General features: G+C 42.3%; 1 protein-coding gene and 1 long non-coding RNA gene across 3 annotated transcripts; both read left to right on the top strand.

The window, feature by feature from the left end:
• Nucleotides 1-34,522: 34,522 nt before the first annotated feature.
• LOC141572214 (uncharacterized) lies at nucleotides 34,523-43,384 on the top strand. Of its 2 annotated transcripts, none has more exons than XR_012497464.1 (4): nucleotides 34,523-34,671; nucleotides 34,752-34,795; nucleotides 35,440-36,505; nucleotides 42,200-43,384. It is a non-coding gene; the product is annotated as an uncharacterized LOC141572214 (long non-coding RNA). The 2 variants fall into 2 exon arrangements; XR_012497466.1 differs by having other exon boundaries at nucleotides 42,197-43,384.
• An 847-nt stretch (nucleotides 43,385-44,231) lies between these two features.
• CXCR4 (C-X-C motif chemokine receptor 4) lies at nucleotides 44,232-48,053 on the top strand. The gene is made up of 2 exons (XM_019731163.2): nucleotides 44,232-44,390; nucleotides 46,479-48,053. The coding sequence occupies exons 1-2, from the start codon at nucleotides 44,376-44,378 to the stop codon at nucleotides 47,523-47,525; spliced, it is 1,062 nt and encodes a 353-aa protein (XP_019586722.1). The 5' UTR covers nucleotides 44,232-44,375; the 3' UTR covers nucleotides 47,526-48,053.
• The last annotated feature ends 24,036 nt before the right edge of the window (nucleotides 48,054-72,089 follow it).

The raw sequence follows: 72,089 nt of genomic DNA, 5'->3' as shown, positions 1-72,089 counted from the left end.
CTTTTACTGTAATATTTATTTTTTTTAAAACATTCACCATATGTTTGACCACACCTCGTATGTTTATACTGTGTGTATCTTTCAGCCACTTTGAATCCTGCATTAGTAAACACTTGGAGTGTTTATTAAAATGCAGGTTCTAAGACCTAGTGCTAAACTAATGCAGATTCAAAGTCTTTGAGGAGAGGGTCCATGATGATGCAGTTTAATAAACTCCCCAGATGATTTTTATGGACAGTGAAGTTTCAGAGTCCTACACTTCAGTTCCTGGGGACCCTCAAGTAGGCTACACTCCACAGGCAGCCAGAGGGAGCCACAGTGTGTCTCCCTCCTTTTTACCTTCACTGCCACCTCCAGCCATCCAAGGTCTCCAACTCCTGGATGGAGTTAGGGGCACTTAGGTGAAAAGTAGTCAAGGGCTGTCTGCCAACACACCGTCTCAGCCCCCTCAAAGGCTCCTGCTTTGAGCCAGACACCTTGGAGTCTCTCGCAGCTCTGCCCTCAGAGGTGGGAGGATGTTGATGAGCTCATTCACACCCTGGAGATGAGTTCATACAAAGACCTCACCATGTAACTGAGCAAAAGAAGCCATGTCTCCTTACTGCCCGTCCAGGCCCTTCTACTCACAGGAGGAGCTGATTCTTAATGTGAGATTCAGCCTCTCTCTCTCCCCAGCTCTGAGCAAAATGTAGGTCCCTGTTCACAATTCTGTGCTGGACAGCTCCAATCAGAGGTCCCCAGGACACCTCAAACTCAACAGGCCCCAAACTGACCTGTAACCCTTGTCTTTAAGAGCAGAATTGATTGAATCTCCAGACTCTCTGCATTCCTTTTTTTCCTTCACTTAGTCTGTCCCAGTGCTTCTCAAAAGCCAAGAGGTAAAGGCTTTTATACTGTACGTGGGGGGTTTCAGGGATCTATTAAGGGTAATTTTTACTCAGTTGATTTTCGCTACCATCAAACTTCAGAAATTAACACACAGGTGATGTACCTGTTTCTGTTTCTAGCACTTATCATTTGAGAATGACTTTTCCCCCCTTGCTTAATTCTGAATCCAAGCAAGAACCTTTGTTGCTGTTTTTTCTGGCAATCATCTGTTCCTATTCTCTGCTCATTTTTCCATTGGGTGTTATCTTTTTTTCCTTAATGATTTATAGGTGCTCCTTACATATTATGGATATTGACCTGTTTATTGGCACATATAATACTATTTTCTCCTACTCCATTGATTAATTTTAATGTTGTCGGTACCATCTTTTCCTCTACACAAGTTCATGTCGTCACTGTTATTGATGCCATCAAATCTGTCCATCCTTTCATTCTTGTATCTCCAGCTCCTAGACTAATGCCTGGCACACAGATGGTTCTCAGTAGACACCTACAGATTAACAGATCTGTGTTCATGGGAGACTTCTAAATATCATTTGAGAAATTCCCATGTTTGGAGTAGAAGTTTGGAGGAGGAGGGCCTTGTTAGTATAGCACCTAAATACTGCTTTGGGATCTTTTTTCTCATGACCTCATGGGCAGCTGTCTATCTTCTCTTTTCACACAACCTCAGCCTCCAGAAAGGGTGCAGACTAGAACGATGCCCACTGTCTGGCACAATTGCAGTCTTGTCTCTCTGGACCACTTGCCCACAGCTCCGTCATCAACTGAAGAGAACAAACGAAATTGCTCAGGTGTGATGGAAGTGGCTGTGTCCTTCCTGCCTCCCAGTATCTTGGGAATGTAAAGAATTTTTGTTTGTAACACAGATAACACTTGCTGGGACCTAAATCCTAATCTTACAAGCAATATTTTTCTTCTCTCCCCTCATCTGACCACTCCTGTCCCTCTAACCTGATGAAAGCTTCCTGAGGGAAATAAAACCTACCATGTTTATTGTGTATTCATTTAATAGGATTTCAAATCTATTTGCTTGTGACAAAAATGAAGTTTTTAAGAGTAAATTTGTTTTGATATAAAAGTGGAGTAAGATGTGTCAGGATGATGTAAATGATGTAGGATCTGCCGGCAGTTTCTGAGTGTGGGCCGTGACTGTGCCTTGTGAGACCAAAGAATGGAAACACGGACCAGGGAGAGGCAGAGTTGTAAAGGAAGATAGTTTATTAGAGACAGGAGAAGAGGTTGCAGCTCCTGAGCGGGAAGGGGTACCCGAAACTGGGAAGCCCAGTGACTGAGGCAAAAGCTCTTACGTTTATACCTTCCGTTGCCTGTTTGTGGAAGGGGGCTGGAGACTTCTAATTGAATTTATCTATCAGATTTGTCCTGTTTGCCCAATCTGAAGGGATTAAGTAAATAACTCATTCCTATCTATTAGATCTGCTCCTTTTTCCGGCCAAAAGGGATTTGAGATAATTCCTTAACCTCAAGGCGCATTCTCATATCTTTGTCCTGGAGTGAAGGAGACATTCCAGAAAGTGGAGTTTCAGGATATGGCTGCTTTTTGTTTATTTCACCAGGGATGCCCCTGTCTACCTAGCAATATGCTAACTAACCTGTCTCAAGGATGTCATCATCTCATCTTTGTTGTTGATAAGCAATCATTAACCCAGGACAGGGTGGGGGGAGTATCAATAAAACACATCTAAAGAGGCAACTATGGTAAGGAGAAGACATTTAGACTATAAATACTGAGAGTCTGTGAGGATCATCCAGAATGTTTGTTCTGGGCAAGGTGTAAATAGTTCTCTGAAGATCTTTGGAGCATTATCTCCTGCCATGGGAAAGGCAACTTTAGGTAGGGGCAAAAACCGTGCAGTGGCCCTGTGAAGGAGAATATCTTGCCCACCAACACCTGCACCATTGTTCCTTAACAACGTGCTCAAGCATTGAGGGAGACTTGTTTTTGCACTGGCAGCTGCAAGTCAGCTCTTCGATGGTTAAGCCAGTTGGTTAAGCGATCTCTTTGAGAACCGACCTCATAGAAAGATACACCTCAACTAAATTTGGACTTTATTTCTTTCATCTCTCCTTGCCTGGAACAAGAGTGTGATTAATCTGTCACTGGTTTGGAGCATATTACTTCTTTATTGGTTTATTAAGAGACATTATCTTGTATGCTGTTGGTTTGAGAAATTTCCACAGTGAACTTGTGTTAAGTACATTGGTACGGACAACCCTTGCTCCAAAGCAAGATCACAAACTCAAATGCCTCCAGGTGCATATTTCTATATACATATATTTCCCTACCACAGAGAAACCGAAGGACAGTTCAAGAATAAATAACAAATGACACTTAACCTGTGTTGGGTATATAACAGGGAATGGTAGGAGTGTGGCAAACTGAAAAATTACCTCCCCTTCTAATGGAGACAGTGAAGTCCTGACAATATAGGAATACAGACACAGGATTGCCAGATAATTTTACTTTTCTACCAAAGTCAGAAATCAAGAGCATTTTTTTCATAAAAATATGTAAAGGTAGGCTCAGTGTTTTAAAAATAGTAACATGCAAGCCAAACGCAATAGGCACATCTCTACTCAAAGTCTTGCCCTCCATGCCCCATCAAAGCACATCCCTCTTTCTGGTAGACCTGCTCAGGCTCGCTTCGTATCACGATGTTTCTGGGTGACTGACCTTCCCTGTGACCCAATTCACCGTTCTTGGAAAACTCCAGTCCATATTATTTCCGGCCACCAGAGATTCTCAGGACTTCAACACCCCCACTAACAACACATCAGACCTCTTGGCCCCATAGTCCCTACATCGTGGCTTCGTTTCACATCAGTGTTTCTGGGCTGCTTCCCTGAAGAGCACCCCGCTGAGGCCTCTCCCTCTTGACGGCATCATTCCAGTCTACCATGGCGGCAACTCTTCATCATCACCAAGACCTCTCTGGACTCATCCCCTCTGCCTTCCCCTTGTGCAGCTGTCGGCAGTGCCGACCGCAGGGGCAGTCTATTCCCTGTCCTCCTGTCACCATCCGCTGGGTCTCAAGCACAGGCCCCACTCCTGGATCCCCTCCCCTGGTTCTGATCCTGGGCTGGGGATGTTGTTGGATGTCACTGAGTACCATGGGCTTGGTCCACTATTAATCCTTTCCATCTCGCTTCCTGAGCCCTTTCTGTCTCTTACTACTAATGTCCCATCGGGGCTCCTCCAAACACGGTCCCTCCCCTCAAGTCCCCAGGTTACTCCAAGTCCCCACTGATAGCAGAAAATGAGGATAAAGATGGCAGTGATATGCAGTGGGTCACCTATTGACCCACTGCATGTTCTGGGCGCTTTGCAGTTTCTTACTGAGTCAGCTCTTCACATTAAGTCTCATCCCATTTACAGACGCAGTAACTGACATATCATTGGAAATACATAGATTGCCCAAGACCAGATGGCCAGTGTCCCAGACAAGCAAGGAGCCTATTTGGCTCCAAAGCCTCACCTTTTACCCTCTACCCACTGAACTGGTTCCACCAGTCTCCTTCTTTCCTCCCAGCGTTCTCTCTCTAAGACCACCTCCTCCGATCCCCCTCCCCATGCTTTCTCCTTTCCCCTATATTTCAGAGAAAGAGCAAACCCTCCTTTCTGGAGCTAACAGCTATACTATGCCCAACGTTGCCTCCTCTGTTCACCCTGCCCATCTTCTCATGGGTCTTGATTCTTCAGTTTCTCCCTCTCTTCTCAATATTTCCCTGAGTTTCTCCCTGCTGTCTGCTTTCCCTCTGTTACAGCCAAAAATAGAGCACCTTGTCCTGGGAAAGCTTTCACTTGTTTGCGTAGCCCTGTCTGCTATCATTCTCCTTTGTCATCATCAATATAGCTAGTCCCTGAACTAATTCAAGCTAAAGTGTTAATGGACAACATCCCTCCTAAAGACTTGTATTTGTTTTATTCATGGAGGCCTTTGAAAATTTACCCATAGAAAGAAGAACTTTAGGAGCAAAACAGTTAAGAGACATGATTTTGAGTTGAGGAATAACAGACTAAATAAGTGGGGCTTTGGCACTTCTCATATGACAGAGAGAGAAGGAACCCCTGCTGGACCACGCACAAGCACTCATCCCAGCTTCTTCACACACTCGCCCCAGATTTTGACCCTCACAACAACCCATTTGAGGTAAATGTTATGAGCCCTGCTTTTCAGCTTAGGAAACTAGGCTCAGAGAGATTAAGAAACTTGCCCAAAGTCACACAGCTAAGTAGTACTATAGCTGGGATTTAAACCTTTTTCACCTGACTCTATTGTCCCTGATCTTTTCATAAAGCAAAACAATTCCACTGGGGAGATCGAGGTTGTACAAATGCAAGTGTGAAAACAGGCACACAGGACAGAGCACAAAGACTCACACCAATCTCTTCTGAGTCCTACATGTGACTCCTAGCTACTGTTGTTCCCCGGACTACCCTCGGAGGACAAATGACCACCACTTAAAGGTATGGCTGGAGTTTGTATTCTCCTCCAGATTTCTATCTCCTCCTTCCCAGACACAAACCCTTCTAGGCCGTACCTGGTTCGTTCATTACCTGAAGATGGAAAGATTCATGGTCGGGGCCTAAGCAGGTGTGGTTATCATGATTCAACCTGAGAGAAGACAGAAGCCCATGTTGGTTCTGAGTTTTTGGACACATTTTAACATGGGTCTATCTTCTTAAAATCCTACCTGCCAAAGGGCTGACAAGTGACTCCAGGGTTCATTTAGCCCAGGTGATGGTTAAAATTATCAGGACTAGTCAGGAATCCTCAGAGGGAGCTATTTTTAATGCCTGGATAGCAATTCAGCAGAATCTGTTTTCTCTCAGCCTGAAAAACAGAAGGTCAAAATGTTCCTAGCGTCAGTACATGTGTTTTTGTACTAAAAGAAGATCAGACAAGGTATTGGAGCAATGTTCCTATTTCAAGTTCACACAGATAACTCTTCAGATAAGACTGAGATAAGAAACCCAGGATGCAATCACTGAAATATTGCTGCTGCAAAGCCTAGGACTGTTTAAAAAGGGGGGGGGGGGGGGAGAAGAAGAGAAAGAAAAGACTCTCAATTGTATCAACAAACTTTCCAGGCTGCCTGCTGCCTGGTCTTCCAGCTTAGCCTGAGAGCTTTGTATGAAGCTAATTGTGAAACAGGGCAGCTACCCCAGCAAAGGAATCACTGTCGGAATTCCAGCTTTCGTGGAAAGGTTATCAGCAGCTATTGTTTTGATGTTTCTTCATTTGTGTGTGTAGGGAGGAAACAGTCCTCTCCTTTATGGCACCAATTCATTAAAACATATTGGTCTCTTTCCCCGGGCTCCAGAATGATTTGCCATTTATGAAATGTCCTCTCTTTAAACTGTGCAAATCCCAACTTATGCATTTGAAGTTCATGACCCCTTTTTCCTCTTTATGGTCCCAGCTCTCCCTCTCCCATAATTTACTGAGCTGCCAGGCAGGAAAAACCTCTGTGAACCGAGCTGCAGAAGCATCAGGCTTCCCAGTCTTCCTCCTCCCCGACAAACGTGGTCTGACTGTTAGAACAAATAACCCAAAGCCCTTAGCTCCGCTCCCACCCCCACTCACAGCCCGGCATGTCTCCCATTCCCTTATTAAGGAAACAATGAAGCGAACACACCAGGATATTCTGGTGCGGACAGTGATCTCCAGCAATAAATTACTTCCTCACTTAGTGACTTTTATGGGTCAGGGAAACCATATGGCCCATGCAGCCGGCTCCAGGTCAACTCCAGCAAATTTGATGCTCCTATGTCTCACCCTGATCATATTAAAAGACTATGGGGTACCCAATTCTAAAGTTTTTCATCACCCCTATATCCCAAATGCATGCAATTCACTCAATGACCAAGCTGCGTTCCTTCCTCCCTCTGTTGTTCCCCTTTCTCAGCCTATTGACTCTGGTGCTTGGTTTGTGTTATCTGGTTCTCCCTCTGCCAGCATCTTTCTGGGACAGCCTGGTGGGAGAATATCCCTTTGGGATTTATTGCCCTGACTGACGTACTTCTCCACATCTTTAGTGTGCCTTTTCTCCGCCTTGGTAACAGAATTACATAATATATGTTGCCTCTAGCAAAAATTTACCAAATTAGGGAGAGAGAGCCTGACTCATTCCCACTCCAGGGTTGTGGAGGCTTGGGGGGGGGGGGCACCCCTTTGTGACATAGCATTGAGTAGGACAGCACTTCCAAGCCCACAGCCAGTCAGAATGCTGTGGTTGTGCTTCTCAAATTGGTGGCACAGAACCTCACTGGGTGGCAGGGCAGGGTACAGTAGGAGGAGAGGTGGTGGAGGGGCCAGGGAGGTACATGAAGCCACAGGATAAACCAGCTATTTCCTATGGCTGTGTCAGGTGCGGAGAAGAGGCCTGGAAGTAATTTAAGTGGTAGGTAATTCAAAACATCTTCTTGTTTAAATAGGTCTGAATTTACCATAGAGTGAAATGCAAATACCTTATAAGTTTAGACAAATTGATTTCTCATTTGCAGGAGGTCACTTTGGGTCATTACCCCCCACACACAGACTCCCACCCTCAGGATAATTTTCCCTCTTCTAATCCCAGAAGGATCTTGGGAAAAGTATGAGAACTGGAGTAATTGAGATTCTGAGTGTTATTTACGAAAATAATCATAATTTCTATTACCGCCTCTGAAATAATTTTCTCAAGCAATGTTATTATTACATTTCTGTAGACAGATTAATAATAATAATTAAGTACCTGCTATGTGCCTTCTCAAGGAAAGTTTCCTTATTCCACTTTACATTTTACAGATGAGTAAACTGAGACTCAGAGAAATTAAGTGATTTGCCTAAAGTCTTTTAGTTAGTAATTGGAGGAAGCAGGATATGAACCAGTTCTATCTGACTCCAAAAACTACTTATTGTTAACAGTAGAAAAGAAAACACCCAAACTTAGAAGGAGGAAGAGGAGGAGGAGGAAGAAGAGGAGGAAGAGGAAAAAAAGAAGAACCATCCTTGGATATCCAAAACATTCAGTATTAAAAACTACAATCTGCCATTTATTAGGTATTGACCATATGCCAGACATTAATCTAGGCATTTTACATTTCTCATTTATCACAACAAACTTGGAAAGTAGGGACTAGTACTATACCCATTTTCAGATGAGGAAACTGTGGCAGAGAGTTACATTTCATGAGGAAAGAACCATATTGGTCTTATTCACTCTTTTACCATAGCATTATCCTGGCATATAGTGGACAGTAGTTGAGTGAACTATCTGAATTTTATATTCACAAAATACCTAATTTAATATTAATAAGGCCAATATGGGGTAGGTCAACCATATTGTCTACCTTGTTCAAAATGTGATCTCTAGTATGTAGGATAGTTTTTGCACATAGTATACATTGGTTGGATAAATCAACTAAATCTTATATTCACATTTTAAATTTATTATTAATATATTCGATATGTGGTGTCAACCTGTTTAGCACTAGGTACATATATAAAGTGATATATTAATCAGGACTTTTTGGTTGCAAATGACAGAAATTGAGCACAAAGTATCTTAAGATAAAAGAAGAGTGAAGGATGGAAAAGAGGAAGAAACTGGCACATGTAACTATGAAGTTCAGATGTGGACTTCAGGTAGGACTGTATCTAGGAAGTCAAGGAACAGCCTCAAGACCATTTAAATGCACTTATCGGGTCAATTTTCCTTTTGTAGACTCTTCCATGTAGTGGCAAGATGCTCTAGGTTATATCATCCTTACAGGTAACATTCACAGAGAAGAGTGCCTCTTTCTGTTTAGTTCTAGGAAGAACTTAGATTATACCAGCTGGAGTCACACATCTATCCCTGAACTAATCACTGAAGGAAACGCGTGCTGTTATTAGAGGGGCTTGTTATGTGCACTTCTCTGGAAGGGAGAGAGAGGTTACTTTTGTTCCTAAACCACATGGAATAGATTGCCTCTAAAAAAACAAGTTTTGGTTGTTAGATGAAGTGGGGAAAGGAAACCATGGTGGGCAAAAGCTCTAGCTGCCATAGTGCACTGGCAAGAAAAGGTTGGACGTCCCCTTAAGGGTTGTGAGGCCCCAGGAGTGAGAGTCCTGAATCTACAGATTGCTTCCTGTTACCTTCCTTCAGCCTGGGGCTGGGGCTTCCTGGGGATGCAACCCTGATGACTAAAGCACCTTCAGGCTACCCCTTTCTAGTCCCCACCCAGCCCCAGGTCCACCCCCACAGACTCCCAGGTAGGGCCCTTCCCTTGGTGTGCAATGCTGGTGTGTGATACAATTGTACAGAAGCAGGGAGGGGAGCCATCCTTCCAGCCTGAAACCCTGCCCTCCAACTCGTGGATTCATCAGTCCCCCTCACATTTGCACTCCATTCTCCAACTTCCTGCTCTAGATCGGTGTTGTTCCCAACTCTGGTACCATTTTTCAGCCCTTTATCATGGGCCTTCCCCTGTTACATGCCAAGTGTAAACCTAAGTGTGCAAGATCATCAATCACCGTCTGGTAATAGGGAAGAAAGATGGCCTCAATTCTCACCCATCATCACAAAATCAGGAATATGGGCGGAGAAATCAGGCCCATTTATGAGAGGCTAAGAGCTGTAACAGAATAAATGGCCCGTTTTCAAGGACTCCTGTAGAGCCACCAGGGAGAGCAGCAGAGCCATTTGAGTCCACTTCAGCATTGGGTCCTCTTCCCCACGCAGGGATTCTGACAACCACAATAACACTGACTACCTCAATTGCATAACTTTTAAATGAGCCAAAGTAAGACTTAATTTTATTTTTAGTGATGCAAGAACCTCGAAGTTACTTCCAAATCTCTGATGCAATCTCTGACAAAGAAACTGCTTGTCAGGGCTCACGATCCTGGCCCAACGTCTTCCAAAAGATGGTACAGAGCACCCCATCCAGCAGCTGCAAACTGCCAGCCCCTCCCCTGAATATGATTCACAGACATGTCCTGCTGGGTTCTGGTAGTGCTTACACATAAGAACATTTCACCTATGAAAAATCCAGAGTCCTCACTTACTTGAAATCCAAAAGATCAGACAAACTAGACCCACAATCCAGCTTGGTAGCCATCAGCTGAAGGAGAAGCTAAGCTGCTCCATTTCGGCAGGTGGAAACTCACTAGATCTCCACAGTCACAAGATTCCCTAATTCTTCCATTTACATTACCCACTGTCTCCCTGATAGGTATTTGCATTGGCTGCTCTTGAGTGTCTAGACCTTTCATTTCACAGAACGTTCCAAGGAGGCCCCAACTGGTGGAATGACTTGCCCAATTCAGACTGAAATTCTGTTTGCTATTGTTATTGGTTTTTTGGGTTTTTTGTTTGTTTGTTTTAAAATGGGGTGCAGTTCACAGTGGCCCATGTGGGAATCGAACCAGCAACCTTGGTGTTATCAGCACCACGTTCTAACCAACTGAGCTAACTGGCTGCCCCCGTTGTTATTGTTTTGAACAACATGCACCTTTTCTTTCTTTTTAGAAACTGTCATACAGTAAAATTAACTTTTTTTGTATACAGTTTTATGAATTTTAACACATGTATAGATTCATGTAATCTCCACCATAATCAGGACATAGAATAGTTCCATCATCCAAAAAAACTGTCTCGTGCAGCCCCTTTATTGTCACTTCCTCCTGCCTTCCTAACCCCTGGCAACCACTGATATGTTTTCCATCACAATCATTTGTCTTTCAAGGCCTAACAGAAAAATGGAGTCATACAGTATGTAACCTTTTAACACAAGCTTCTTAATGCCTTCGAGAGTCATTTGAGCTCTTGGTGTATCAGTAGTCCATTCCTGTTTATTACTGAGTGGTGTTCCTTTGTATAGATGTGCCACAGTTTGTATACAGACTGAAATTCCTATTTCAAAGTTCAGAGGGATTTTTTGAGACATGGGGCAGTAGGGTGCTGGCTCAAACTGGCTTATGAGAGCCGATTTGTTCACTTTTCAAAGGTTGTATCAGCCAGTTGATAAGCACAGCCATTAAAGAGTTAAATGAAAAATAAAGGTAATAAATGCTCAAAACGCATCGGTTTCTAAGTAAGTTACTACACTTTACCATTATGTAAGCTCATGCATGTGGTGGTTTCATCTACTGTATCTGTATGATGGAATACTGTGCAACAATGTACAACTTCCCAGCTTCGCATTCCGTGGCTTCGTGTTGGTGCTATTAAATCAGCCATGATGGGACTATTTACACCATGGAAATCTGCAAATGCTATGTATCAGGACCCCTTCCTTCCTTCCTACCCTCTCTCCCTCCCTCCCTTTCTTTCTTCCTCCCTTTTTTCTTCCAGAGAGCAGTTGTCAAACATTTACTAGCACACCATAGGGTGGGGGAAGTTAGAGAGATCCTAGATCCTCCCTATAGAAGAGGCCTCACCCACTGTCCTCACTTGTCCCCTGGCCCAGCTTGTCTTATGGACGCAAGTTGGGTCAAAGCATGTCCCCTTGAGGAAAGGATGGGTGGGGGTGAGGGTGGGGGCTAGACTTGGTAAAAGTCGAACATACTGCACTTGGCCTAAAAGTGGCCAGAAGCAGTATAATGCACTGGGAAGCCCTGGGCCCTGAGCTGGAGGGAAGATGGCTGGTTATTGCTCTGCCTTACGGGCATAGAGCAGGATTCTTTTCCCTACATCCTACCTATTCCCACAGCATGAACCCCACCTGGGAAGCACAACTACCCAAATCTGCTCCACATCCAGCTCCTCCCTGCACTGGACCTCCTCAATAAAAGGAGGAAGCTAAGTGGAATCGTAGACCCTTAGGTTCCAAGGCACACCTTCCAGGGATCACCAGGATGAGGGGGTGGGAATGAGGAGGTGGGGCAGGGGCTCTGGACCACCACCGCCTGCTTCAGGTAAAGCCTCTTCATTTTATGCTTCACTTTAATGTTTGATACCTGAGGGATCAACACAAGATTTCCTTTGAAAAAAAGGTTTCTGCTGCTAAAAGAAAATAAAACCTTTTTGAACATTAGTGTTGAACCTTGCAGAACCCCTCATCTGGATATAGCAAGAGCCTCCTACATGGTCTCCCAGTTTCCACTCTTGCTACCTGCCTCCTCCCCTCCCCATCCCCCCTCCCACCCCTCCACACCACCTCACACACACACACACACACACCCAGCAGCCACAGTGATCCTGTTGAAATGCAAATCGGATCTTGTCACTTTTCTCCTCAAAACCCTCTGACAGCTTCCCTTATTCAGGATAAAATCCGTCTTTAACATGTCCCATAAGATTCAACAGGGCCTGGCCCCAAGCCCTCTCTCTGACCTCCTCTTCTCTCACCCTCACACTTATCATACATCTGGTCTCTGTGCTATTCCTCACATGCACCAGTCATGGTTCAAGCACATTTCCACCCCAGGACCTTTGCACAGCTTTCTGTAATGTTCCTCCTCTGAATACCCACATGGTTTTCTCCCTCAAAGATAATGGCCAAATGTCACCACCATTAGTAAAGCCTTCCCAAATCTTCCTATCAAAATTGATTCTTTTCGCTTTAACTCTCTCCTTCCTAAAACATGTTTCATCATTTAAAAACTAGGTGTGTTCATTTTAAAAACTGCTGAAAAAAAATGAAACAGTACAAATAAGAAAATAAAAACAATTCATTACCATAAACTCAGAGATAAACAACTAACAGTTTGCTATATTTCTTTGGGGTATATATTCCTTTTCCTTTCCTTTCATCTTATTCTTTTTCAATGTTAATCATGCACAGAATTAAATAATCATCTAAATCTACAAAGATTATAAGAACCCGCAATTTCCTACCCCTGTGGAAGCCAATCATTTTCAACAACTGTCATGCGGGAACTCTGGTCCCGCTTCCGCTCTTGGCAGGTGGACACAGAGTATGGTGAGGCCAAAAAGGAACACCCATGGAGCCATAGATAGGGGAGTCATACCACTATATTCTCGCTGGCGGCTGGTCGAGACACAGGAAGCAGGAGCCACACGATCCGCAATTTGCCGTCCGCTTCTCTACCAACAAACCAACTCCACTTGCTAGCTGCAATCCACGCTTGCTATCTTTGCCACGGCAGTTATATTAGTGGCTAATGGCTAACTGGTTACAGCTGATGGCCACGCAGCCACAGCGATGGCAAACTCGTCACAGCTGATGGCCATCTACTACCAGAGCCATCACTTTTCCACGTGAGGCCGAGAGCCTGGAAACTGCTCTCTGGGACTCTGTCCCCACAACTTTAATTGATTTTTTTTTTTTTTGGTTATTGCTTTCAAATTAAATAAATAAATAAATAAATAAATAAATAAATAAATAAATAAATAAATAAAATCCTTTTAGTCATTATCTACTGATTTTCCACTATGGAAGGTAAGGATTTTGATTTTCCTCTGCCCTTACCACACAGGCACACACTTTCCATCCCTGTGTCCTTTTAATATGCAGTACTTTGGGATAGGTCAACATTCAGTATTACATAATTATGACTATGTACATGCAATGAATCATATAATATTATACTACTAGTTTTCCTTTCCAATTACTTCTGTTTCCCCTGGAGTTATTAATTTTATAGCTTCCTGTTTTATTGTTTCCTTAGTTCTGTGTACTTACAGTAATAAAAACCCAACTTCACCAGTTGCCTAAATCTTCTCAACAGATGTTCAGATACACCGTGTGTCCTATCACTTTAATTTCGTGGAGCTCTCTCCTCCCTTTGCCTCTGACATGGGCCAATCTAAAATGGTTTTCATGTATGTCTGGGCCATTGCCGACTTCCTGGAATTTCTCTTCACCGTCATCCTAGGCATCTTCTGTTTCCTGATTCCAGCATCTTCCTTCCTTCCTTCCTTCCTTCCTTCCTCCCTCCCTCCCTCCCTCCCTCCCTCCCTCCCTCCCTCTCTCTCTCTCTCTCTCTTATTTATTTATTGTTTACTCCATTGTTTTGGTGGAACATGTGCTCTAAAAGCTTGCTAAAAAAGGCTGCATGGAAGACTTTTGTTTTGTTTTGGTTTTGAAACTGCACATTTGAAAATGCTTTTGTCCTACTCTCACAGCTCATTGGTAATTTGGCTGGAAGTAGAATTTTAGGACTGAAATCATTTTTCTTCAGAATTTTGAAGGCATTGCTCCATTGTCTTCCAGCTCCTGAAGTTTCTCAATAGAAACCATTCTAATTAATGATCCTTTGTAAGTGATATATTTTTACTGTCTAAAAGGTTTTAAGCTCTTTCTCTGCCTTAGTATTTTGAAATTTCATGATGTTGTGAGTATGACACTGTTTTCACCCATTGTGCAGTTGGGATGGGTACTTGGTGGCTTTTTTAATCTGGAAACTCATTTTTTTCAATTCTGGGAATTTTTAGTGAACGCTTTGACAATTCCCCTCTCCTTTGTTGTCTCTCTTCACGTTTTCTTAAATCCTTATTATTTCTGGGCTACTCCTCTAATTTTCTCATCTTTTCTCCCTTATTTATCCACCTCTTTGTCTCTTTTTCTACATTTTGAGAGGTTTCTTCATCTTTCCAATTATTCTGCTGAGTTTTTCATTTTGCCATCATATTTTTCATTTTCAACAGCTCCTTTTTGTTCTCTGAATATTACTTTTTTTATATAGCATCCTATTCTTATTTCAGAGTCACAATCTATTTTATCTCTTTGAGTATTTAATGAGACTTTTCACTCCATCCCTCGCCCTCTCTAAGTTTTCTTCTCCCTACATAGCCTCTTTCCTCCAAATTGCTTTTTTCTGTACACTTTGTTTTTTCTTGGTCTTTCTTATTAGAACCTTCCCTCAGATGTCTGCTAATCCTAGGCCACCTGCTCCTCTGAGGAACAGGGAACTAAAATGCTGATTGGCAGCTATGAAAGCACAGGTGGAGCTGCTGCCTGGAGAGTTTCACTATATGGTGTGATCAGCCTGCACTGTTTGGTTGGAAAACCCCAGTATCAGTATCTTTAGGTCTTCCTTCCTTGAGATGGTCAGACTCTCCAGAAAACACTTCTAACTCTTGCTGAAGACTCTAATTCAAGCTAGGTTTAAAAAACTAACAAACAAACAGATAAACAAACCTCAAACAAACATCAAATTACCAGAGTGCCTGGCTGCCATTGTTCTTGGGGCAAGGGAGCCTCAGCATCAGTGCCCATACCCTCCCTTAATACCCCTGTTGTGTCCAGTCCACCATCCCCAGCTGCGTGGGAAGTCTCCTCCAGAGAATAAAACTCCAGTCTTTTGCCAGAGGGGCCTGGCTCTTCTCTGTGAAGACGAAAGGGACTGGAGAGCCAACTTTCAACTGATTCTATTTTATCTTCAGTCTCTACACCCCCACCCACCCCCCCACACACACACACACACTTGGGAGGTGATGAATGTAAAGCAGGTTGGTTTTCAGCTTTCCGTTCTGCCCACTGAGGATGCCGTTGTCTCAAGTTTGCCTTCCAGCTCCCACCCTTGGTCTCATTGCCTCATCTCCTCTTTTCCTTATCCATAAGTATCTCTGCCTTTATTTCATTCTGTGGGGCCTCAAGAGGGGGTATCAATCTGTATCAAGCAGCAAGCATATAGTGACTATCTACTTATTTGCTTATTGCCCATCTTCCCTCACTACAATGTGAGCTCCATGGTGACAAGAACCGGTATATTTTGGTGACTCTTATATCCTCGGTTCCTAGAAGAGTGTCTGGCATATACTAGTGCCCAATAATTGTTGATAAATAAATGGCTAAATATACAAAGAAGGGAAGATGCCTCCAGCTCTATTTCTATTTCATAAATTCTTTAATCTTCATTTCCCAAGTTTATTCTAGCTTTCGTCCTCTTGAATTATGTGTCTTTCACTATTCTTTCTTGGCAGTTTTTTCCCCCTAACTTCCCCCCTCTCTCCTACCTGGCATCGACTTCAGTCTCAGTTTCCATGAGGGAGATGGAATTTTCACCCATTACCGTGTTTCCCCAAAAATAAGAGCTAGCCGGACAATCAGTTCTAATGCGTCTTTTGAAACAAAAATTAACATAAGACCCAGTCTTATTTTACTATAATATTTTACTTATTTTACTATAATATATGACCAGGTTTTATATTAAGTTTTGCTCCAAAAGACACATTAGAGCTGATTGTCCGGTTAGGTCTTATTTTCGGGGAAGCAGGGTAGGTTTATAGGAGCTGGGGAAACACAAAGAGAGAAGACTTGGTTCCCACTTTGTCTAGAAAGATGTAACTAGGCTAACTTCTTAAAAATCAAGATTCCTATTGAGACTCGAATTCAAGCTAGGTTTAAAAAACAAACAAACAAACAAAACCTCAAAGGAACATGAAATTACCAGAGTGCCAGGGTTCATAAGAAGAGATCTGGGGATGGAGAATTTGAGGGACTATTGGAAGGGAAAGAGGACTAAGCTTCCAGACCAAGAAAAGCCACATTGACACTCACAGTGCTTACTTACATGCACACTTGTCCTTCCAACCCCTCCTTTCCCTTGTCCCCTGGTAAAAACCAGGGCTAAACTAGAAAAAAAAGAAATTTGGTTATTTTCCTTACATTAAGAAAATATTTATTGAATTTTCTAGCATATTTCAACACTAGGTGAACAAATCAGACATGATATCTCTTTTTATGAAGTTAGAGTCTAGTGGGAGATTTGGACTATAAACAAGTAAACAAAGTAAATTGTACAAACAGTAGTGGGTGCTATGAGGGTGGTAAGTGGGATTTGGTAACAGAGGGACTCCCTTAGGTGGGGGTGGGCAGTGAAGGCTCTGAAAAAGTGTGATGAATTTTTTTTTTTTTTTTTTTTTTTTTGGTTGTATTCCAAACATTCATTTCCCACTTTGCCCACTGAAAGTGCTCTTTATTCTTTGGAAATTTAAACTCTCCCTCACATGCAGCCATGTTGTTGGGTTATATGTGGTCCCACCCTCACCTCCAAGGGAGGGTTCTGATTGGCCTAAACAAGTCCAATCCCTGCCATCTATCTTCATGTCCCACTCAAGGCAATTGGTTTAAACATGAGCATGTGATACAATTTAGGCCAATGAGAGAGACTGAATCACTGGACTTGAGCAGGAGCTACCAGAAAAGAACCTCTCTCTTCTCCTGGAGATTGTGAGTCCAGAGCAGTGATAGCCACTTTGTGACCATGAGGAAAGAGCTTCAGCTATATAGTAAATGAGAGAAACAAGGTCCTCAGTGACATGGATCAGCCTTTCTTAAAGCCAGCACTATTTCTGGACTTGTTAGATATAGAAGCCAGTAGATACCCTTTATTGTTTAGGGTAGTTTGAGTGGGATTTTCTCACTTGCAATCAAAACAAAACAAAAGTAACTGCTGGAGAAGTAACATTTAAGCTAAAGACTAACAAAGAACTAGCCAAAGTGAGAAGAGGAAGTGAGAGAATTCCAGGCACAAGAAGCAGCCCTGAGAAAGCCCTGGGGAAAGAAAAACATTAGTTTGATCAGGAATCTAAGAGGAGGCCACTGTAAGAGCCACAGGGTAAGAGATGAGCTGAGGCCAGATTAACAAGCACAGGGTCATGGGAAGGAATTTGAATGTTTGGATTTTAATCTAAGGAAATAGGAAGCCCCACTCTGATTCCTGTTTCATAATGATGTCGTTGCTGAGTGCAGAATGGATTGGATTGGGGCAAGAATGGAAGAGGATTATTACAAAGGGTCGATGTGGCCGTCCAGGCAAAAGAAGGTGGTTACTTGGGCTAAGGTGGTGGTGGTAGGGATGGACTATAACAAGGAACTGGATAGTTTTGTGGTCATTCTTTCATTTATTTGTACATTTATCTATTCAACCACAGATATGAAGAGTCTCTGTGTAACACTGTGTTAACACGGAGGACATAAAGATGAAAATACACTTTCTCTATCCACAAAGAGAGTTCCATTTAGAGGGAAACATCCAGTCAAATGATTATAACAATATAAAAAGAACTATGATGAAGATAACTATAAGATACAGTGGGTACATTGGAGAATGAACCACTAAATTGGCCTGGGAAAGTCAGGGATGTCTTCTTAGAATAAATAGAGAGTTGGGTTCCTATGAGTTTGTCAGGTCAGCAAGAAGGATATTCGAGGCAGGGTGAAAGACATAGAGGTTTTAGAAGAATTCGTACTCAGGGAACGAGTAGTCAGGTATTTCCACAGCTCCAATTGCAAGGAGGGACAGTGGTAGAAATAGCAGTACTCATCAAACATTCCCCACATTTTCCATGCCCCCTCGCAGTTAAGTGGTAAACTATGGCCAGTGGGCTGTGGGTTTCACTTTTAGGCTGAAAAAGTGAATTCCCTTTTGGGATTTGCTCATGCCCACAGTTCAGTTCTCTCTTCCTCCTCCATAGCAATCATGGAGGAAACCTGGTGACATGGAAATATCATTTGTCAAAGCAGCCTGGATTTCTGGGTCATTGCTTAGAGAACAGAATCTCTGGAGAGTCACTCAGTCTTACTGCAGACTTTGTATAAATAAGAAACACACCTTTGTTTTGTTAGGCCTCTGAGACTTTGGAGTTATTTTTTTAATATATCATAACTTAGCTGTACGAATATACAGAATGATGGGGATAAGACTAGACAGGAAGACAGGGTGCCTTGCTAAAAAATTAGACCTTATCTTGTAGCTATTTAAGAATCATCAAAGAGTAGAGATAAGAGTGGCATTATGGGACCATTCTGGCAGCAGTGGGATGGATGGATGGGTGGATATTTGGATTTGGGGCTTGAGGAGGTAGTTCTTAAAAGCAGAGAGACTAGAAAAGTGCTGAAATAGTACAGAAAGATGATGATAGCATGAACTAGCAGAATGGTTCTAGTTCAGAAAGGACCGTGTAAGTTTGATAGATACTTTAGGAGGAAGAATGCACGAAGATTGTGAGTGACTGAATGTTAAGTAGGGGCGAGGGGTGAGACGAGACAGAAGAGGGAAGTTTTGACTTCCTTAACCCCCTACTTCCTTCATCTTGATAACAAACAACCTTAATCACTATGGGTCCAACCATTCTAAATGCCAAGAGAGGACCAAGAAGAAGAGCTGAAGGAGAAGGCTTAATGACTTCATGGCAAAATGGAAATTCACTGGCCATAAATCAGAAAAGCCAGGAGACCAAGTCTGGTTCCTCTGACTTGGATGAGTTCATTAAAAATCTGGACTTCAGTTTCCTCATCTATACAATGAAGTCATCGGACTTAAATATCTCCACATTCACTTTCTCTTTTAATGCCATAACTCTCGAAAAAGAAACTGAGGAATAGGGAAGGGGGAGAAGGGGAAGAAGGTGCATGAGAAGCCCAGTAAGACCAACAAGGAAAAGAAAGGAAGAAGAGACCGGAAAAGAGAAAAGACCAGGTATGGTTGCTTAAAATGAGATCCTTGGGTTACCCCAGTAACCCATCAGTTCATCTCAGTCAACATTCAGTTACATGGTATGGATTTTGTCTCAGCTAACATGTGTCATAGTTTTTACTTATTGAATTTGTATTTTCAATTGTTAATATTATGTTTATCACTAATTAACAAAAATGGATCAATGGCTCAAAAGTGGTAATGTTTAAAATAGTAAATCCAGGGGGTGGCCGGTTAGCTCAGTTGGTTAGAGCGAGGTGCTCTTAACAACAATGTTGCCAGTTCGATACCCGCGTGGGCCAGTGTGAGCTGCACCCTCCACAACTACATGGAAACAATTACTTGACTTGGTGCTAATGGGTCCTGGAAAAACACACTTAAAAAAAAAGTAGTGAAAATAGTAAATCCATAATTCAGGATAATATCTTAAATGTAAAGAACAGGTTCAAGGACAAATAAATGAAAGAAGATGAAGCAGTGTATGCTGGGAGAAGTGAGAATATGACTGTGATCATCAAGCTAACAAAAATGTAAGTCTGTAAGTCAGGAATAGGACATATAACCAGAAAAATTTGAAAACTGACTTGTATTGGACTTTGCCATGAGACCTCCAGGATGCATTTGTTATGAAAATGTTTTCCAGTAACAGCAGGAAGCCATGAAAGCTCCAGTGTTATTGCCCAACAAAGTTCAATGACTTCTTAATAGAACAACAGTTTTTCCAGAACAAGTGCAAACATTGTGTTTTCCAACACAATATTGATAAATGTATTACTAAAGGTGATAGAGAAACCACAACTACAGAGGCATCATAAAGGATGTACTTGTCATAGAAAAATAGGTGCCACACTATTGCCAAGAAGTTCGTAAAACCAGCTACAAAGGTAATGATAAATATTATGTTTGGAAGGAAAACAAAATTTCTTCATCAAAGAACTTTGGTACATATTGCATAGTATCAACAGTATACAATGTAGGAGAAAGGTAATATCTATCATGTCTTTGCAGATATTTCACTTTATATATGGACAAAATTCAGTTCTGATGGGGGCACATATATAAAAGAGAAGTATTTGATGATAGTCTCCAAGACACTTTTTTAAAAGTTTTATTGAGATATAATTCATATACCACACACTTTACCCATTTACAGTATACAAATCAATGGTTTTGGTATATTACATTATTGATGTTTTTAATTGTAGCAAAATACATATAACATACAATTTGTCATTTTAACCATTATTTTTAGGCATATGATTCAGTGGCATTAAACACATTTCCAATGTTGTGCAACCATCACCATTATTACAAGATTTCTTTTTTTTTTAGTTAAATATAATCTGCTTGATGACTGTTTATTACTCAAAATCCATGCTTTACATGAAGATGGTTTTCATTTGTTCAACACTTATTTTGTGATCCATGCTGTGTAGTGGGAAAGTACATTGTCATCAGTATTGGACAAGTTCCATCTCTGTGTGCATCAAGAAAGGAATTCTCAGTGAATTGAAGAGGGCACATCTGAACATCAAGCTATTCCCTGATTCCCTCAAAGAGATCAACTGGCTGTTGGCCGCATACCTCAGTGGTCTTGATTCAGTTTTGAAGGTGTTCTGCAGGAAGCAGTCTCTGGGATGGAGAGTAGCGTACAGGACATTTATGAAGGCATCCTTGGGATACTTGGGATCAATACACGTTGAAGGGAGAGAAGAAATGAAGCAAGATTGGGCAAAGGGAAAAGTTGAGTTGTGATCCAGTCCTAAGTCAACTTCATGAAGAGTCCTGATGCTGAAATCATGCTTTAGAGTTGTCCCCAGTTGGGGTGAGGGCGTGTGGCCTTTCTGCTCTCACATGGATCAGTCAGCCCCAGGAAGGAGACATGACCTTGGGTGAGGCACTTGGCTTCAGCATAGGCATCCCCAAACAAGGCTGACTGCTGAGTGCTGACTTCTAATTGCAAGTCTAGCAACTAGGAGGTGTGGGGGATGGGAAAAAGTCCTTCATTCAGGGAGGGGCATCTGGGCGGTAGACATCACAGCACCCACCACAAAAGAAATGGTGAGGGGAAACATGATGACATTGCAGTCACTGACAGATAATGACAGATGTTGACTATTCACAAGGAAGGAGGTTTTGAAATGAGTGATGAGATAAAATAATTTCTTCATGACCATTTCTATGATTTCAAGTGGAGTGCTATAAGGGTGTATCTCATTGACATATGCACTATCTTGAACTTGCATGGTCACATGAAGGATAAGATACCGGGATTTTCTTGTAACACTGAATAATGCTATCAACAGCTCAAATATGCCAAAAAACCCACAAATTGTTGCCAGCACGTAATGGCTCTCTTCACTTGTTGGAAAACAAAGCCTATTATATATACAGAGGGTACAAAAAATATATATACACATTTTAAGAAAGGAAAAAACTGTATTAAAATTGTAATGCTCAATATATTCCGATAACAAAAGATGAATGCAAGTCACGTTTGACTTCTGCAATTACAAGAGGTGCTCAAAGTGGTTACCATCAGCGTGCAGACACTTCTGATTACGGCGAACTACTGCTTGAGCAACGTTGACCAAAGTGTCCACTTATACACATTTTGTTGGTACCCCTGGTATACATATACCTGAATGTGGCAGTGAGACACAAATAAATATGTTCGGCGCCAAATGGAATACAAGAATACACTGGGAATCTGTCTGCCATTATCTCTTGATTTGCAGCATCCAACTCTCCCACATTTGGGTGTGATAAGCTCATCCACTGAGCATCTGACAAATATCAGACAGCTTTCAGAGGCAACCATTGGCATAATTTCTGGATCTGTGCATAATCACAATATCTAGAAGCAGATATATGTGCCTTTCCTGAAAAGATTATATTTGTGAGACATGATTTTATAATTTAATAAAAATAGGAAAAGAAATAAAAAATTTAAAAAGATGAAAAAAAGCAAAGAATAAGTAAAGAAAGTGACCGGGTGCAGCCCAGATCAATGATTCAAGTGGTTGATACAAACACATAATAGATGTCTTAATGAGAGATTGCCAACAACGTCATCATCCATCTCACTGCAATGAGACAATTATCATTTGATTTTCAACATTATATTTTTTTATTTTGTGATGAATACAATTTTGCAATCAATTTGTTATAATTCCCTTAAATTGGTGGATAAGGGTCTAATACCCCCGCAACACACACACACACACACACACACACACACACACACACACAAACTCACATACCCCTTAAACTAGAACAGATATGTTTTTACTTCTATTAAATATTGAGATTTTCCCAAAGGACGTGTATTTTCAATTGAGGATATATAGATCCTGTTGTCAGAACCAAGTTTCAAAACCACAACAGTGAATTATCTGGAGCCCCTTTTTGAGTTATAAATTTATCTAATTATTCTTTCCATTTCTACTACATTACCCTGTTTTAGTAATGGGTATCTTTATAGCTTTAGTATCTTTATAGCTTTTCATTGTCATTATCATGTACATTTGTCTATTTGTTTATTACATACCTTCCTCACTAAAATAAAAGCTCACTGAGTACAGGCACTTTGTCACTTCTCTCTGTATTCCCAGCACTTAGAACAATGCCAGGCACATACTTCATGCTTACTACATGTTTGCTGAATAAGTGAATTAATGAAGCTTTTACTTATCCATCCATCTATCCATCCATCCATCCATCCATTTATCTATTTATCCATCATGTACCTATGCTTCCATCATATGAGAAATCCATGCATACTAGTGAGTTCTGTTATCTACTTGAAAAATTGAATACAGTGTGTATCCACACACACACACTCACACACAGATATTTATATTATGTGGAGTCTTAAGGTGAAGGTCCATAGACCCAACAAACTGGTGACTGGTGAAGTCATCTTCCAACTTCATTTTCCCAGTTCTTCCACTTAGTTATGACAGGACAGCCAGCAAAAGCAAAAGGACCTGGAGCAGACACTGCTGGAAACTTGTTTCATCAATCTTCCTATGCTTTGTACTGATTTCATATTTTAATAACCTCCTCCCAAATACCTTGCTAACCCAGCCTAAATTGTGCCTTTGTACAATACAGTGCATATCTGATGCCTCATAATAGCGTCTTTGTTCCACCCTTCTCCTGCCCAATATAGTCCCATTTATTATCTAACCTTACTTAGGCATTTTCAGCAATCTTTTCATGTTCCTCCGCACACACTTTCTAAAAAGCCAGCTGTGCAATTTAGACAATCCCTGGAGATTATTGCCCAGGTTGGGTTTGCATTTATGAGCACATAACTGAAGCTGACACTGCCTTCACCAGAATTAATGGCTCTTGGAACAATTTGCCTTCCCAGCATTTTACAAACAGCTTCATAATACATCTGAGGGCAAGGCAGGTTTTAATTAGTGTCACTAGGAGCTAAATATTCAGAAGTGAAATAATTAATTGGCTGGACCAATAGGAGCAAACAGTGAAAGGTGAACTTGGACTCCGTGCAGGTTCAACATGGTAGGACATTCCACCTACCTGTCTTTGGGGTGGTGCTGGGAAGCTGTTCTCTTAGCTGAGATGGGTCTTCTGTTAGCACTGACCAGTAATTTCAGTTTGCTTGTGTGCAATATCATTTTGAAACACCCGGTGCTTCCTTCCTCCTACCCTCTCTCTTTAGTTTCTCCTCTTATTTAATTTTGGTTGCTCTGTTTTACAAGCAAAGCAGCTGCCTGTACGGGGAAAGGATGCACCATTCAGATTCACAGTTTATAGTTTGCTAAATGTAAGCCTGCTTAATCCTTTCATATCATTGGATTACTCTCCCCAAGCAAATTTTCCCAGCTTTCATCATGAGAATGGGCTCCCTGCCAAGAAACCACTCATCCCAGCTCTGGTCCACCTGGCCTTTCCTGATTGTCAACTCCTCCGTTTTCAGCCATTAAAAGGGCTTTCAGACCGAATATTTGCACAACCATTTCTGAAAGCCAAACACAAAATCTTTGTTCCATAGAGTCACTAATCTCTATGCAGGGTTCTGGCCTGAATTATTGTGGGGTTGGCGAGGAGGGGTGTGGGGTAGGGCTGGGAAGAGACTTTGATCTTTGGGTCAGTTTTCTCTTAATATCATCTAGTTAGATCAAATAAATTTAAATAAGTATTCAATGTAAATTTAAAGTTTAAATAATAACCAAGGTGAGATCAGAGGATTTAGAGAAGACCATATACCTTTTAGTATTTATGCTGCTGTGCAGGTCGTTGCATTTGAAAGGTAGATTAAGAAAGCCATTCTGAAATTTCCAATACTCTATAAACTCTACATCAATTAAAGTTTTAATGCATTTTTTTTTAAATCGTCATGGTTATTTTCTACCTAATTCCCTCCACAGGTCCAGAAAAAGGGACCTTCTTGGGTTTCAAAGGGAAAAGTTTCTTTGTGACTGCTACACAGAACAAGGGGGTTGATTCACACACACTGCTCTGTCAATCACGTCCGAAACTCTGAGCATGTGTGAACTCTCACGGAGCCAGACAAAAGCACCTTGCCATTCAATCACTGATTTTGATCCCTCCTCTGCTAAACTTTAACAACTGTAAGCAAGCCATTGAGGGGAGGGGAGGCCGATAGAGACCTTTCCGACTCAGGTACCCTGACTCATAGGATTTTAGGACCTGAGAGCCTCATTCATTGCACAGGCAAACACCCAGACATCCACGTAAGCACTTAAACTGTTTAAACTGTTATGAAAATGAAATGTTCTTCAGATGAGGGTAAAGGGGATCAAATATACGGTGATGGAAGGAGAACAGGTTCTGGGTGGTGAACACACAATGGGATTTATAGATGATGTAATACAGAATTGTACACCTGAAATCTACTTAACTTTACTAACAATTGTCACCCCAACAAACTTTAATTAAAAACAAAAAAGAAATGTTCTTCATACATTTTCTACTTTTCACACATAACGTTCAGGAGTCTGAGTGAATGAAGCATTCAGGATGTACATACAGAATGTACACTCAGGAGCAATATGCTGGTGGCCTTCCATTATGCTATTTTATTGATTTACCTGAACCTGACGCGTCAAAAGCAGCAAGACAGGAAAATGCTTTCCCAGTGGCCCAGGGCCTCCATTCCACATGGTAACAATGTCAGGCAGAGCACTCACCTTTTGCTACTCCCCTTCCTCCAGTCTTCCAGAAGACAGGCCAGAAAAGCCTTGCAACCCACTCTCCAAAGATAGCAGGCACCTCTGAGTTAAATAAAGTAATCCATATGAGCATGGAACTTTGAGGAAAAGAACTAGCAAATGCCTTGCTATATGCTGGTTGACAATATATCTTATTTTCAGTGTAAGTTCCTTAATGACCAGGGAGCATATTTTTTATGACGAGTAGAGGGTGACATCAAACAAATGGTGATAAGAAACTCAACTGGAACTCAGCTTCCATTCATAGAAGTCTGTTAGGCTTGACGTGAGCTCACACTCCCAAGTTTCACTTTGCATTTCTGGGTTCATCAAACCCTCAGATGCAACGTTGAAAGTCAAAGTGAAACCCCCCACGAAGAAAACCACACTGATTTTTACCTGCTTTAATGTCAATGTTTTCAGAAACTAACAATAAATCAGTCCAGTTCACTCCGCGCTCACCTTTCAGGGTATATAAAATACCTACAGTAAAATGTCAGCAAATTTGACTTGCCTCAAAAATGTTCACCATTTTGAAAGAGTTTTAAATTAAATCCAAAGCCTTCATGTTGATTTTTAAATGTTTTTAAAGACTCTAGCATGAATGTTTCAATTCAGTCAAGTATTTAGTGGTTGAAAGAAGAAAAACAAGGCATGTTTAAATTTCAACTTATTGTAGGTGCTTTGTGAAAACCTAAATCCCTCAAGACAAGTGCCAAAAGTAACTATGCAAATTTCTCTATTAATATGCATATGATAACACTGCCAAATAAAAGAGAGAAAAGGAGAAACAGCTCAAAGAATAAGGGCAGATGGGGAGGAAAGAGGAAGAAATTTGGAGGTGAAAAAAATATCCAAAGATGGGTTTCTTTTCACCCATATCTAGAATAGGTAGAATTTTCATCTATTGCTAGCATAGTTCTGATCGGAAATGCCCATCTAATTTGAAATGCTCAAATCAGACCTGGGGCCTAATTGGTCTGTCCAGTGTACCTGGGGCTGAACTAAGTCAGTTCCATTTACCTGGAGCCGTCTTCACCATACCTGGACAGCACGCCTGAGTGCCTTTCTGTCTGTCACCCTGAGATAGGACAGAGGCCAGTCCAGGTTCTGTGAGGTGTCAGGGGAGCTGAGAGCCAATTGAAGAACTAGGAAGGAAGCCAAGATCCTACTCCTGGAAATGTGCAAACAGCGCAGGAGTGGCTGAGTCAAAGACCTGTCGCGGTCACAGAGCCAGCGCTGGCCAGGTGGGAACAGGTCAGCCTGATTAAGGTGGGAGGAGTTAGGAGCACTTCCTAGAACATTGTCTAGTGGTTACATTTGGAGGCTTCAATAGGAAATGATAACCCCGGCTTTAGTTTACTGTCTTCACTGATAAAACTCAAAAGGTCCCAGTGGGAATTCCTTGGAGGTGAGGAGAAGAAGAAACGGGGCTCAGTCACCTCACTGCTCTGTGTTGGGCAGTTAATCATCTTCCTCCCCAACCAGTGGTGATTTCCACTATCTCTCGTCCTTAGGGTCCAGCCCAGTGCCTCGCATTTGGTAGATATTTAATAAACATGCTCAACTCAGTGACTAAGGGGACGAGTGGTCATGGATAGACACTCCTTGATACTTTCAATCCAGAAGGTCTTAGGATGTTTTTAAGGCAGTGTTCCCAGGGTCAATCTAAAATCATCAGTCTCAAGGAAGCCCCAAGCGTGTTACACTCACGCTCAGTTTGCCTGTTCTAGGATGAAAGCGGCTGTTTCTTTTTTGGTAATACACAGGGAAGTGTCTTATGGGCGGCCCATCTTCCCGCCTTTTTGCGTATAACAAAGTCTCTCCTTGGTTCCAAAATATAGTATGTGTGTTTCCAAACTACAAAGAGACGGTTAAAAATTTAACCACAGAACACCATTCTAATGAAAACATGATTACCTAACACCCCAGTGTGGTTTCAGATGGCCTTGTGCCAACCTTCCAAAATGCTATCAGAAGCTCAGAGTGAAAAAAGAAAAAAAGAGAGAGAGAGAGAGAAAAAAAGTGATTAGCATCCCCTTAGTGAAGGTAGCTTTCTTTCTTGGCTGGCTTCCAAGATCTCTCAAAAAGGACATAGGTTATTGGTGTCTACATTTGAACAAAACTTCTTCCTGTTTTTGAAAAGTTTGAGAGAGCAAAAAAGGGGGGGTCCACCCTTGAATTAGTACATCATGTCCTGAACTAGGTGTTTTTAGCACCAAAGCTCTGCTGTGAATGTCTACTGTCTACACTATCAACTTGCCTTCTGCACACTCACTTGCTATTTCTGTAGCCTAGGTTACAAGACTGCAGGTGTTGACACTTCGGAGTGAAAGCTCCACTGGCCTCTCCGAACAAAGCCCGAGGGTACATTGTTCCTCCCTGGTTGGCAGCTTGTGCTGGCCCTGGGCACAGAGAGGAGGATGGAGGCAGTGGGGCTCATGGTGGGGTCATTTCTCAGAATCCTTTCCTTGGTCTCCACCTGGCATCACATTTGAGCATTTGGGGTTGTGGTTTCGTTTCCACATTGGATTTCCTGACTTAACCCCTGAACCACTTTCTGCAGTTGTTCCACCAGTTCAACGACTACCAGCTGGCTCTGCAAGACCACGGGAACAAGAGGATCACAGAGCTAGAAATTACTGTAGTGGAATCCCTTGATTCTACAGATGAACAGATCGAGGTCCAGAGGAAGTTTAGAGGTTCACCCAAAGTCACACAAATGCTCAGCCGCCAGTATTGCCCTAACCATACCACCTCCAATTCCTTTCAGTAACAGAGTAACTTTAAACAACCCCTTGCATGCAAAGTGATGAGCACAAAGCAGGCATAATATATGTGACTTTCCTTCCTTGCAAAGTGTTCAGCACTGTGCTAAAGCCCTGAGAAGGACAAATGCAAAAAATGCCACAGACTCTTGCCCTCAAGAAGTTACAATATCTTGAAGGTAACAACATATACACATTAGGCATAGGAACAATACAAGCTAACGCAAAGCAGGGTGCAAGAAGATGTTTATGTTTATAGCTCTCCCTCTTTACTCCCTTCACCTGATTAACTTACTCGTTTTGTCTTAGTTTTGAGGTTGCCTCTTTCAGGAAGCCCTCCTGGATTTGGCTCAGGTTAGACTGTAAGTGCCTGTGCATTTGTCTGGATTCTTGATCAGCCTTGTGCACTGCTGCATTTCCATGTCTAACTCCTGGAATGCAGTCAGTGCTCAGTAAAGGTGTGGGGAAGAAAGGAGCTGAATATTCATTGGGAACCTTTTAGCCAACAAGTTGGATTGGAGAGGGGCTCAAAGATGGGGAGGATTTATACCAGTGCAGAAGGTGGCCCAGAATGGGTGGATAATGACCCCTGCTCCATAGAAAAATCACCACAATCTGTGCTGGCGAGAGGTCAGTGAGGAGATCCCCATGGAGGGAACAGTTGCCTTTGATGAAGAGGGTCAGGAAGGTGCTGTTAGATAAGTCAGACTCTGGGAGGTCAGGAACACTAAGAAAATGATGGTAACCAGAAGGAAGACGTGTTGCCCTTTAAAAAGAAGAAAATTAGAGAAAAATCCAGGCCACCACTAAGCTGCGCACAGCAAACCACTCAGCTCAGTTTTCAGGATCTGATTTTGAGAAGCGTTTTCCTACACTTGAAAAGAAAGCTTTCAGGCTTCCCTTTGGTAGCTGGGTTTTTCCCCCTTCTCAAGTTTGAAGTGTTGACTTTTTCTCGACACCTGAAAAGACAGGCTGAGTTTCACCTTGGGAAAATGCAAAATAGTCAGCTGCAGTGAAGAAAAAAAAAAAAAATGAATCGCAATCTCAGTCACAGATTTCTTTGAAATATTGTGCTAAAGGGAATTCTGAAAGGACCACTGATTCATTTCAGCCAGTGAGCCGGGTGAACATTTAATGTGGTGACTCAGTGACTGAGGAAACCTCTTTCTTATCTTTGGGGAGTTGTTGGTTCTGACTCTTCGTATCTGCAAGCCTTTACCAAACAAACAAGTATCATCTTGTAGTTCGGGGCACCTGGTGGGCATTTACAAAAAGAAAGGAGTTCCGAGAAGAAGAACTATAATTATCAACAGCAGAGAGGGCTCGGTTTCTGCTATCTCATGGCTCATCCACAGGGTTATCAAAATCAAGGAGCAAAAGGATTTGTCTGGGAAGGGGGTGTGAAGGAGGAACAAAGAGTAATAAAGGACAATGGGATTGGGGGTATAAAAATGCCCCTCCCTCACGTCCAAGGCAGCAGGTACTACCTTGTAGGTAGCTAGTACAGCACAGCAGACTTTTTCTTTCAACTCATACCATTTTGCAAGACGTGAACAGGAAGAAAATACCAGGAAAATGGTAGGCTGGAAAAGAGAGGACGCTTATTCCTGCGGATGCCTAGCTGCTAGGAAGTCCTGGACAGTTGCTGGTGGCAGTCTACTTCGACCTAGAGCAGACTGAGCAGAGAAGTCTAACTCATCTCTCAAGTAAAAGCTCTGGACAGCCTCATGATAGTTCTGCTTCTCCCCAAGGGACGGTCACCTGGAGGTTATAGGTTTAGAGACCTTTACAGTCACGTGGGCTAAGATGTCATGGTGAGCAAAGCAGCAAAGCCCCAAGTAGACGAGGATGCATCACATGACTGGCCTCAATGTGGGAGCCACCCCCCTCTCAGGGCCCATCTGTAAGCAGATTTCGACTGCTCAGTGGCATCTCAAACGCAAGTCCCAGTGATCTTTGGGATCCATGGGACCAGAAGAAGAGCCTCTCCTAATGAGAAGTTCACTCCTCAGGGACCAGGCAGGAGCCAATGGAGGGTGGGCTGCTGCCCTGGAAGCAGCCCTTTGCCACCCACACACTGGAGCAGCCATAAGAAATGGTGGCTGCCATGTTCCTGCTCACCACCAGCCTCTGGGGGAACCCAGTGCAGCGTCCACCCGCTGTGGCGTGCAAGAGAGAGAGCATGCAGACATCTGGCATCCCTGGTCCTTCTCCTTTACATAAAGAACGATATGCACTTCTGATGCCTTTGTCCTCCTCCTTCCCCTGCATCCTCGACATGGGCTCTTTCACATCAGCTTCCAAAACGGGACATCCCGAACCCAGGACCAGCACAGAGGCAGTGTGCCACAAAGGCTGATGCTGACAGCTAGCCTCATCGCAAGAGGGAGGTACCACTTTGCATTATCTCCATTGCGATGAGGAAACTGAGGCCCTGAAACATCGAGTAACTTTGGCCAAAGTCCCTGGGTTAGTAAACCCAGGTGTCTCAGCTCCAGAGCCCAAGCTCTGTAACTGATTCTATTCTTTTGCCAAAGGTAGACTGGTTGGATGTGGAATTGGGTGTGTCACAAGCCTCTGAAAGGGCACTTCCCCTCCCCTGATTTCAGCAGCATCAGGGTCCGCCTATCATTGAGCTGCGGCCCATTTTGTGTTTGTCAATCTCAACTGTGGGTTCAAGGTCATAACTGTTTGTCCCTCAAGAGCTCATCACACCCAGTGTTCCCTGGTTTCATTTGTACATTGGGGCACCAACTGTCACTCCCCAGCCCGCACATTGGTTTCACTTCCTTGGGCCCTAATTCATTCGTTTTTTGAAATAAGGATCTATCTACCAGGGTGGGTATCAGAACGAAGAAAAGGGGTGTCAACATTAGGCCTCCAGGAGCCTCACCATGACGCTGTTCATGCATTAGTGAGTACTTCACAAACAAAAAGCACTGCAGCAGAATATTTTTGTCCTCTCATAACAGTCTTCTGTTTCAGCTCTGGCTGGTAACAGAGTCACCTGGAGCATTTTTTAAAAATACAAATGACAAAGGCCCCACCTCAGCTCTACCAAATCAGAAACGCCAAGGTTGAGGTTCAGGGATCTGAATTTAATGTAGGAGGAAGCTCCCTTTGTGTGAGGGGCCTGGGCCAAGCAAGATGCTCACCCTTCCAGAAAGTTCCATACGGGATTTCTCCCAGAGTGGGAGATAGGTTTAGAGGACCTGGAAGCTGCCTCCTAAATGACAGCCCTCTCAGATGGGGTCTTGGTTGGTAGCTCCCGCCTACAAGCCAAGTAGTAATCAGTGTACAGAGATACATTCCTTCTGTCCCATTCCCTATCTGTTATTTCCCAAGCTCTCTCCCTAGCTGCCCTAAGAGGGGTAGGCCCTGGGCACCAGAGGAAAACTTTACTCCCTGCAGGGCTGCCTTTCTTCTACCAAACTAGATCACTTTTAACAACCACAAAGTTTCATGAATCACCAGAGGAAAGCTGGCCATGCTGTTCGTGTCTGTTAATGAAGAGCATTCTTAAACACACACAAAACACCCCCCAAACAAACAAACTATAAATTCAAGTCACTTTCAAATAAATGTGGCATTTTATTAATCACAACAGCATCCACATCCATTTGAAAAGTTGTAGTGCATTGTTTACTCAGTCTGAAGTAAGATCTGGGACTTGAAAATATTTGGACCCTTTACAATACCTACCCTGGGGGTCTACTGTCCAAATATTGCAAACCACCCTGTCAGGATCAAAGCCCAGGGGCCCATTCACCCGTCCTTACTTGTTCCTGAACAGTAAGTATCACCCCAAAAATCCAATTATGGAATTGTGGCAGTGTTTGAAATGAGCCACCAGTGATAAACCGAAGGGCCAGAAAAGTGATCTGAGGCCAAGAAGGAAAGAGAAAATGGGCCTAAAAATAAATTCCTATAGCAAATTATATCTAGGACCAGCCTTAAGCCGCACTCTGAGAACCAAATCTGGACACACAAAGGTAGACTGGACACTCAGCAAAGCACGGTTATAATGGAGTAAAGGTCTAGAAGCCTTTACTCCATTTACCTTTATAAAGAACACTTATTTCCTTAAAAATTACTGTGGCACAATTTACAAATAAAAACAAGAGTAGAAAGCAAGTTATCTTCAATGTTCTGCTAAAAAATTGTGTTTGCAATTAAGGAACCCAGAAATTATTATTATTATTATTATTATTATTATTATTATTATTATTTTAAAGATTTTATTGGGGAAGGGGAACAGGACTTTATTGGGAACAGCGTGTACTTCCAGGACTTTCTTCCAAGTCAAGTTGTTGTCTTTTCAGTCTTAGTTGTGGAGGGCGCAGTTCAGTCCAGGTCCAGTTGCCATTGCTAGTTGCAGGGGGCAGAGCCCACCATCCCTTGTGGGAGTCGAACCGGCAACCTTGTGGTTGAGAGCCTACTGGCCCATGTGGGAATTGAACTGGCAGCCTTTGGAGTTTGGAGCATGGAGCTCCAACCGCCTGAGCCACCGGGCCGGCCCCCAGAAATTATTTTAACTTCAGGCGTCTTGAGTATGATATTCCAACACTGTGCCCAACCAAAGGGTGAGTGGTGTAGTGGCACTATAGCTTCCCTGTAAGGCTCAGCTCAGATTCCATCTCTTCTCGGCACATTGGTTTGCAATGACTCTTTCCTCAGACCTACTGGGCCCCAACCTTAGTGACTCTGATTCTGTAGGTCTGAGAAGGGTGGTGCCATCCACTTCTTGTTTTCTGTATAATTCATCTGATCTATGACCATAAATGTCACAGACGATTGTATCTGAACTGTTATGTACAGACATTGATTTGAGCTCTTATTTCAATTTCGAAAGATGGTCGCTTCTTGCCTTCTGCCTCTTCTCCTATAGCTCTAAGCACAGTTCCCATAACTGGTGTGCAGTCACCACATATTGATTTGCTTTGACCTGACATAGTGTCCTAGCCTGGAGAATAAATTCCAGATCGTACCCAAGCAGAGGCCTCAGAAGTGTAAGGGAAGGATTTGAAATCTACTTCTTTTTTTTTTTTTGTCTGCCAAGTTTGCCAACCCTGATGGTTATCTTCTAAAGATGTGCAAGTAGATGAAGTCACCCCAATGACATCAGTAACAGGATATCATGAGACACTTTGCGATGCACAAAAGCCCACAAAGTCAAATGCAGGTGTTGGTGAGAAACCAACACCCAAACTTTGAAAAATAAAAGGGTAAGGCTTCAGACTTTCTCTAAACAGCATCACCTCTCCTTCCTTACAAATAGCTTTCCCCCGCGACCTCTATTCATCACACCCTAACTGAAATTCCAGTCTTCCACCTTCTTCCTCAACCCTACATCAGTGAGTCACCACATGCTGGTTCCCCACGATCTCTCCTCTCCATTCACCTTCTTCAATTGCCACCACTATCCAGTAGCCCAGACCTTTACAATCTCCTACCTGAGCTATCCAAATAGGTTTCTGAATGCTCCTTCCACCCCAGCTTCCTCCTTCCAATCTATTCTACATCTTATCTCTATAATTAACTCTTAATTAATGTTATTTCAGTTTACAAAGTAGCCTTTTAGATTACTTTGTATGATCCTCATATCAATCCAGGAAGATAAATAATTAATAGAATTCCCTGATAGTTGTCTGGCACTTTAGCATCTGCAAAGCTCGTGGTTTTACACTGTCATCTCATTTGGTTCCCACTCACATTTCCATTCTTCCCTTAACGCCAAGTCACACACAGGGAGAACCACCTACTCCAGTTTCCAGACACGGCCTGCTGCTTTACACTTCCCTGCCTTTGCACATATGGTTCTCTGGGTAGAATTCTTTTTAGCTCTTCACAGCCTTCACCCCCGGAAGCCAGGTCTGGGAGCAGGACCAGAATAGCATCACTGGAGGACTCCCTAGGGTTGTCCCGTCGGGGAATACGGGGAGTCCATCACCAGACAGGAACACCTGGTATTCCGTGGCTGCCTCAGCTTCTGTGGAAATTCTGGAAGGGGACTCAGGACCAGGGACATTATGGCACCCGCAACACAGCCCCTGGCCAGTGAAGAAACACAGAGACTTGTATATGCATTTCTGCCCCCTGGCAACACAGAAAACGGAGAGCCTACATAGTTAAAAAACCTACTTCCCTTGCTCTCAGGAGAAAACAGAAGAACTCTTTAGATTTACAACAAAGTGGGACAGCGGGGGCGGGGGGCGGGGAATGAGGACACGCAAGACTCTGACTTCGTATTGGCTTATTTTTGCCAATTTCTGAGTCTTATGGATGCCTCCCCCTCCCCCATTTTCAGCTTTTTCTTCTAAAGAATTCATTCAAGACCTAGCTTGCTCTGTTCACAAGGACACAAAGGCGTGGGGTCAGAGACTGCAGACAACAGGTCAGAAGAGACAGCGGTTCTCTCCGATTCAGGTGAAGGTAAAGCAGAAATTTTTCAAGGACATAATAAAGCATAGTTTGAAAAAAATATACATAATTATGTTTTTCGTTTTTTCCAGATTTGGAAAACAACCTATTGTTTTCACATTACAAACTCCAGAAAGTAAGTAAAGTTCACCTGAACCCCCTTGGCTAGTGGGGAATGGGCACAAGAAATACTTTCTGTATAGTCACGCTTTCAGAGAAGAGGCTGGAGATTTCTCACAGGATCTATTAAATGTTTATGTTTAGCATATAAGGGCAGAGGAGGTCTTTGCCTACCAGGAACAAGGGAGCCAGTCTGATGCCCCTCAGCATGAGAACTCAAACAGAAGCCTCAGTGGAAATTCATGGCAGGGTCCCAGTGAGCCTTCCACTTTTGAGAAGTGAGGCTGAGGCGCAGGGCAGGTATGTGACAGACAGAAAGAAGGAGCTGGGACATCAACAAATTCAGAAATGCTAGAGAATAAGGGTTTCTGGGGTGGTTAGTTATGGGTGTGTGTGTGTGTGTGTGTGTGTGTGTGTGTGTGTGTGTGTGTTGGTGTGGGAGAGAAAAAAGTAGTGAACTTGGGGGAGGAGCTTTGATTAAAGAAAGAAGGTGGTTCTTTTTTTTTTGCCTGGCAAATTGCCAATTTATGACAAAAACCTTAGCACACCCTATATGGGATGGCATGAAAAGCAGCTAGAAAAAAAAATATATACACATTTCTCTCAAAAAAAGTAACTGGCCACCAGAACCCTAACCCTAAGTGAAAATTTACTTGGCAGAGAACAAAAATCCTATTCAGTCTTGAGAAGCCTAATTTGAATCAGTTTGGGAAAAAGCTCAAAGATGGAATTGGAATGCCCTCCCATTTATCATCAAAGATAAAGCTCTCAGCAATTTGGACGTGCAAATGGAGACCTGTGTGTGGCAAGGCTTCATCCAAGTTGCTCCAAGTTGTTCAAAGTGTCGCTGGGGAGGTCATTCTCCTCTGCCCCCAAACAAACAGTAAACCATCCGCACATGAGCCAATTTTCGAACAATAAAGGGGACAGCAGGGTAGACGTGGGACATTTAATTCCTGCTCCCTCAGAGGGGCTGCCCTACCTCAACTCTCCAAGACGAGCAGGGCCATTGACGGTGGCATTCAGCACATTGGACCCGAGTAAACAGCCCAGGGGATGACGTCACAACATGTTAACCACAGCGATGATAATACAGTGGGAAACCAAGGAAGAAAACCTGAAATGACTCTAAACACAGTTTTGTTTACTTCATTTAAAAAGAAACTGCTCCAACACAGAGCCATCTTCAACTTGCAGAGATTCCAGGAAATTCCCTGAGCTTTTGATGGAAAGGGATTGGAGGGACGGCTCGATGATAAAACAATGGTTTCTCCATGCAGCCATCGGCACCTGCTACAAAGAGACCCGTTTGGCCATGGATTTTCAGACAATTTTTTAAGTATTCGCCTTAACCTGGTTTCCCCAATGTAATGCCAAGCAAAGATGGAGTTAATCTCGCTCTTTAATTGCCTGCTTCCGCGTTTTATTGCTGCTCCCACATTTTCTCTGCACAGCGAGTACGTCTGAAAGGCTTGGGAGACTTTAAAAAGTCCAGCACTAAATCTTTTGAGTCACTTAATCCCCAAATCTCCCATGTTTGGAGATAATTTCCTTTATGAGAAGAAATCCTAACCTGGCCTGATTCCATTCTCAAACTTGTTAATGGAACAAAGAGGCCTCTCGTTAGGCTCATCCCTGTGGCTGCAGAAATAAGCCGCCTCAGGAAGGGCAGGTTTTGCTTTAGCCTCAAGATGGTTTTGGCTGCGTCGCTTGGCTTCTTATCCAGGTAAGCTCTAGGTAAATTAGGCCCGGTGGATAGAAAACAGGGTAGGCAGGTACCTCGGGGAAAAGGCTGGTGGTGGGGTTTGTCCAGCAGTGGATGGGCTCCCTTTCTGAGCAACGGGCTGCACATCCCTGGGAGTGTTCAGAGATGGGACCACCCTATGTGGTTGTAGAAGGCATTCCTTGGAATGGAGACCGAATGGGTTCAAAGATCCCGTCCAACCCTGAATCTCGGTCTCCATAACTACAGGAGGGGGCTTTCAAGGCACGTATGAGAAGCTTTATTACTTTTCTTTCCTTCCCCCATCACATACGTCTTTCTTTTGCCCCACAGTTAGAACATTTCACGCTTTAAGGCCCCATTTCCCTTTACCTCACTTTTATGGGTAATGGTGGAGAAAGCCATTTGCCTGGTTAATCAAAGCCACCCCTCAACAAGAAAGACACTTCAGCAGCTGAGATATGAGCCTATATTAATAATAGGGAATGTTTATTGAGCACTAAGTGCCCCACACTGTGCTAAAGACTTCATGCACGATCGTATTTAATCCTCCCAACAATCCAGAAAGTGAAATGCTATTATTAATCTGGATTTACAAATAAAAGAAAGAAAAAGAAAAAAGGAAACTTGGAGATATGCTTGCCCAGGATCTACGAAGGTAAATTGTGTTCTGGTAAACAACCTCTCAGTAATAAGTAAATAAGCCCTGATTTATAGCATCTGCAAATTTCCATATATAAACACGAGGTATGCCAATTAAGTTTGCGAACTTGCCACCGTGTGCTTACATTGGCAGCACTGTACAAAGAGCTCGGTAAGGTTTCATAACCTTGGTATATCAGTGTCTCACAGCTGTGTTTGTGTCAACATGTGGCAGTGTCTTGCTGAGTGGCGTTCATTGTCGTTTTGTTGCGTGTTTTTGTGTGCCGTCGCAAGAATACCCGAGCTTGAATTAGAGCAGCGAACAAATATTACATTTTTTGTTAAACTTGGCAAAAGTGGAAATGAAATCAGGGACATGTTAGTCCAAGTTTATAGGCATAATGCCATGAAGAAAACAGCAGTGTACAAATGGATTACACATTTTTCTGACAGGAGAGAATGCTCCACTGATGGAGAGGTCAGGGCGGCCAGTAACGAGCAGAACTGACGAAAACATTGCAAAAATTCGTCGAATTGTGCGTCAAAATCGTCAGCTGACTGTGAGAAGCAGAGACGACCAGGTAAACAAAGTAGAGAAATGGTTAGGAAAATCTTAACTGAAAATCTTGGCATGAGAAAGTTGTGTGCAAAAATGGTCCCAAAGGAGCTCTTGCATCACGACAATGCACCAGCTCACAGGCACTGTCTGTGAGGGAGTTCTGAGCCAGTAACCAAATAACTGTTGGAACACCCTCCCTACTCACCTGATCTGGCCCCCAATGACTTCTTTCTTTACCTAAAAATAAAGGAAATATTGAAAGGAAGACATTTTGATGACATTCAGGACATCAAGACTAATGCGATGACAGCTCTGATGGCCATTCCAGAGAGAGAGTTCCAAAATTGCTTTGAAGGGTGGACTAGGCACTGGCATCAGTGCATAGCTTCCCAAGGGGCATACTTCGAAGGTGACTCCCCTTGATAGTGATATTCAGCAATGAGATATGTGACACTTTTTCTAGGATGTTCTCATACTTAAGTGTCAGACCTCATATTCCCACTCTGGGCAATTTTAGGCTACTGAAGTGATGTCCCTGAATGTGGAGTTGGAAGCGATTACGCGTGCAGTCAGCTCTCAAGAGCCTACATGAGCTGGCTCCAAAGCCCCATGCTCTGAACCACTGAGCTACACTGTTCAGCTAGCAATCCTCCTTTCTATTGTCGGGCCTCCTGTTTAAAGAGGATGTTGCCTTAGAGTAGTTGAAAGAAATAAGAGCTCAGAACTCATGCATCAAGGTGGCCAAGAAGGTTAAGAGCCTGCGTTGAGGGAAGATAACAGAGCCACAGGAAGATTGAGTTAATGCTCCTCAGGGTCCCAAATATTAATCTGAGTACAGCTGGGAGCCAGAAAGGGGGATCATCTCAGGAAAGCCAAAGTGACTAATTTCATTCTTGGAGTGATAGACAAATTGTGGCACAGAGGCCATCCCAAAAGTATTCTGAGGCCACTTCTGGCTATTTCTGTTGCTGCCCTTGTGTGTATCAAGGGATCAAGTTCCATCCTGCCAAGTCGCCCAACCCCCAATCTTTCTTTTGATTCCTAGTGCCAACACCTTAGGCCAGTGTAAACTGGGAGCTTAAAGAGTTTTGGGGTTTTTTTGTTTGCTTTGCTTGCTTGCTTATTTGTTTTGAATCAACACCATAAACTTAAGAGATTTCTCATGAAAAATCAGGACTTCAGCTTCTCTTTAAAAATTCGAAGATAAGGCTCAAATAAAGGATATAGCGGCTACCCACTACAGGCAGGGCACACACCCTCTAGTTCTCCATAATCCCCACCACACCCTATTGCCTCCTTCATTTACAATATCTTCAGGTTTCTGGAGTTTGTCGCTTGTGCCTTAGACCTACAAGTCACTCCAAAGGCAAAATTCTGGCTTTGGATTTAGAAAATTGCTCATGCTAGAACATTGCATGGATCCCCCTACCTACCTACCTAGCTACCTACCTACCTACCTACCTACGTACACACACACACACACACACACACACACACACACACACACACAATTCCTACTCTGTCCTTCTACTAATATAAAACTCTTGATAGAATGGTAGAATGATCTCAGCAAAATCTCAAAGCTCATCTGTTTGGGTGATCAAATCACCACATTTCTGGGAGCACCCTGGCTCTGCCATGCCATGGGATGCATAGTTCTCTTTAGAAAGCAGACTGTCCACAGGGCTCTGGGCACTTCCTCTTATTATATAGCTACTTGAGGTCACTGACAATAAATTACTAGTGTAAGGAAATTAGTGACAAGCGTTTTCCATGGAGAACAGGATTTGCTCACTCAATTATTTCCTAAAATGAAGCCCTCTTTCCCAGCTTGACACCATAATTTTTATTTATTTATTTTTTGCACTATAAGTTTTGAGGCAGCAGCACTGGATCTGTCTGTTGTTGTTGATCAGACCCACAAAGGCACCTGCCTCTCGAGCAGAGCAAACTTTAAGAGCAATGCATCCTCCTGGCAGTGGAACTAGTCAAGTAATGATCATTGCATTGTTAAGTGGCTGCTTTGTTAAAATGATTTATCAGGGTGACTCTAAAGTGGCTGTATGTGGTTAACAGTCTAGCGTTTCTCTTTGTGTAGGACTACTACACTGATTACTCATAATCTCATTTTAGTGAAGTCAGACCTTTTAAAATTCAACATATCACAGATTTAGGATGAAAATGGCACCCAGAAAACCAGTAATGATTTTCCAAAATTGGGATATAGCTGCAAGATGGAAAGCTTAGGTGTATTTCCAGTCATTTTACTTGTAGGTGTTAGAGACAGAAGGAGTTCAGGAAGGAGGAGTGGGCTGGGTACAGCGGGGGGGGGGGGGGGGGTATGGGGGGGAGGGGGACCATTTTTCCCACCTAACACCAGCTTGGAAGTAGTTGACATTTGATAGCATTGTCTCTTTGAGATTTGTAACTCTCTGCTAGAATTACTTGCCCCTTGAGAAATAACCTCCTTTTTTTATCACTTGGAAATACATTAACTTTGTACCTTTGAGTAACCCTACTGCCATTAAGGAAGTTTCTGGGGTTTTTTTCTTTCAGGAACAAGAATGGTTCTTTTTCTTTTAGGAGACAGGAGGAGACAGGGGACCTAGTGCATTCAGAAGGCCCTTAATGCCGCTGCCTCCTGCCATCCACCATCAGGAGGAAGTCTGTCCCTAAGCTTTCTCCCCTACTGGCTTCAAGCCTATTTGGGGACAGAGTACAGCTTTCTGTCATACACACACATGCACACACACTCACACACAAATCAACCAGCTGCAGAGCGAGCAACAGGAGGTGGCAGATTGCTTGCCACTGCATCACTGGATTTGTAAGCATCCCCTCAAAACCATGGCCAAAGCTAGTTATTCCCTGGGCTAAAGCCAGCATGAGAAGGTGGGGACCCTGCCAAAGCCCTGACAGCCCCTGAGCCTAGCTCTATTGCCAAAGCCACATAGAAAAGTCATTAATTCATTAAATAAAGGTTCAGTAAAGGACGAGAGAGCCCATTATTTGTTCATCAGTGGGCTAGCTACATAGAGGATATCTGAGCATTCACTTTAAGGAACCTAGAATATTTGGGGAAGAGGAGAAACACACATACACTCATTTAAAAATTGAATAACATCACCAGAGATGCTACACAAAGTAGCATGTAAGTAAATGCCAAAGGACCTTTCCAAGGAGGGAACTTTCAGAGGGTGAATCACAGCTGTCAGAGAAAGAAGACAGACTCGGAGCAGATCCTCACTGTGCGATCGCAGCCAAGTTCCTGACCCTCCTACTTTAGCCAAGTTCCTACTTTACCCATGGAGTAGAGGGGGTAGATGCCTCGCAGAGCTGTTGAGGGGATTATACGAGCTGGGTTACATATGACAAACACTCAATAGGTATTGAAATTTTTGTTTTGTTTGTCTTTAAGAATATCATAGAGTAGTTGAACAAGAAGTTGAGGTAGGATTGGTACAGGGGAAAACACAGAGAGACCATTTCTTGGAAAGAGGAAAGGAGGACTATTACAGAAATATGTCATCATATCTAGTGAATACTCTAAGAACTAGAAAGGTACGAGAAGGGAGGCAGTCTATTTCCTTTTTAACATATTTATTGACTTTTTTCTGAACATGAAAATGTTTCAAGTCTACTATAGAAAATTTGGAAAGCACAGAAAAATGCAAGGAAGGAAGTAAAACTCAAATACCCCGGGGGTGCCAAAAAATGTATACAAGTGGACACTTTGGTCAACATTGCTCAAGCAGTAGTTCACCGTAATCAGAAGTGTCTGGACGCTGATAGTAACCACTTTGAGTACCTCTTGTAATTGCAGAAGTCAAACATGACTTGTATTCATCTTTGGTTATTGGTATATATTATCACAATTTTAATAATTTTTTCCTTTCTTAAAATGTGTATACATTTTTTTGGCACCCTCTGTATAATTCTGCACCCAATGAAAACTCTTATAAATATTTTGGCTTTCCTTCCAATCTTTTCCTAACACGTATTTTAACATAACTGAGATCACACTATATGCAAAGTTTTAAAATTCTGTTTTTCACACCTGTTTCATAAGCATTTCCCCATGTCATTAAAAATTCTTCTTCACAAATATCATTTGCAATGGCTACATGGAATTCCACTTATGGATCCACTTACGGATGTACCAAAATCTTCTCAACTATTCCACTAACAGTGGACAATTAGGGCTGTTCAGACATTTCACTATTATAAACAATGCTTCCATGAATACCTTTCTGGCATAAATCCAATTTCCTTAGGATAAGTTTCTATAGGTGTAACTACTGTGCTAAGATTCCTGCTAAATACAAAGTGCTTTCTAGAAAGGATGTCCCAACCCACATTCCCACCAGCCACAGGGAGAAACAGCTAGTCTTATCAAATTCTGAGACTGAATGTTTGAAAAGAAACATTTTTACCTAATTTGAGAGTCACAAAATAGCATTTCATTGTTTGCTTAGTTATCTGCTTCTTTTTAGCAGATATACCTAAAAGAATCCAAAGGAGTCTTCTGATAAAGGAAGGAGCTTTCCTTTGTCTACAATCAACAAATATTTATTGTGCAAATCATTTTACCCTGGATTTATCCTCGCTCCCCTTTGGGGCAGGCTTGGGAGATTCTGCCTTTCAGATTGCAGCCCTTGTGAAGAGAAGAGTTTTGAGGTACAATGCAGCCAACATACTGGGTCAAAACATATTGGTTCTGCTTCTACCAAGTGAAAAGCAAGTCATGGAACTTGTCTGAAATTCCAGTCCTCCCATGGGTAGGATGCTTCTCTTACCTAGTTTATGAAAATGTGAAAATCCTTAAGTTTTATTAGTGATTTAAAAGTGCTTTTATTAAAAGTTTTAAAAATTCTACATAACGTAACATTATGACTGATTTTTTTATCTAGTCATTATTGTGTCCTAAATTGGCAGTCCCACCTCCTGACCCCAATATCACCTTTCAGTCGATGAGGATCTTCATGGAAAAACATTAGGGATGGGACCCAGACAAAGAAGTAAAATTATGATCTGTAGAGAAAAAATTCCCAGTCTCCAGACTACCTCTGGAACATTTCCAGACTGAAAAGTTTTATCTGGAAGAAAAGGGGGGTGGTTTAGGGACCAGTCTGGACAAGTCCTCTTCTTGAGACCGTCCTGGGGTGGAGGGTCTGGGGTCCACGTCGCAGAACAATCATCGCTTTCTGCGGCTAAAGTTCGCACCTCGGTCCCTGCAGTCACAGCTGTGGTCACTGCTCTTGCATGTGCACCATTTCTCGACCACGCCCCTCACTCTCTCTCCGGCTCCACCCAGGCTCCGCGGGAAGTGGCACCCAATACAAACCCCAGCCTGAGACTCCTTTAACGGTCCAGTCCCAACGCCCATTCCACCCCGCCCATGTCTTCAATTTAATTTCTTCTCGTACTAACGCTTGTGCTCTGCACAGAGTAGTGAAAAACTCCGGACCGGGGACCCGAAGATCTGGGTTCAGGCCCGACTTTGAATCCAGGTCCAGCCCCCGCATTTCATCGCTGAAGGCCTGCAGCCTGTTTTCTCCGCTTGGGGGCACCCCTGTTTCCCCAGCTCCTGGAACAGTACTTGGCATGCAGTCGGCCCTCAGTAAATATGTGTTGACTAAATGCATCTCTGTAATAACACCCACATGGTGTGAGAATGAATGAGTCTGTGCAAATACTTTGTGATCTATTACAAAAAGTACTATTCGCTAAATTTCTCTTATAATAAATGTATAATAAATAAATTTATATACATATATATGTATCATATGTATCATATATATTATGCTTTATTATAAGAGAAATATATGTATATGTGTGTGTGTGTGTGTGTGTATATATATATATATATATATATATATATATATATATATATATATTCTATTCCCAAATTGGTTACCCAGGAATACACATCTACTTCTTTATCACAGTCTCCCACCAGAATTATGACAAATCATCCTTTCTTCTGAACGTGTTTCTTGATTGTCTACATCTGACCTTGGTACTATTACTGTGGGTGTGGATGTACAGTAATACTCGTATACAGTTGTGCTTTGAAAAAACGTCTGTCACTTATTTTCTGAATGGACCGCATCTGCTCTAAGAGCAGGGAATGGAGTCAAGCTGGACCCACTATCAGCATTGCCGCCTACTGGTTGGGTTACCCGGGCAAGTCACTTTTCTCCGGGTTCAGTGTCTCAGTTAGTAGCATTCTCGGGTCTGGAATTTCAGGCACATGAGCCACAAACGGACACGATGGTCGTCCGAGCTTCCCAGCTCCCTCCAAGGGCATCCCAAGTTGGAGGATGCCTCCGGGGTGCCCTCCCCAGCTGGAGACTCAAGGGGTGACAACAAGAAAAACAAGCACGGGTTAGGGGCTTTCCAGGCTAACTCTACCCGGGCCGCCGGTGTTCTTACCCCTCGCCCCTCCCTTGCGCCCTACTCTGAATCGTCTACCCCTCTACGCCCGCGTTCCTCCTCCCAGCCCCGCCCGCCCACCCGTGCAGCGCATGCGCCGCCCGCCGATCGTGTTTTATAAAAAGTCCGGCTTCGGCCAGAAACTTCAGTCTGTTTGGCTGTGGCAGCAGGTAGCAAAGTGACCCTGAGGATTTGGGTGCTCCGGTAGCCACCGCGGCTGGAGAGCAAGCGATTACCATGGACGGGATCCACGTAAGTCCAGTTTCAACCTGCTTTTTCTTAAATGTACAGACACTTGAACTTAGAGCGCAACCCCTATCGGAGCGGGCAACCAAAACATTGGAGGTGCGGGTGTCCTGGAGAAGGGACATGAAAAGAAGTTTACGTGGGAGGAGGAAGGGTAGGATTGGAATCTTTTTCTGTCTAAGCAGAGAAAAGATTGGAACGACTGTTTAGGCGGCTGCATGTGTCTCCCCCTTGAGTTCTGCGCGCGCGCCGGGCTTGCACGCTGTTTGCAAACATAACATTGTGTGCACAAGTGTAGAGAAAGCGCGCGGCCCCAAGACTCAGACTACAGGTCTCTTTCTCAGGGTCGCAGGGATTTCTTTAGTGCGAATTACGTGAGATCTGAATTTAGAAGTGGAGGGCAGCGCCCAGGACTGAGTTCCCAGAGTAAGACTGCGCCCCGGGTTAACTTCGAGCAAAGGCGCCTGGAAACCACTCTTGCGGTTGGGCGCGTGTTAGCTAAATTCTGCGCTGCCTCGGGAGCTGTGCAAAACCCGGGCACAGTGAGCGGAGGGAGGGAAAGGCGGGCGGACCAACCTTGTCGCTCGCCTGAGGGGTCTGAGAGTTGGCCGCAGCTAAGAGGTGGCCGGGAGCAGCCCGCGCGCCCTTTGGGATCCAGGGAGCGAGACCTCGCGGGCTTTGGGGCATCCGTAGCGCAGCTAGTGGGTGGGCCCCGTTCGGGAGTTTGGGATCATGCAGAGGTCGAAGGCATATAAGCAGTCCTCGAGCAGCAGCACCCCACCCCGAGATGTGCGCGGTGGGGATTGGGGTGGAGTGAAGGGCTGGGAGGGCACCTGGGCTGCGGGTCGCCGCGGCGCAGACGGGCAGGTGCAAGTGCAAAGACCGTTTGGCTGTCACCGAGCCCAATTGCGCCGTTTAACCGTCAGTGGTTTCCTGGAGGCTTTTGAAAACCCCTTACTAGGGAGGCTTTTCGTTTCCTCCAGCAGCGCGCAATTCAAAGGCGCGCGCGGCGCGGCGGAACCCAGGGAGCCGCTGCACACTGGCGGTGAGAGTGGGCGTGGTGGGCAGCCGCAGGGCTCTCGGAGCCGGACCACCCGGCCCCCAGCGCGCCCTCCGCCTGGATGCTTCTAGCTGCAGACCTACGACCCCTTTAGCTGGATCAGTAGCGAGGTGGAAAGCGACCCTGGAGAGTGAGGAAATGAAACTTGGGGCTAAGACCACGGGTGCAGACCCCATGACCTTCCCCTCCCAGGAAAATGAGGCTCTCCCTAACATCCACAACGCGCGAAGTGATAAACAAGGGTGTGGGAAAAGACGCATTCCCCTGAGGAGCGCTAGCTGGGTGGGGAGGGCCGAGAAGGGGAACCCACTTTTGACACTCCCGCCCATACTCACAAGCATCAAAGGTCCTTTGCTTTAAGTCCGTCTTCTTCCCTACTACGTGTTGCTTGGAGTGCAGAATTGTTTGTGTTTAGACCAGCGAGAAACGTGGGGAAAAACAATGTTTTGTGCCTTAGGAGAATAAGAATCTTTGGGACACCCCTGCCACCTGCCTCCTCTCTAACCCCCTCACCGCTTGTTCTTTCCTCAAACCCTCTTCCCTGTCCTGGAGAATTTTCACGTAGAAAGTTAATCCCAGCGCCTCAGAACACGAGATTATACACCCAGCTCCCCCCCACCCCCACGCCGCCTAGGAGTGGCCTCTTTGTGTTTTGGTTTGGGGTGTTTTTTTTTTCCCTCCCAACGTTTTTTTCTTCCTAGTGCGCGGGCAGAAGAGTTAGCAAAAATGTAACTTTGAAACCCTGAGAATCTCCTTGCGCTTTTGTTCTAAAAAAGAATGTTGTCATTGGTTCCACTAAAGAGAGAGATAATGAAGTGACTATGGGGGAAAGATGGGGAGGAGAGTTATAGGATTCTAGAATAATTTTCTTGTGCCCTTCCCTCAGTACTTCAGTGGGAGCAGAATTTCTGAAGAAGGTTGAGTGGAGTTGGGTCTTTTAAATTGCTTTCTTAAAATACCGTAAATATTTTTTTGAACTTGGCGAATGCCTGCTGAACTTGAAAGTGAATGTCTGTCCCTTGCCTCTTTTGCAGATGTACCCATCGGATAACTACACAGAGGAGGATTTGGGCTCAGGCGACTATGATTCCATGAAGGAACCCTGCTTCCGGGAGGAAAATGCCCATTTCAACCGTATCTTTCTGCCCACTGTGTACTCCATCATCTTCTTGACTGGCATAGTGGGCAATGGATTGGTCATCCTGGTCATGGGTTACCAGAAGAAACTGAGAAGCATGACGGACAAGTACAGACTGCATCTGTCGGTGGCAGACCTCCTCTTTGTCCTCACACTTCCCTTCTGGGCAGTTGACGCTGTGGCAGACTGGTACTTTGGGAAATTCCTGTGCAAGGCTGTCCATGTCATCTACACAGTCAACCTCTACAGCAGTGTCCTCATCCTGGCCTTCATCAGTCTAGATCGGTACCTGGCCATTGTCCATGCCACCAATAGTCAGAGGCCCAGGAAGCTGTTGGCTGAAAAAGTGGTCTATGTTGGCGTCTGGATACCTGCACTCCTGTTGGCTATTCCCGATTTCATCTTTGCCAACGTCAAAGATGGGGAAGACAGGTATATATGTGACCGCTTCTACCCCAATGACGTGTGGTTGGTGGTGTTCCAGTTTCAGCACATCTTGGTTGGCCTTATCCTGCCGGGCATCGTCATCCTATCGTGCTATTGCATTATTATCTCCAAGCTGTCCCACTCCAAGGGCTACCAGAAGCGCAAGGCCCTCAAAACCACAGTTATCCTCATCCTGACTTTCTTTGCCTGCTGGCTACCTTACTACATTGGCATCAGCATCGACTCCTTCATCCTCCTGGAAATCATCAAGCAAGGATGTGAGTTTGAGAGCACTGTGCACAAGTGGATTTCCATCACCGAGGCCCTCGCCTTTTTCCACTGTTGCCTGAATCCCATCCTCTATGCCTTCCTTGGAGCCAAATTTAAAACCTCGGCCCAGCACGCACTCACCTCTGTGAGCAGAGGATCCAGCCTTAAGATCCTCTCCAAGGGAAAGCGGGGTGGACATTCTTCGGTTTCAACTGAATCTGAGTCTTCAAGTTTTCACTCCAGCTAACACTGATATAAAAGACTTTTATACATTGAACTTTTTTTTTAAGTTACACATTTTTTTCAGATATAAAAGACTGACCGATACTGTACAGTTTTTATTGACTATTGGAGTTTTTTCTTGTGTTTCTTTAGTTTTTGTGGTTTGATTTATTTATATAAATATTTTTTTGTTTCATGTTGATGTGTGTCTAGGCAGGACCTGTGGCCAAGTTTTTAGTTGATATATGTCTCGGACTATAGAAAAGGGAACTGAACATTCCAGAATTACGTGTAGTGAATCACTTAAGCTAGCAATGATCCTCAGCTGTTTGTGCATAAATAATCTCTTCATTCCAGTAGAACATTTTATTTTTCCTGTTCTTAAGTTGTTTGGTTACACTATGTGATTTTGGCTGTAGAAGATAGCACTTAGAACCAAAACTTGAAGTGGTATAGAAATGCTATTTTTTTCAGTTTTGAGGAGTGGGGTGATTTCAGCACATGCAATGTACAGTCTTGTATTAAGTTGTTAATAAAAGGCCTGAAAAACTTACTTAGTGTTGCTCTGATTTCTTTTGACATTCCTTTGGCTGGCAGAAGTCAAAAATAACAATAATAAGTATATGTATGGCATGCCAGGTATTGTCCTAGGTATATTAGTTGTAATATTTTACTAGTCACAACTCTTAGACAGGTTCTGTTTCTATTATTACTTGCATGTTATAGAGCAGGAAAGCAAAGCACTGAAAGCTGAGGTGACTTAGTCAAGGGCATTTGGTAAGTAACACAGCCAGTATTTCAAATCAGGTAACTTCCAAATCTGAAGTCTTAACCACTTTTAACTCATAGAAATTTAGAAATGTCCAGCCAGTACCTACCTATTCCTGTGAAAGATAATCTTTTCTGAAGGATAAATGTGCATAAAAAAGAAAAAGTAAGCAATACGATGTTAGATTTTACTACCACTATCCCTTGTATAATCCAAGTCTGTACAAGCCAGGCATTGTATGCTTGTTGTATATTTTTCTCATCTAATCCTCTCAATGTAGATAGCATCACTCCCTTTTTCACTGAGGGGAAGCTGAAGGGAACTGAGGTTCAGAGACTTTCCATAACTTGCACTTTTCAAGGGGACATACCAGGAGCTAATTTTCATTCATTCCATCCCTTTCTCTTACCTATTACCCACTATTATCACCCAGAACACCTGGTCATAAGTCAACTGAACTGTTATTGAAAATAAAGCCAAAAGTGAATGTTTTCTTCATAAAATTAACCATGCCCAAAATACTCCTCTTACAATATCTTTTATGCAAATATCAACACTTAAGCTATTGCAACACCTAGCACCTCAAAGGTTCAGCCAAGCAAATAAAAGTTAAATTGGTGCTTTCAGAGCTCAGAAGAAAGGTCCACTGAAGCAAGCTCCTTATTGCTCAGATTTTGCACAAGATTTTCGAGTCTTATGTAACATCACCCATAGCTGTTTACACAGCCATTGTGTAAGCCCCAGGCTCTTGAGTAAATTTCAGCTATAGTCTCCACTTAAAGAGAATTTCTAAACTCTGGAAGCCATACCTATCTCGGAACAAACAGGGCACCCAAGGCATGCATTCAAAGATAACCAGGATATAATTAAGGCAATATTTGGTCTACTTTTCATAATTGTTTCTGGCACAGAAAATCCACTTTGGAGGAAAAATTGCAATGTCTTATCTTTCAGAGGCAAATCACATTTGTTGAAGGCAAATTATAGATCCTGTGAAGGGAAATAACTTAATTACTTAAAATAGAATCCAATTTGTCTGTACATTTTTGCTGCAGCCTATGGATCTGGGATAATTCAGAGTGGTATTCCTATTCCACTTGAGAACACAATTAGATTTTAGATAGGAAATTATCTTGAGGTTTCTTGGTTTTCTCTGGGAAGCCTAATTGGATCACCCTTCATTTAAGCATAGTTTTGCATGTCCTCTTTCAAAGGCTTAGTCTTAAAGCCATGAACATTGTAAAAGCCTTCACTTGAACTTTCTCTATAAATATTTATTCTTGAGGAGACAATAGAAGAAATCCTTGGAAGGAATTCTTTTTTTTTCTCGTCTTGGCTTGAAACCTCGTCACCCCAGATTCCTGTGCTCTGCCCTGGAGTCACAACAAAAGGAACCAAGGCGAAACAAAATTCCCTGTGTCACCAGTCTTAATGGATATTTCATTCTCCCTTGGATCAAAGGTGGGATATCTCTTTTTCAAAAAGAAAAAAAGCCTTGGCTCTCTCCCTGCCCCGAAAGGATCCCCCTCACCCCCACCCCGCCATCATTCTCTGTCCCAACTCTGACATGTTCCAAATGGCTCCAAAGCTTTCCCTGCGTTGTGGTTTGTCCGGCAATGCTGGGAAACCCAGTCTGCAGGCCAGGCCTGCACGCAGTAACTGATTGTTCCCATTCCTCGTCCTTTATGAATGGGGCCCTTCCAGGTCAGTAATGTAGATCCAGTTGTATAATAGAAGCTAAAATATTTAAATTGTATGCATGCTGCCAATGATGGCATAAATATGACATCTGAAATATGAATACCGTTAAGCTTATAACGAGAAAGGAAAATAGATGTTTTGGTTTTTTATCTTGCAAAGCCTTTATTTTCCTAAAATGCCACTTGGCAATTCACCTCCTCTTACTGGAGGCTTCCTTTTGTGGTTATGCCTATATTAAAATAATTCTGGGGTTCTCTTTTAAGAGGAAAACCTATAGGCTTTATTTTAATAATTTAACTAAGTATGACTTCCTCCTAGCTTATCATCGTCACATAGTAAATAAAGGCTCCACAAACAGAATTGAGTTGTCATTATTGCCATGTAATATTCACTTAGGAGGGACAGGGACCACTGGAGACAAAATTCACATTGCCTTAGAAAATAATCTAGGCATCCTCCAACACTTTGGAATGCAGCATTGCAGCCTGGCGTAGTAGGGATTTACCCAACCTGCTTTGAGGTTTCCATTTGGCTTCCAGTCAGTGCTGGAGAGATCCAAAAGTTAGCTGGGGGAATGACCTTCCCATGAACACAGCCTAAAAGGGATGTTGGAGCCTCACGGGCCCATAAAGTAGTTGGAACAAATCTTTTCAAAGCAGTACTTCTCAATTGGGGGTGCCTTTGGCCCCCAGAGAACATTTGGTAAGGTCTGGAAACATTTTGAGTTACCTTTGGGGGTGGGGTGAGGTGCTACTGGCATCTGGGGGTGGGGGGTGAGGCACCAGAGATGCTGCTAAACATCCTATAGAAGATACAGGACAGGCCCCCACAACAATTATCCAGCCCAAAGTGTCAATAGTGTTTGAGATTGAGAATTTTTTTTTTAAGGGGAGGGCAATAGGGTGGTAATAATGATCAAAATAACAATATATCCAACCAGTATAATTCCATGAAATGATCATTGGACAAGGTTCCAAGGTTTCCCTTTAGCCTCCTTTACTCATTGGAATGCATTCTTACTCCCACCTTACTCAGCTCACACAAGTCTCTTCCTCCCTTATTTCAAGATTACTTTGCCATAATGCACATGTCTTTCTGCTTGTTTTCTTCTCTCATGCTATGCTAGGAAGATATCCCACAAAGGGAAATAAATGGTAAAGGATGGCTGCTAAGGATTCTCTAGTTCCCACCCAATCTGTCTCCCTAAAGACCATCATGTTTACTCATTTAATCCTCACCACAGCCTGTGACTCAGTTTGGAACACTTCCCATTTTTCTCATTTTATTTAAAAAATAAACAAGGAATGATGAGGTACCAGCCCATTGTTCCATTGTCTGCAACTGGCTTGGATTAATTTAAATCAATCCTATTAAGTTCAACAATTAAAATCTTCTAAAACCTTCTGGAAAATCCTTCTTTCAACTGAAAATGCAAACTGCTTAAAGCCTGAGTTGCGGGATCCACAATGTTGAGAAGCTGCAGAAGCTACAGACTTTTTCAAAATCAAACAAATAAAGGTGCTCAACCAAACCATACCAGGTGCTGGGTGTTTATCTGGCAGAGCAGGTCCATGATTAAATTTATTTACATATTACAGTTCAATTAACTAGAACCCAACTCATCAACACTCTTAATTAAAAGGAATTACTTCCTCATATTTGACTTAGTCAGAAGTAAAGTAATATTTTTTGAGAACTCACTAAATTCCAGGCACGCTCATACCTGTGATCCTCATAAGATTCCCATCAGCTAATATTACTATCTCCATTTTCAGGCAAAGACACAGTCAAAGAAGTTAAACTATAAATAAAGGGGTTATGCTCTTTCCATATGTATAATATTAAATGGCACTAAAACAGAACCACCAAGTTCTGGGGCATGTCCTCAAGTTCTCAATATATTCAATCCAAACTTTTCTATCTTTTCTAGGTAGAGTCCTTTAACAAAAACAGTTACCATTCACTTTGAGGGCTTCCTACATGCCAAGGTACTTTTATTATTTGAATCTTCACAATACTCTATACAGTAGTTATTACTTTTTTTGTCTGTTTTACAGATAGAGAGACTGAGGCATAATTTATCCAACGTCACATGTTTCATGAGTAGTAAAGCCTGGATTTGAACCCAGGCAGTCCGACACGAGATTGTGCCTTCTTAAGTACTACAGTAACTTTATTATTTTCTATGATGTTAGCCAGAATAATAGCCATGAGGTCAAAAAGTTCCTCCATGCTCTTTGATTCTCTTCAGAGTTCAATACTGGACAGTCTCCTGAATGTACTTTTGAAAGCAACAAAGAAGACACTGACATTTTAGAAATATTTTCATTATTAGTCATGAAAATAAATGTGTTTCAATGCCTGGAACAGAATAGGAGCTTAGTAAGTATTGAATGTGCAAATGAATGAACACCCATATATTTCTATTCCTGAGACCACACCATGCTGTAAGAGTTTTGATTAATGTTTGTGTGTGACTTGACTTTCTTCATTCTTTCGGACATTCTTCCATTGAACCATTTCTGAAAACCCTGGCCAGGCACGTATGAAAATTGTTCACAGTATGGTGAAAGATGTATCCTTTGGTGTTCTAGACATGCTGGAAAATTAACTAAAGGACTCTCAGACTTTCCAACTTCCTACAGTTAAAAAAAAAAACATCGAAGTTTCCAGCTGCCGACCCAATTTTTCTGTTATTTAATACCCCCACAGCCTTTCTTCCACTGATTCCCTATTTAGGGGAGAGCAGATTCCTGCCCACCTCACAAGTCGAGTGAGAAGCTCCCAAGCTCGGTCTTCCTGTTTCACCAGCTCAAGGAAAGCTGTCTGTTTATGAGAAAAAGAGCAGGTAGTCTGCCAACCCGTTGAATATGGGAAAGGGCCCTAAAGGCAGTTTCTCGGCCTTCTGTCCACAGCAGACGACTCGTTAGGTCCCTGGGGTTGAAGGAGGAAATTCAGACCATCATTTCAGGCTGCATCCTACTTCCTCTGGGAAGCCTACTCGTTCTCTATCAGTCCAAAGTGAGTGTTCCCATCCTAAATTCTTAGCACATGACGTGTGCAGCATGGACGCTAGCACAAATAAAAGTCTTTTGAGAAGCTTAAAGCCGCTATTGGGTGTGTCATTACCATCATTCTTTTTTTCATTTTTAAATAAATTTTGCTCCCCAACTAGTTTAATGTCTTAAGTGCAGAGACCTTTGCAGACTAACATAGCTGATTAATAGATTTGATTTGATTTGATGAAGAAACAATCAGATTCCTTAAGGTTGTGCCAATGTTGGATAAAATTATACAAGGTTAACTCAGTTGGTTAGAATCTGATGTTTATAAAGCCAGGATCAAGGGTGAGTCCCACTGGGGCCATCTTTAAAGTAATATTATACGTGGATGTAAGCTCTAAGAATGCCAGGACTATGTCTACCTTATTTACAGCTGTATTTCCAGTGTCTAGAACAGGGTTCAAAAGCTTTTTCTATAAAAGGCCACATAGTAAATGTTTTAGGCTCAGTGGGCCATACAACTACTCAACTTTGCCATTGTAGTAGGAAAGCATCCAGAGACAATACACAAATGATTGAGTGTGGTTGTGTTCTAATAAAACTTTATTTGTGGACACTGAAATTTGAATTTCATATAATTTTCACATATCACAAAATATTAGTCTTCTTTCATATCTTCAACCATTTTATTAAAATGTAAAAACCATTCTTTGCTCCCGGACTATGAAAAACAGGTGGTGGGTCAAATCTAATCTGCAGGCTGTAGTTTGCTAACCCGTGGTCTAGACGATGCTTAAAATATAGTAGAAATTCAACAAACATGTGAATACGTGAAACTCTAAATATAGGAAAGTTTACTCTTTAAGCTTACAGCACCAAAGCCTCAGTGAACCGGTGATCTTCACCTATTTGCAAAACTATGACGCTTGTCACTTATAAAGCATTTTACCATTCACAAAAGGAGGCAAGACCTCAATATGGGTTTGTGCCATACTGGTTGGCAAGATCCTGCCATTTTACTGGGTCTATTATTTTGGGAAGAAGGGATAAGAGAGTTGCTTTGTGCTCTATCACTCCCATCTCCCAGAGTGCAATTTGGGTGATGGTGACATCTCCTCTTATAGCTCCCTGTAGCTAGAATAACAACAGCTCACTAATAAAAGTTGTTGAGGCACACTGACTAATCTTCCTCAGCCTTGAGCCACATGAGCTTTGTTCCTCCAAAGTGATAATCACCAGTCACAACTTTTGGCAGCGACTCCCCAGACAGTCAGTAAATAGGACAAAAGGAAAAGCCATAATCCAAGGCGATGAATAGTGTTTCACAGCCACAAGCTGAGCCACAAAAACTCAAGAAAAATCAATGGTGCAGAAAGCATTTTTGGACCTGACCTCAGCTTTGGGGGGAATGAGGATAATTCTGTTATTCCCTTTTAGACTTCAGGTGACTCATGGGAATGTCAGAATTAATCTCCAAGGAGCTGCCAGATTATGTCTCTTACCAAAAACATCTCTCAGTAAACTTCATTACTTTATAGAACATTCTTCCCAAGGTGAGGAGCCTAACTTCTGTCGCTGATGAGAAGACACGAGAAGAAGCTGAAGAAAATGTCAAATGCTTTCTGTGTTAAAGTAGGTTTTCTGTTATATCTGTATGACAGTACAAAAACGACTACATACTCAGTCACCATGGTCCAGTGTAAAGGAAGACAAGCTACATGGGCTGAAGTAGCCCCGGAAAAAATTTGTGGCTGAGCCCAAATCCTATCAGTATGGAGTGGAAAAGAAGAGAGATGTGGGAGAAATAATAAACAAAATGGAAAAGGACACAAAGTGCCCATTCATAAAAGAGGAAATAAAACTGATAAACAAAACTATGAGGAAATAGTCAACCTCACTGGCAACCAAATAAATAAAAATCAAAACAACACACTGCTTCTCACTTGTCACACTAGCAAACATTTTCCAAGTCACAATATCCCGAGAGCAAGGACACAGTGATGCTGTGGTGAGCAGGCATCACCAAGCACTGCTGGGCAGGTGTAAGAGGGGCAAGTCCCTCCTTTCAAAGCCACTGACAAATTCCCTGGAAGCTTTGATGCTCATCACTTTGGACACAGAAGGACCACTTCTTAGTGGAAACAATCCTAAATATTAAAAATGTTTTGTGCATGAAGTTGAATTTTGCATTTAGAATAGCAAAAGACAGGAAATTGCCCTAAGTATCCACAGCAAAATGAGAATTAAGGAAACTGGTGAATCTACAGAGGGGAATATCATCTGGTTTTTTAAATGATATTTACAAAGGCTACTGGGAAATGTTTCTGAGGTGTGAACTGAAACAAATGGGTTACAAAACTGTGCATAGTATCTATCAAAAAATCTGAAAACATTTATCCATAAAGACACGTGTGCTCCTATGTTCATTGCAGCTTTGTTTACGGTGGCCAAGACATGGAAACAACCAAAATGTCCTTCGATAGATGAATGGATAAAGAAGTTGTGGTATATATACACAATGGAATACTATTCGGCGGTAAGAAAAGATGATATAGGAACATTTGTGACAACATGGATGGATCTTGAGTGTATAATGCTAAGTGAAATAAGTCAGACAGAAAAAGCAGAGAACCATATGATTTCACTGATATGTGGTATATAAACCAAAAACAACAAAAGAACAAGACAAACAAATGAGAAACAAAAACTCATAGACACAGACAATAGTTTAGTGGTTACCAGAGGGTAAGTGTGGGAGATGAGGGCAAGGGGGATCAAATATATGGTGAAGGAAGGAGAACTGACTCTGGGTGGTGAACACACAATGGGATTTATAGATGATGTAATACAGAATTGTACACCTGAAATCTATGTAATTTTACTAGCAATTGTCACCCCAATAAACTAAAAAAAAAGAAAAAAAACTGTGCATACTATCTGATTATAAATTTTTTTAAGTATTTGCATATAAAAAATAAATTAAGCAGTAGTTAAGTCATAGGCGGTTGGGCTGATTTTAAATACAGGCTGATTTACCTGTATTTTCCAAACTCACTATAATGAATAATAAATAGATAATTAGTTTATTTTAGAAGATGTAGGGCAGGGAGGAAAAAATATACAAGTTTCTTCCTAGGCTATAAACACTCCAAGAGAGGAACTCAGTGTTTCCTTTCCTTTTTATTTTAAAAAGCTCAGGGCCCAAGTAGGTGCTAAAAAAAAATTATTATTAAACTGAACTAGACATTTGCAGTGTTAAATTAATTAAAGCAGGAAGCCATTATCGCTATCTAATGCTCTGGCAGTCTACATAAGCAAACCAAAATCAAAACCTGTACACGCCTCAAGGCAACAAAATCAGAAACACTAAGGACAACTAGGCTTCATGGTATGGGCAATCAAGCAATTTCCTTCCTTTGCTTAGTACCTTTTCTGTGTCAGCCTTTCCCCTGGCTCCTGCCAACGAGCATTCCTAACCACTTCTGGTTTGGCACTGCCCAATTCCAATTGATTTTTGCTCAACTATACTCTTAAAAATTTTAATATGCCTCAGTTTATATTTTAACAGTTCAATGTTTTAAAAAAATCAGACATAGGGCGGCTGGATGGCTCAGTTGGTTAGAGTGCAAGCTCTGAACAACAAGGTTGCTGGTTCAATTCCCACATGGGCCAGTGAGCTGCACCCTCCACAACTAGATTGAAGATGAAGAGCTGCCCCTGAGCTTCCAGAGGGGCGGCTGGATGGCTCAGTTGGCTAGAGCGTGAGCTCTCAACAACAAGGTTGCTGGTTCAATTCCTGCATGGGATGGTGGGCTGCGCCCCCTGCAACTAAAGATTGAAAACGGCAACTGGACTTGGAGCTGAGCTGTGCCCTCCACAACTAGAATGAAGGACAACTACTTGGAGCTGATGGGCCCTGGAGAAACACACTATCCCCCAATATTCCCCAATAAAATTAATTTTTTTAAAAAAACAGACATATATATTACTCTCAAGGTATTTAGAATAGTGTAATAGAATTTACTAGCGCCCGGAATCTTAACATTGTATTCCAGGTAGAGTCTTGGATACAGTCCAGTGTTTCTTAACTGAAGGTCATGATCTGAAGACCATTCAAGAGAATTCCACAAGTACCAGAGAATAGAATTCAGGGCTGTGTGGCAGTCACAGACCTGACTGAGCTTATGGTGAGTGAAGTTGTTTCAAGTCAATACATAGCCATGGCATCATCCTTAGAGGGCTGGCCCCATTAAGGCTCTAGTAGAGTTGATATGGATCGGTGGTCTCTGAAAGGACTTCTCCCAGAGAGGTCAAGTCTTTCAAAATCCACAGGAAAGTAAACATACTAGAAAACCCTAAAGGAAATCTCTGAAAGAGTTAGGCATTCATACATGACGGCAATAGTGTGGGGCCTGAAATGGGAACAATGTGTAAGTGGTCAACCCTAAATTCTCCATTTTTTGTATTGTATTAGAAAGGAAATGTCATGTTGGGGAAGAACTTCCTTCATTCTAATAAGTCCCCCAAATACAGCAGCACACAACAATGGTGGTTTATAGCATGTCACATAATGCAAGGTTCTGAAGTAGGAAATGCCAGCAGAAAACGACCAATCTTCACTTTTGTGGAGAGTTTACCACAAGTCCATTATTTTTATTACTTAAGATAGGCTCAGAAATCAGTTAAACAACAGGAATGAGAAAGGAAAAAATTAATATTGTCTTTATGGTTAAAATGGAATTAATATTTTAACGAGTAAAAATTTAATAATTTGTGTTATTCTGGGAAACAAATTATCCTACTACAAATACAAATTCTCTTCAACAAATATGTGTTAATGATGCAGATATTATCTGGTTTGATTTAGCTTTTAAATCCACATGGTAAGGAAATCTCTGATGGTAGTTTTAAGCATATGGTCACTTATTAGTTGTAACTTGTTTCTTTTTTATGATGTATGATTTATTTGGTTGAGCACTACCAGTCCACCCAGGAATTACAAAGGAATTTTGGTCTTATACTTCATCATCTGTTTTTTAAATATGCTTATATTACTCTCGGGCTACAAATTAAACATTTGAGGAAGAGTATTAACTCTTTGCTTTATTTCATATAATTTTTATTTATCATATTATTTTGTTTCTACTTCCATTAGCATCAAACACAAGTTAAAACACTTTAAGCCAATGAGTTGCCTATTGACATAGATTTATGGCCTTCTGTGATGAGCTAAATGGAGCCCACAAAATATTCTTCAGTTGAAGCCCTAACCCCCGTTACCTCAGAATGTAACTGTATTTTGGAGATAGGGTCTTTTAAGAGGTGATTAAGTTAAAATTAAGTCTCCAGAGTGGTCCCTAACCCAATATGAGTGGTGTCCTTATAAGAAGAGGAAACTATGACAGTGACACACAGAGGGAAGACCATGTGAAGACACAGGGAGAAGACAGCCATCTACAAGCCAAGAAGGGAGAGACCTCAGAAGAAATCAAAACTGCTGACACCTTGATCTCAGACTTTCAGCCTCCAGAACTGTGAGAAAAGAAATTTCTGGTGTTTATAAGCCCTCCAGTCTGTAGTGCTTTATTACAGCAGCCCTAGCAAAAATAATACAGCTTCTATCTAAAATGTTATTTGAGCATATTTTATTCTTGTCTTTTCTATTTAATATTAACAGAAAAAATAGTGGTTCTTAAGATACATATTCAACCATTCAACAAATGCTCATTGAGCACCTACTATGTGTAAGTGCTGGGATATGACAGTAACAAAGCCTCAGGTCTCATGAAGTTTACAGACTAGTAACAAAGGAATTATTATTCTTCTGGAATTATTCTTCATTTCAGAAATAGGCCTAAATTGAACTACTAAAAATCTTCAGAGAGAGGAAATGAAAATGGAAAAAGCGAAATAAATATCATCCTAACATTTCAATTTTCTATCCTTATAGTACTGAAAGCTCTGCACGCCAGTTGGATCTTTTGGGAAGTAGATGCTGAGAGAGAGTTAGGAGTGCCAAAAGTCTATTGGAGGGTATAGGCCCTAAAAGTTCAAAGGGGAAGGATGGGGACTGGGAAGAGAAAGCCTTCAGACTGTGATCTTAGGGAGGAAACAGGAGTAGGAACAAAGAGTCTCAGACCATAGAGCAGACCCAACAGAGTCTTGAGCAACCCAACTGGAAGCTCCAGAGGAAAGGGTACCTGTTAGAGAAGTTCTGCAGTAGGCAGAAATGGCCAGGGCCTGGTACTCTGACCTTGCTCCATCATTGAGGGGGGACCACCTGGAAAGAGCCAACATAGTGGCCTCTGCTGGAAAGCTGAGGTGTGGCCTAAAGGCCCTCACCTGGAGGCTGCCAGCTAACTGGGCTCAAGGCAAGTTCCTTCTTGAAGGACGTTCTGAGCAGCACTTCCATGACTGTTGCAGACTTCAAAAGGTAAAATAGGAACCTGGTTCTCTAGAGAGCTCTCTGAAAGTCAGTTCAAACATTTATTTATTCTTAAAACATAGGAATGTCACTCAGAAAGTGCTTCCATAGCCAAAATCGAGGTCTTTTAGGAAATGCATTTTTAATACCTGATATAACTTTCACTTGCTGAATATTTATGTAGTGGAACAAAGATTTAAATTGTAGTTAAAGTGGGATATGCCCTTATAGGCAAAAACAACTTTTGCATTAATTAATTTTAAAAAGTACTTTTGAATGCAACATTAAGATATGGAATCTAAGGGAACCCTCATGCATTGTTGGTGGGATTGCAAACTGGTGCAGCCACTGTGGAAAGCAGTGTGGAGTTTCCTCAAAAAATTAAAAATAGTACTACTTTATGACCCAGCAATTCCACTTCTGGGTGTTTACCCAAAGAAATCCAAAACACTAATCCGAAAAGATATATTCAACCCTATGTTCACTGCAGAGCTATTTACAATAGCCAAGATATGGAAGCAACCTAAGTGCCCATCAATAGACAATTGGATAAAGATGATGTGATACATATATACAATGGAATATTGCTTTGCCATAAAAAAGAATGAAATCTTACCATTTACAACAACATGGATGGACCTAGAAAGTATTATGCTAAGTGAAATAAATCAGAAAGAGAAAGGCAAATACCACATGATTTCACTTATATGTGGAATCTGAAAAATAAACAAACAAAACAGAAAACAGACACGTAGATACAGATAACAAACTGATGGTTGCCAGAAGGGAGGGGGTTTAGAGACTGGGTAAAAAAGGTGAAGGGATTAAGAAGTACAAATCGGTAGTTACAAAATAGTCACGGGGATGTAAAGTACAACATAGGGAATATAGTCAATTATATTGTAATAACTATGTATGGTACCAGGTGGGTACTAGACTTATCTGGGGGGATCACTTTTTAAATTATATAAATATCTAACCACAATGCTGTATATATACCTGAAACTAATACAGAATAATATTGAATGTCAACTGTAACTGAAAAAATTTTTTAAAGGATTTGGAATCTAAAGAAGTCAAATATTTGTAATTATGGCTTTTATTCATTCATTCATTCCATTATTACACGCCAGGTACCATGCTAGGTGCTGAACAGAGCAAAACATACATAGCCGCTGCTCAAAAGGACCTAGAGTAGGAGAGCTAAACATTAAATAACCAGGGAAATAAATGCATATTTATAAACTGAGCTTAGTGCTCTGAAAGAAATGAAAGAACTTGACTTAAACTGACTTAGCCCTAGGTCAGGGAAAGAGTCCCTAAGAAGTGCTAATTGCACTAGCACCTGAAGAATGAGTGTGTTTGGAAAGGGTAAGGGGTGCAGAACATGACTGCATGAAGGACATGAGCAAAGGCCCTGGGGCAGGAAGAAGTCAGTAAAACTAATACCGTGTGGCCAGATCTCCAAGCCCAAGGAGAGAAGTGGTGCCAGATGACGCTAGGGATTCAAGGCAGGGGTCAAATCTATCTGAATGGAAACAGCTCATAAGGCACCAAAGGCTTTGATCTTTGCTCTAAGAGCAATGAAAAGTTTGAAAGCAGGGATAAGCAACATGATTAGATTTGTGTTTTGAAATGATAATTCTGCCTGAAGTGTGGAGAAGAATAAATGGGCCTGAATAGATTTGGGAAAGTCACTTAGCCAGAGAGTATGTGGTCCAGGTGAGAGGAAATGGTCCCAGTCACGGATCACTGCTTCTTTAACCTCTACAATGTGCATTCCAAAATACGCACTCTGGGAATGACACTGTGAAAGAAGAGACACTACCTTGTCCATCATTAAAATGGTAAAAACATGGGGTCTGCAAAATAGACACATGAAATGACTTAATTCTTCCAGGTTCACTTGCCAAAGGCTTAGTTTTCCACAGTCACTTCAAAACGAGTAAGTCCAAAACAGAAAAGCATCTTGTGTTAACTAGACCTGTGTTCAGACCATATTTTCCCATTGCCATGCCATCCTGCCTCCTCATCTTTGCTTGTGAAACCTGGATACCACCTGTGTTTCCTCTCCTGCATCCCTGTGTCCAGTCTGTTGCTCAGTGACCTGGGCAAGACAGAATTACACCCAGATTTCCTGGCTCCTTCCACCATGTTCTGTGTCTTCCACTCCAGGGACAGGGCCACACCCAGGTCTCTGTCCAGAAAAATTGTGGTTTATAGGAAGAAAGACAATTGAATTTTGTTTTCCCATTGTATTTCACAAGGGAGGCCATTAGGTTTAAACCTCTCCTCTTTCATGAAAGTTTCCTGTACTGCTCTAGTTGCCTTCTCCCCAGGTTCTTAAATCCACAGTCCACACTGCAATTTATTTCTGAATCACTACCTTGTTCTTTAATTGACTGCAATTTCCTGATCAGTGAAATGAGAGATTTAGATGAAAATTTTAACAAAACCAATCTTTAAACTAAATCTTATGTGGACACCCAGCATGTAAAACTAGTTTTGGAAAGGAAATAAAATTATAATTGCTCTGATTAAACAAGTGGTAGCAGACCTTATGCCCCCTACTTTCTGTGGTAGAAAATCTTCCTTATGCCCCCTACTTTCTGGCCACCCCTGAGGTACCTCATTTGAAAGTATAAGAAGCCTAACTTGAGAAGCACTAGTCTGGAATGCCTTTAAGATATTTTCTAGCCCTAAAATTCTATGGTTCATCATTTCTTAAACAGTACTTGGTCCTTGATATACACAGATGATGTATTACAGAATAGTACACCTGACATCTATGTAACTTTACTAACAACTGTCACCCCAATAAACTTTCATTTAAAAAAAAACATTACTTGGTCTTACCTTTTCTTCTTGATTCTCACTACAACCTAGTTCAGGCCTTTCCACCTCCATCCTGGAATAGTGCAAATGGGTTTCCTTACACCTCCAGCATACTAGGTTGAATAGTGTCTCCCCAAAACTTGTGTCTATCTGGAGCCTCAGAATGTGACCTTACTTGGAAATAGGATCTTTGTGGGTGTGATTAGTCAAGACGAGGTCATATTGGAATAGGTTAGGCCATAAATCCAATATGACTGCTGTCCTCGTGAGAAGAGAAGAGACACTGAGAGGACACACACGGGAAGAATGCCCCAACCTCATCCTGTGTCACTTTCCCCTTGCTCACCAGTCCTCAGAGGCAGGATTGGAGTGAGGCTGCCAAAAGCCAGGGAACTCCAACGATTGCTAGCAACTACTAGAAGCTAGAAGGGGGAAGGAAGGATCCTCCTCTAAAGACCTGGTCCCACTGACACATTGATTTCAGCCTTCTGACCCCCATAGCTATGAGAGAATATATTTTTGTTGTTTTAAGCCCCCCAGTTTGTGGCAATTTGTTACAGCAACATTAGGAAACTAACACACCAGTCTCTCTCCAACTAAAATTCATTTTACATATTTTTTCAAGATAAATATGCCTTAATCTCTGCTCTCATCAGATTCATTACCTGCTTATTTCATTTCAGGAAGCATTAGATTTACTGAGCAACTACTGCGTGAAAGGCACCATGATCATGCTGAATGTATGGAGGTGAACACCAACATGGCCTCTGTCTCCAGGGAGTTTCCAGCCTAGTGAAGAAGACAGCCACTAAACAAACAGAGGACAGACATTAAGCCAACAGAAGACGGACATATATAACAAACAATTATATGTACAAATTATGTAATTGTAAATTATGATATACTATCAACAAAGAGAATAGGTTGTTATGAAATACAATTGGAGAGCTAGGAAGGGGGGTTAAGCTGATGCCTACAGGATGACTTGCTGCCACCTGGACAAAGAATAAAAGAAAGAACTTTCCTAGTAGAGACAACATATGCACAAAGGCCCAGAGTGGGAAAGAGCTTGGATGTTTGAGGAACTGAAATGGAAAGAAGGCCACTGTGGCTGAGGACTGGTGAGCAAGGAGAAAGTGACACAGGATGAGGTTGGGGAAGAAAGCAGAAAGCTGGCCATAGAGGGAGAAGTTCAGGACTCAAGGCTTTATCTTAGTAAAATAAGAAGGTGCTGAGAAGTTTCAAACAGGAAGATGATAAGATACACTTAAGTTTTTAAAGCTGTTGCTTGCTGCAGCTAAGAGAAGGGTTGTATGAGCTCCAAACCAAAATGGCATGATAAAGTAGGAGGTAATGCATTAGCGATGCATAAATTTGGGTTGTGGATGGATTTGAGATATATATTTTTTTGATACAATTAACAGAACTTACTAATAAAATAGATCTGAAGAAGAAGGATGGATTACCAACAGGTTTCTGACTCAAAAAATTAGGTAGATGAAGATACCATTTACTGAGATAGGGAAGACGAGGGGGATTCATTGGGGGTATAGTCTAAGCTGCTATACAAAATGGTCCCAAAGTATAGAGACTCAAAGACTATAAAACCATTTCTCTCTCATATAATAAGCCATACATAGAGAGTCCACGGTTGATAGGACAGCTTTGCCACCCTAAACAAAGGTTTCTATCTTTGGATCCAAGTTAGCTGTTCCAGCTCCAGCCATCACAACTGCACCCCAGCCAGCACAATGTTGGGGCCACCAACTGCACGCATCACTTCCGTTGACATCTCACTGGTCAGAGCCAAGCCACATGACCACACCTGATTGAAACAGCTGGAGAGCGAAATGCCAAGCTACAATTGGAAAGTGCTTCTATTCAACACTGAACAGTACAGAGGATGTTGGTGGATAACCAGCAGCATCAGCCACAACAGGGAGTGATCAATATGTAGGTAGGAATGATGAATTTGTAAGTGGGAGGTTCCTGTGAGCTGTCTCAGTGGAGCTGTCAAGTCAGTAAATGGAAATACGGGTATGAGGAGCTCAAAGAGTAGGATGAGGCTAGAGATATGTATTTAGGAGTTATTTCCATGCAGATGGCATTGAAAGTTATGAGTCTAGAGTAAATCAAGTATAGTAGATAGAGAAGAGGCCAAGGACTGAGCTCTGGGGGCCTTCAACACTTGAGTTGGGTGAAGGAGGATGATTTTACAAAGAAGGTTGAGAAGCCCAGCGAGGTAGGAGAAAGGTAAAAAAATCTGTGGCCTCGTGGAAGCTCAGAGCATTTCCAGAAGGATGGCCCACTGTATAACACACTAATCAGAAGTTTGGTAATATGAGGATACAGACACTGATAATGTACCTCTGCTGCCATTTCTACTTTCTACTTTCCTTCGAAGTCTTTAGAATCTGTTCTTAGCCTATCTACCAAACATGTATCTCTCCATGCCCCACTAATTATACTTCCCATTCTAAAATCATGTCCATATTCTCAGAGTCCCCAAACATATCAACAGTTTCCTACCTTTGAGCATACTCTTCCTTCAATCTGGATTGATATTTCTCCCCATTATCTAGTTACCCCAAGTTATCCCCATTCTTCAAGTCTCCTCGGTCAGGAAGCCATTTTTACAGCCCACAGTTGGACACTAAACTGTATTCTCATTGCATTTTATGTGTTATTTGTTCTAATTCCTAAAGGTAGAGACTACATTACGTTATTCCATATACTCAGCAAGCTAATAGGATTAGTCTGGTACCCAAGCTACTGGGTACCCAAAATTTATTAACTAAGGTACAAATATAATACTTTCTGGGTACAATAATTTGAAATAGATTATTAGCATTTTAGATGTAGAAGGACCTTTGGGATTATCTAATTCAAGTTACACATGAAAAAAATCTAGTGTCAAAGAAACATGAAAATGTCTTCTCTGTATCTAAAACAGAATGCACGTTAATATTCAATCGCCTTCCTCATCTATGAGAACCGTTGTAACATGCCCCACTAATTGCACTTTTCATCAACCATCCCTTTGCTTCACTTCCTGCTATAGTTCCCCATCAAGCATCTGTTAAGCACCTGGTAAGTGTCAGGCTCTGTGATTGTGAACAAGACAAAGTCTTGCCCTGGGGGATTCTATAGATATAGAAACTTGAGGCTGCATTGATTTCTCCTTCCTGACGTCCAGCTATGTGCCAGTTTTCCAAGGCACACTGAGGCATATGCACAGACATAAAATAAAGTGCTATCTTGATTGATTCAGTTAATAAAAACAACAGACTCACCTGCATGAGCTGACTTTCACCTACCTCACTACAATCACTCAGTTCATATGCTGTAAGTTGTGCCAAATTTAGTGTAAACTATATTGAGTGTATAAATATTTTTAACATTTGGAGGTATCGAATTCTTCTGATTCAAATAGCCCGCTATGAATCTTACTGAGATATGTTAATCACCCATATGAATACTTATAAATAAATGTTTCTTGTGAACCAGAGATGTTCTTAACCAGCGTTTAATCATCTCACTATTTGTTTTCAGCACTGTAGAAAGCCAGTTGCAGGGTAGGTGCATCTCAGAGATGAGAGAAAACTTATTAGACACTGGAAAAGTGCCAAGGAAGAGTCAAGGAATCTCCTTTCTGGGAAATCCTTGTGAACACTTTAAGAAGCCATTCTAAACTTGTGTAGTGCTAGTTTACACTGACCAGGGTGTGGGTCACAGAAAATAGACAGGAGGATAACAGACGTAGCTCTGAGGTCCAGTATCACCCTTACACCTGGGCTACTGAGACCCCTTGTCCTGTAGGGGGCCTCACTGGCAAGGAATGCATGGGATCCCAAGGGAGTGCCCAACACAACCTGTTTCTCAGGTGCCCTAGACCATTCTCTTGAACTCAGCACCTCGCAAGTCCATGCCCTAACAGCCCTGAGTCTACTGCCAGGGCCTTGAGGACTTCTTCGCTGGGTCACCCTCCTGAGAACAGAACACATCACGAATATGCACATTCTTAGGCCTGAGGGCAGCCAAGGCACAGCTTTTGGGGTGGGGGGGAGGGAGGAAGAAGGCCCTTGAGGTGTGGGATGCAGCTGTGAGTAGAGAGGAAAGGGTGGCCTGCAGCCTCCATTTGCACTATTGCTCAGCCCTCCAAAGGCCAGGGATAGGCCCCTCAAACCCTTGTAAAAGAAGTTGCATTATAAAAACTGCTTGTGCTCTGTGCTGTGTGACTCTATATGACTAATGCCTCGTGGGTTGCTCCAAGCAGGTGACAGCCATGGCAGAGAGTGTGCCAAGGAAAACGCATCCTGAGATTAACCCGCTTTGGTACCTCACCATTGATGGAAGTGAAAAAGAGACGGTCTGGCATGAAAGTATTTGAGATGTGGGTTTTCTTTTTTTTTTTTTTTTTTTTTATTTATTAAATTTATTGAGGTGACAGTTGTTAGTAAAATTACATAGATTTCAGGTGTACAATTCTGTATTACATCATCTATAAATCCCGTTGTGTGTTCATCACCCAGAGTCAGTTCTCCTTCCATCACCATATATTCGATCGAGATGTGGGTTTTCTTAAGGGCTCACAGGTACACGGTGCTCTTCCTACCCAATTAACCTTGCCCAACAAGCCCAAATCCTACTAGCTGGAATGGAACTGTGTGTGATAGAATGTTGTTTGTATATTTAATTTTCTTAAAATTATTTTAAAATTCAAGGTTTTGAATTTAGAAGAATGTTTAAACCTTTACTTTCAATTGCATTTAAATTTTGGCCAAGATGCTTATTCTGTTAATTATTATTTAACTATTATTATTTTTTAAATGGCTACCTATTTTTTCTTTGTTCTTCCACCATCCTTCTCCCTCATTTCCTTTCCTCCACTGACTCTGTACAAGTGCCTGGAGTGCACATGCTAATAATGAGTTGCCTGGGCACTTAATCCCAAATCATAAAGACCCTCAGAAGGACCTCAGCTGCCATTCATACATTTTTATTTAAAAGCAAGATAAAAGTGGAATTAATTCAGCTCAGAGACAGCACAGTGAGGGTGAAAAAATTAAGTGTCAATTCAAAATACTTATGGGTGTCCCTACCCTTCCTGAGCTCATAACTTCCGCACATGCTTAATAGGTCGTGTCAGAGTTAATGTTTCTTCCATCTAGGAATGGCTTCATAAGACCCCTTAAGCCCAGTTATCGCAGATGATTGAGGCATGGAAACATGGAGGCAACTCCTTACTTTGTCTAATGGGAATGGCTAATTCGGCCAGAACAGCAGTTTCATCCTGATGCTCAGATTGGTTCAGAATATGGAAATCTGCAGTGAGGGGATTTACTCAGAACGCTGAACAAAGAAAGCCATCATTATCTGTAGTCAGGAAAAAAGTATTCTAATTAGTGTTAATATCCTCCTGCTGAGCGTCCTGTCATCCACATTCTGATCCCCAGCCTTGGGCTTTTGCAAGATCAGATGTCCTGGCTACTTACAGACAAGTGTAAGGGCACTGATAGGGGCAAATGGAAAGCAAAGGCGGGGTGTGCTATCCAAAGCAAAACCGTTAGCTTAAAAATACTACCTACATTGACTTTCTGCAATGAGAAGTTTATAAAAATTTGCTCAGCAGATATAAGTCTAATGCACTCAATTTATAAACCCATAATAACAGGTAGTGATTGAATAAAAGCATGAGAAGAATTTGCGGAACATTGTCTTCAAACATTTGTATTGCCAGTAAGGCTCATCTGCAAATGAGTCTGAAACACTTGGATACCCGTTAAGGTCTGAGATTGCTCAACAATAAATTTAGACTCCAGAGGAGATTAAGCACAAGTCAATGCTTAATAAACTCCTTCTGACGTGTCAATGACAGGAAGAGGTGCAGGTGGGCCTGCCTCTGAATTCCTTTCTTTTCAGTCACTCCCTGCAGTCAATGCCCTGATGGACTGATACGAAAGCCAAATAAGTGGCGCAAAAGACAAACTAAGGAAGAGAAACTTGATATGCAAACTCCACATGGAAAGGAGGAATGAAAAGAAAGATCATAGCCAATCATAAATTTCCAAGGGAACCAGCACACACTGTCTTTTAAAAATTGAGAGATTTAACCAACCCAGCTGAATCCCTCCGTACAAGACTTTCTGAGTACTGGGCACTCCGCCAGACACATATTTTATGTTGCGTATGACATGTATGGCTCATGGTCAGAGCCAGGCATGAAGAGAAGCCATTTGGGCAGCTATCAGGGAGGGGTAAGCTGAGTAGCAATGACTATAATTTGTGAACATCAAAATTGTCTGAAATGTCCAGTGATGGGGTTCGGCACACACTACCCCAAAACATGACACATTTGGCCTATTGAATAATTTAAGGAGAAGGAGCTTGAGAGAATAGCAGAAGCAGGACTGTCACTCTGACCTTCTCTCCCCCCACCACTCTTCCCTGAAACAGGTCATGAACGCTCAGGTGAAAGGTGTCCTCCCTGTACCCAGAGGAAGGCAGCATCCTTATCTCCAAAGACAAAGGGGCACCGGAAAAGAATCAGAACAAACAGTCCTTGCTAAGTTTCCTCCAGTTTACTACTCTTACCTCAGACTCTTTCCCCTATCACGTTTCTATCCAATTGTCTACTTTTCACCGAATTTAGCAGAAAAACACTCCGGGTTAACCATTTCTTCAGGTCTTCATTTCCTTATGAAGGTCCCGGTGTCATGTAAAATTTATGTTAAATAAATTTATATGCTTTCCTCCTATTAACCTGTCTTTGTCGGTTTAATTTTCAGAGCCAGCCAGAGACCCTAAGAGGGTCAAGGAAAACTTTTTTCCACCCCTACAAGAAAACACACAAAGAGCAAGGACACTTTAGCCAATGTATGTGTGACATCCACTTTCCAAACTCTTTGCTCATCTAGCCTCATTACTATAAGTGATAATAAAATCCATTCACCCTTTCATTTAATCAATATTTATTGAGAGCCCATGGTATGCTCTCAACTGTTCTAGACTGTAAGAATTTAAAGGTAAGATAAGCAAGATCCCCTCTGATCCTCATGGAGCTTACATACTAGTCAGGGAGATAGTAAATAAATAAACCAATAAGCAAACAAGATCACTTCTGTTTGTAATAAGTGTTAGGAAAAAAGTAAAACAATTAATATAAAAGAGAGTAATTGGGCAAGGTATTTAAAATTGGTGACATCAATTCAATAATCCATCCCTCGCTCAGTTAATTATATAATGGGTGCTTAATCAGCTAGCTTTTACAGCATAAATTACTCCAAACTTAGTAGCTTAAAACAATCAACATTTCTTTAGTTCATACTCCTTTGGGAGAACTTTTTGGTTGAGCCTAGCTGGACAATTCCTCTGGTCTCAGATAGATTCACTCATGCATCTGCGGTCAGCTACTGGTCATCTATGCAGCTATATTTCTGGGGGTTGGTTGGTTGTTAGTCGGGGTGATACGACTGACCAGGCCTTGTGTCTCTCTCTCTCCAGCAGGCCAGCCTGAGTTCATTCACATGGAGTCTCTGCAGGTCCATGTAGGAGAGCAGAAGTGTACAAGGCCTCTTGAAGTCCCACCTACAACTGACACCATGTAGCTTCTGCCACATTGTATGGCCAAAGCAAGTCCCAAGCCCAGGAACTGCAAAGTCATATTGCAAAGGGCGAGGATAGAGGGAAGGGAAGAATGATTGGATTTTTGCAACCTAATACAAGTGCTAGGGGTAAAGAAGGCAACTGAGAAAATAGTGGTGAACAAAACAGGCACGATCCCTGTCTTCTTGGAGCTTACAGTCTATTTATCTACTGGGGGAAATGCCTGTCTATAGCTCCAAGAGAATAGATACACAATGGTTGTTTACCTGTGGGACCTGAATGTTGATTTCATTAATTGGTACTTGGCACCCAAGACAGTCAATTCCGCCTGCTCAACATGGGACCTATTAAGACACCTTATTGTGAATAGAACTAATTACTAAAATTGGATTCTAACCAAGCCATACTCTCTGCAGAGTGCCAATCCTATTGAGCAAAGGACAGCCACAACTCTGTCAAACTCTTCTTTTCTTGCAAGATGAAGTCATTTGCTCGTGTGTTCATTGCCTCAGACTCCCTATTGCATCTGGTGCCCCTGGACTGAAATTCTTTGTCCAGAAGGTGACCTTCAGCACCGGGGCTTTCTCCTGAAAAATGGTTTCCAACCAACATCAGGCAAGCTGAAGGGCCAGAAGGCCCAGCCAAGGCCTGTTGGTCGTCCACCTTCCAGATGTCAAAGCCCAGAGACAGAAGGTGATTGTCTCCAAATGGCTTCATCCTTTGGCACTGCAGGGGAGCAGCCATGTGGCAGACACGACAGGCCCCACTCTGCCAAGGCCGTGCAGAGCTCACCACGGGGCCAAAATGTGGAAGAGAAACCTGTCAAATTCTGGCAGACAGGCTATGCAAAGCTTTTCATGCACTTCATCTCAATTTGTCTTCCTGCAAAATGGGGTTTCTACCACTTTATTCTCATTCCCAGATTTTTTCAGAATGCGTGCCCTACGTGTCTATTCACATTAGTCCTGTCGGTCAACAAACTTTTATGAAGCACCATGTCAGGGTTGCAAGTCCCTGTCCTCAAGGCACTTGTTGGCTTGTGGAAGTGAACAATGAAGCTTTTTCAGTCTGGGACTACACTTATAAAATGGTTTTCTTTAGTGTCCCACAGAGAAAACATGGATGTTGCTCATTATGATGTTGTTTTCTGTAACTGAAAAGGAAACACCTCCTTTGAACTGCAGGTATTAATGTTGCCACTGTCATCTTTTTATGCCAAAATTCTTCAGGAAGTGGGTTAAAAGTTTTGGAAGATCCCAACTGTACAGAGTGACTCTTTCGGAACCAGAGGAGGGAACGGTTTTATGCCAAGAAATGGAAACCTCATGGCTGAGTAAGGTTTTATCCATCCGCTCTGAGAGACAGGAGAAGCAAAGGCAGGCCACATTTCATGGTCCCAACTTCCATGCCTCTGTTTGAGCTTTTCCTCCTCTTTCTCTCTGTATATCCAGGTTCTAGCTTTGCTATAAAACTCAACTGAGAAGATCCTTTACCATGAAACCATACCTGAGACCCCCATGAAGTTCTTCTATCTGATTAAGTTGCCTGGTAGCCACAGCGCTCCAAAAGTTCCATAGTATTTATCTAAAACTTTTGGTGGCATTTTCTATCTGTTTTATACACAGTGTCTAACACAATATCAGATGCATAATAGATTCACAGTAAATATTGTTGAAAATGAAAGGGAATGAAGAGGAGATAAAAAGGAGAAAAATCAGAGGGAGAGAGAGAAACTGAGAGACAATGAACCAATGATTCTATGCAAGGAAAGAGTCAGCACTACCCCCAAAAGAAGAGCAAAAGCAGCAGCCAACCTATTTTAGAGAAGTACCAAATCCCATCTCTGGTAGTTTTGCCTTCCTGAGTAAGCAGATTTCAGATCTGGCCATGCAAGGAGGAGATTCAGCCTTTCTCTTTTGTTCTGAAATGTGTGGTGACCCAGGGACTGAGGCCAATGGGAGATGCCAGTGACACAAAAGAATCCAGCTTAAACAGCTGCAAACAGTACATCAATGTTACCAGCCCCACAAGTCCTCCTGGTCTAATTCCAAACAGCTAATTTCAAAATAATAGTGACTTGGGTCCTCAATTGCAGCACTATTTCTTCTGGGTCATAAAACATGACGATTTCAGAAGGTCACCCCCACCCTCCCAAAGGCCAAATCAGGAAGGAGATAGAGGAGACATTACTATGTGGAAGCTGAGAATCTCTTGCAGAGTCCCATTTTATCCCCACATCAGATTTTTTGCACT

Source organism: Rhinolophus sinicus, linkage group LG01 (genome assembly GCF_036562045.2).
Source record: "Rhinolophus sinicus isolate RSC01 linkage group LG01, ASM3656204v1, whole genome shotgun sequence".
In the NCBI taxonomy this organism is placed as follows: Eukaryota; Metazoa; Chordata; class Mammalia; order Chiroptera; family Rhinolophidae; genus Rhinolophus; species Rhinolophus sinicus.
Note: the sequence above shows the minus strand (reverse complement) of the source record. Positions and strands in the feature narration are given on the sequence as shown.